General features: G+C 36.9%; 2 protein-coding genes across 2 annotated transcripts in view; both read right to left on the bottom strand.

The window, feature by feature from the left end:
• Positions 1-32202: 32202 nt before the first annotated feature.
• LOC131069223 (cinnamoyl-CoA reductase 1) lies at positions 32203-34377 on the bottom strand. The gene is made up of 6 exons (XM_058004583.2): positions 34167-34377; positions 33912-34066; positions 33319-33504; positions 32933-33095; positions 32641-32830; positions 32203-32536 (listed from the first exon to the last, which is right to left on the bottom strand). Exons 1-6 carry the CDS (start codon positions 34279-34281, stop codon positions 32392-32394), a joined length of 954 nt encoding a protein of 317 aa, XP_057860566.1. The 5' UTR covers positions 34282-34377; the 3' UTR covers positions 32203-32391.
• A 36287-nt stretch (positions 34378-70664) lies between these two features.
• LOC131069224 (UDP-galactose/UDP-glucose transporter 4) overlaps positions 70665-72089 on the bottom strand; it is a 2841-nt gene continuing 1416 nt past the window's right edge. The window contains exons 6-7 of the mRNA XM_058004585.2: positions 71119-71226; positions 70665-70955 (exon numbers count right to left, since the gene is read on the bottom strand). Coding sequence (XP_057860568.1) covers positions 70734-70955; positions 71119-71226 — 330 coding nt within the window. The 3' untranslated portion in view covers positions 70665-70733. The remainder of the gene's footprint in view (positions 70956-71118; positions 71227-72089) is intronic.

The following is a 72089-nucleotide window of genomic DNA, read 5'->3' as shown; positions in this document are numbered from 1 at the left end:
CATTTTTTGTTAATTGATATATTGATACTTCTAATCTATATTAATACTAAAACTCATTTTAAAGTAGCTCTCACTAAAGCATACCAAACTACCTTACACTAAAAGAAAAGTGTCGTTAGTAAAGATACAATTGAAGTGAGATTATTGAGAATAGTGCCATTTTTAGCCCCATGTTTCCAAGTGGTTATTGTTATTGTTAGATTATTTCCATTTTGTAAGGTATGTTTGCATAGGTGGATTTCCTTAGTTGCTCATAGTTGCTCAAAATTGCATGCCTCATCTTAGATAACAATTGTTGTTCTAGTTGACAATGCTCATCCCTCTTTGCACTAATGGAATATCATGGAGATTAATGAAATATGTCTTACTATAAGTTCACTATGAAGATTAATGGAATTTGTCTTGTTGTCTGATTAGAGTTGCTCATAGTTAATGCATTTTGATATCGCTTGGATTAATTTCTCAGCTTTTTCATAATAACATTTCTTTCAAAGATTTTGGTCAATCTAATAATTATGCACACTTTTTTAATAAATGCAAAATCACACCTCTACATTAATTATCCCTTTGTTTTATCTTTTGATCCCTCAATTTTCTTCTCTCTTATAAAGATAAGACAATAAGGCAAGTTAAAGGATAGAAAATATGTGTCTCTAAAGGTTTAGGATGAGCACATACATGTCGGTTACAAATAGTTCAATATTCTATTAAACTATTATCATTGGTTCAAGATTTATTAATTATATAGCCAACATATTGGTGTCAACCTATGTCAACATTCTTGATGTATAGACTATAAATTGGTCCAAACATCTCCACGCGGATATACTCATATGCATGTAAGATTTCAATTTTATATGTTAAGGACTTTGCTCATCATTTTTTAAGTAAGAAGACATGAAAATGTGAAGCCAACACACAACTTAAAGTGCAATCAAACAATCAAACACATTATGAATGTATATCTAATTGGTGGGACTTGGCACATGAATCAATCACCTTTGAGTGAGAGAGAGAGAGAGAGAGAGAGAGAGAGAGAGAGAGAGAGAGAGAGAGAGAGAGAGAGAGAGAGAGAGAGAGAGAGAGAGAGAGAGAGAGAGAGAGAGAGTAAATGGCATGCAACATTTTCTTAGTGGCTTGCATATTGTTCCCATTCATTACATGAATGTATGAAAACAAAATAAAAAAATTAATGGTTGACCTTCAACGCCTCTTCGATATTGAACAACTTAAATCACACACACTAAGCTTTGACTTCTAGGCTTAAAAGTGCTAAACACTCAGAGTTGACTAACATTCTCTAGGCTTAATATGTTGCTTAGTGTGTGTGGTTTAAGGTTCGGCCTTTGATATACTCATTATACAGCAAGATATGATTGTTTTTTATTAGGTAAGCAAGGTTTTTGAAAGGGTCCAAACCATTGAACAAATAGAAAGACAAAGCAAAAAGCCCAACAAGACACCAAATGATAACCACAACTACAAAACCATGAAAAACAAGACATCACAAAATTTTACAAAAAAACCAACCCAAAATCACGATAATTTGAAAAATTATCAAAAAAAACTTTTATTTCATTGTAATAGAAAGATCTTCTCCCCCAAATTTCTTCTCATTTAAAAAACTTCCTTCTTAAATTTAATTAATTAGTGCATGGATAATGACTCCAAATAAAATCCCAATTATCTTGTAAAGACCTTGCCAACCAAGATGTGATTGTGAATCTATATTTCATTCCCCACAATTGTGAAATTGGACAAAAATATGGTATCCAACAAAGACTTTTCTTCCCCCTGGAATAAGGTTGAGTTGCATCGAATCTATACCATTTGGACCAATCCACTCCTTAAAGTCCATTTCACGAGTAAACATTTGAATTTGTTACACCACAAACATTTTCAATTCTAAATATCAACTTTCCTAGGCACGAGAATTTGACCTAAACTGCTTCATTCATATCTTATCATCTCCTCCCGTTCAAAGGAAACCCAGGAATGACTTCTCCTATTCAAAGCGTACCTAGTACAAACACATTTGTTTATATCAAAAATATAGTCAAGAAAATAACCATTTCTAAAAACAAGACGATTGAGCAATAGCTGATCTAATGCCAAGACTATTGAGAAAGTTTGGAAAAGGTTGATCTCATGAGATGTAATTTTAATGGCTAAAGTTAAAAATTTCTCTTTCTTGATTAATAATTTTTGGCTGAAGAATACAAGGTAGTGTAAGATGTAAGGTCCCAACAAGAGTTCACTCCTTGCAATTGATAAGTGAAATTTAAGGTCAATATGGGTGTTCATTGGAATTCATACGGTCTAACTTAAAAGTTTTTTTTTAAAGCAAATTGTTGTATAAGTAGTTTGGCCACTGTTTTATTAGTTTGAGTTGATTATATTTTAGATTGTATTTCTTTACTCCCAAATCTAACAAATTATCAGATATGGAATAATTATTTTAAGGTGTGTGAAAAAGAGATCAACGATAAGTTAAAGGGATATAGAAGCTACTTTAAATAAATTGTTGGGAATTCAATTGAAAAACCCAACAAAACAACAGCTATAAATAGTGACAAGACATTTTGTCCTTGGCATGAGAGTAACTAAAATTGATTCAATTAGAAATAAAAAGATTTAAGGAAATATTTTTTGATATATAAAGAGAAACATATATAGAATTGAAAAATAAAGAATATATATTTATAAAAAGAAAAATGATAAATTTGATATTAGAGTAGTTATTTTTGTAAATATTGATAATAATTGTCAAAAATAACAATTGACAAACTAGCAATAGTTTCTAATATAATAAATTATATAGAGAGAGGGCTCTTGAGATGTTGGAAACATTAAGAGTAAAGATAGATGCTTTTTAAGAGGAGTATATTAATACTAGTAATATATGAGAAATGAAAAAGGGAGGTAATGGAAGACATGGAAATATGATTTTTTGATCTAGTAAAAGAATTGAAAGGTTGTCTCTTACCTTTAAAAGAGATGAACATGATGAAAAAAAGCTGTCAAATAGACCTAATGAGAAGATAGAATGTGTGTAGATTGTGGAAGAAGAAACTCTTGAATTAAAGAGGATATTGAAAAGAATGCAGTAGAGTGGGTTTTCATTTAGAGGATATGGAGGTGTCAATGAATGCGAAGTAGATGAATCAACAAGTACAAGAAAAATTGTAGCCATAGAGAGATGGAAAAGATCAGATGCTTGGGGAAGGTTTAAATCTCAATGGAGTTTCACCAATTCTTTTTACTAGAGGAAGGTGGATAGAAGAGTGAAGAAGAAATGATTTATGAATTATTTGATTCCATAATATAGATTGAGTAAACCCTAAGGGATTTTTTGCACGAGTAGAAAAATCTATATCTAGAATCTTTACTAGAGAGTGTGTAGTATGGTAAGTGCACCAAGATGTGTGCAAAAAGGGGGGGTATAAGTGGACACCTTTTTTATGAAATCAGCTAAACTTGAACTTAGAGGGGCAATTTGAGAATCGTCCACTCAAAATATGAAGATGCCCAAAGAACAAAGATTGTAGTACTATGAATCTAGTTTCCAAACTACTAGTTTTTTTTCAAAATTGGATAAGATTAAGGGGGTCAAATCTTTCGCACACACAAAAGTGTTTCTGTTTTTTTTAGCAAAACATAACATAGTGTTTGACATGTGCATCAAAAAAGATAATCTAATTTAGTATTTTGAAAAACCCTTTGGTAAAAAGATAGCTAATAGTGAGCACTAGAAATTGTGTATTTTTTGTAATTTTTTGTTGAGTATTTTTTTATGGTTTTTTAAAGTGGATGCATCATGAAAATAAGGTACCTATTCATGCACGTCACATAACTTGCACCAAAATAATAATTTTTTATTTTTTTTTAAAGTGTGAATAATGATGTGTAAAAGAATAATATATAACTTATTTCAATTTTGGACAAGTAGTTTAAAAGTTATTAAAAAATGGTACATGTTTGTCTGTGAGAACTCTTGAGACATTGGTAAAACAAATTCAAGATTAATATGTTAATGTTCAAATTTTAAAAAGATTATGTGGTTAGAAAGCTCGGAAGATGGGTGAAATTATGGTGGCAATTTTAGAAATACCCACTTGATAACGTGTAAAATTGATGATGATGAAGTTGAGAAAACAGATTGGAAGAAGGAAAACATGTTAAAAGGAGGGAAATAAGGCTCCCAAGCCTCAACCTTGCTATCCAAGCCTAAGTACAAGGCAAAATACGTACGATTTCTTTAAATTAAAAATGCATATGGGTTTTTTAAAACAAAAAAGTGATCATGTTTTAACAAAAATAAAAACGCGATCGTGTTTTTAAAAATAAAAATGCATCTAGGTTATGTTTAGCAAGAAAATGGTGTACGTGTTATTCTTACATTAAGTTAGATAAGGAACATGAACTTAGATGGCACTTCCTTTAGCATTCCCTTAGTTGTTTCATCAGGATATATACATAAAATATAACATTTAAGTATAAGAATATATTTCTTATTCTTTAAGTTATATTTTATGTATATATTGTCAAGATGTTTGAGAGTGGTTTCAGATCTCTAAGAATCATAATGTATATTTTAGATTTAAGGAGATCTTATAATTTTTTAGACTTAGTCAAATTTTAGTAATCAGTAGGCTTCTATCATCATTTTCTTGTTATCTCTCTATCTCACGCTCTTTGTTTCCCCTAAGGTCTAGACTTATCTATTTTCCTATATCTCTCCTTCTCTTCCCTCTCTCCCTCTCTCTATCTCACTCTCTTCTATCTCCCCAAACTCTAGATCTTATAATTTCTCATACCTAATCAAATTTTAGAAATCACTAAGCTACTATTATCATTATTTATATATCTCTATTTCACTCTCTTTGTCTCCTTCGATCTCTAAACCTATCTTCCTATCACTCTCCCTCTCTCTCTTCCCCAATATTTCTATATCATTATCTCATCTCTCCCCAATCTCTAGGCCTATGTCTCTCACCCTTCTACTTTGTATCTCCTTTTTCTTCTCTACCTACCTCACACACATTCGTTCATCTCTAACTCACCTCTCTCTCCCCCTCCCCACCTATCTCTCTTTTTCCCTCTATTTATCTTTATCTCCTGTCTCCCCCTTCCTGCATACCTCCCCCTCTCTCTCTCTCTCTCTCTCTCTCTCTCTCCTCTCTCTCTCTCTCTCTCTCTCTCTCTCTCTCTCTCTCTCTCTCTCTCTCTCTCTCTCTCTCTTTATATATATATATTCATACATCCATCCCTCCACCTCTCTAATTAGCCATAGATATAAACTTTCTATATCCCCTCTCCCTTTCTTTATTTATCTCCTTTCTCTCTATTAATCTATCTTCCCTCCTACTCTCTTTATCTCCCCTCTCTCTCTCTTTGTGTACCTCTTTTAAATCCCTCTACTTTTCTCTCCCCTAACTCTCTACCTCCTTCCCTCCATACTAATATTTATCTCTCTCTCTCTCTCTCTCTCTCTCTCTGACACACACTCTCTCACTCTATCTCCCTCTCCCTCTCTCTTTATTTCTCACAACCCCCCCTCTCTCTCTCTCAGCCTCATTCTCTCTATCTTGATATCTCTTTCTCTCCTTCAACCCCTCTCTCTCTCTAGCTCTATCTCCCTCTCTCCCCTCTTTCTTTTCTCAACCCCTCTCTCTCTGTCCACTCTCTATCCCTTTCTCTCTCTCTCTCTCAACCTCCATTTCTCAACCTCTCCCTTTCTCAATCTCTCTTTCTCTCTCCCTCTCTATCTCTCTGTCTCCCTAGACTATCTCTCTCTCTCTCTCTCTCTCTCTCTCTCTCTCTCTCTCTCTCTCTCTCTCTCTCTCTCTCTCTCTCTCTCAACCTCCCTTTCTCAACCTCCCTTTCTCAACCTCTCACTTTATCTCCTCAATCCCTCTCTCTCTCTCTCACTCTATCTTCCCCCTCTCTCTCGATCTCTCTCTCACTCAACCTCTCTCCCCCCTCTCTCTTTCTCCATCCCTTTCTCTACCTCCCTCCCTCCTTCCCACTTTGTACTCTCTCTAATTACTTGTCTCTTTCTTCCCCCCCTCTCTTTGAATGAGATAGGGGTTGAAAGAAAGAAAGAGAGAAGGAGAGGGAAAGAGGGATTCAAAGAGAGAGGGGCTTTTAGAGAGAGGGATTGAGAGAGAGAGGGTGTTTGAGAAAGAGAGAGAGGGGTTGAGGATATAAAGAGAGAGAAATATGGAGAGAGAGAGAGGGAGGGAGACAGAAAGAGAGAGAGGTTGAGAAAGGGAGAGGTGGAGAAATGTATGTTGAGAGAAAAACTAAAGTTGAGACATAGAGGGGTTGAGATATAGAGGGGTTGAGGGGTAGAAAGAGAGAGGGGGGGAGTTGAGAGGGAGAGGAATTGAGAGAGATGGGTTGAGGAAAGAAAGAGATAGAGAAACCATAGGGGCTTCACTTAGTGAACTTGAGTTATATCACCCGTGTTCATGGCATACTAAAGAATCCCCCTATTTTCAAAAAATATTTCCCTAAACTCCCTTTTTTCCACCCCCTCCTAATACACAACCTGAATTAAAAGCCCTCATATTTGCACAAAACATTTCATTCTTTCATAGTCTGAATTTAAAACCCCCCTAGTTTCACCGATGGGCAATATATTGCACCCTCATTTTTGGGATATCAAACCCCCCAATATGAACACACATGATATGATATTTCCTATTTAGTGAAGCCCCCATGAGAGAAAGAGGGAGAGAGAGAGAGAGTCTGAGAGAGGGAGAGAAAGAGGGAGAGAGAAAGCTAGAGTTTGAGAAATGGGGGTTGAGAGAAAGACTAAAGTTGAGAGAGAGAGAGAGAGAGAGAGAGAGAGACAGGGAGAGGGGTTGAGAAGAGAAAGAGGGAGATAGGGAGATAGAGCGAGTCAGAGAAATGGATATCAACATAGATATAATGAGGTTGAGTGAGAGAGAGAGGTTGAGAGAGGGAGGTTGGGAGAGAAAGAGATAGATAAGGATAGAGGGAGAGAGTAATGGGTTGAGAGAGATAAAAATATAGAGAGGGAGAGAGATATGGAGAGATAGATTAGGAGAGAGGAGTTGTGAGATAGAAAGAGAGAGAGAGGGGGAGATAGAGTGAGAGAGAGAGAGAGTGTGTGTGTGTGTCAAATTAAAAGATAGAGATTGAGAGGGGGGTTGAGGTGAGAAAGAGGGAGAGAGAAAGAGAGGTTGAGAAAGGGAGGTTGAGAGAAAGAGATCAAGAGAAAGGGACAGGGAGAGGTGAGAGAGACAGAGTAGGATTGAGAAGAGAAAGAGGTGAAAAGAGAGAGAGAGAGAGAGAGAGAGAGAGAGAGAGAGAGAGAGAGAGAGAGAAGATAAAAGTAGAGAGGGATGAAAAGAGATGTAGGTAGAGAGAGGGAGAGGGGGAACAAAGAGAGTAGAAGTGAATATATATGTAGATAGATGGGTAATTAGAGAAGTGGAGGGAAGGAGAGAGGGATGCATGAATAGAGAGACAGGGCGAGACAAATATTTATTTAGAGAAATAGAGGTAGGTAGGAAAGGAGGTAGATGTATGTATAAATCTCTTTGAATCCCTATCTATTTTTATCTCCCCTAACTCTCTACCTCCTTCCCTCCATTTACTATTTATCTTGCCTCAGTAGATCTCTCAAGCTCTCCCTTTATCTCTCTCCCTCCCTCCTTCCATCTCCACACTCTCTCTCTAGCTACTTATCTCTATCTACCTAACCTATCTTTGAGTACCTCTCCTTCTCTCCTTCTCTCCTTCACTCCAAGTCTCCCCTCCACTTTTTTATATCTCACCTATCTCTATCTCTCACCTTCCTTCTCCACCTCTCTCTATCCATTTTCCTCCTCTCAACTTATCACTATCTCCCCTCTTCCTCTTTCTCTTTCTTTATATATATCTCCCTCCCTACAAGGTCAAGTTATTTTTATCTTTTCTTCTATCTATCTCACTGTCTCCCCACTCTCTCTCTCTATTATCTTTTTCTCAACCTACATCTCTCTCCCTTTCTACCTATATATCTACATCTCTCTATTTTTGTTTCTCTCTACTTATCTATTTCTACCTACCTTTTTGTACTCCCCACATAAACTATTTATCTAAGTACCTAGTAGATAGAGAGAGAGGTGCAAAGAGAATGAGAGAGATATAAAGAGGTTAGATAGATATAATTGGGGGTGATATTTAGAGTGAGAGAGGTATTGTGTGTGTGTGTGTGTGTGTGTGTGTGTGTGTGAGAGAGAGAGAGAGAGAGAGAGAGAGAGAGAGAGGAGAGAGAGAGAGGGAGAAGAGAGAGAGAGAGAGAGGAGAGAGAGAGAGAGAGAGAGAGAGAGAGAGAGAGAGAGAGATTGATTGATTGATTTGCAAAGGGGGATAGAGAGGAGAGAATGTGTGTCATGTATTTAGAGAATAGAGGGGAGATATAAAGAAGGGTGAGAGAGATAGGTTTAAATCTTGGAGGAGAGGAGAGAGTGAGATAGATAGATGTGGAGAGAAGGAGAGAAGGGGAGTGATAGGAAGAGAGATATATCTAGAGATGGAGGAATATAAAAAGAGTGAAATAGAGAGAGAGAGAGAGAGAGAGAGAGAGAGAGAGAGAGAGAGAGAGAGAGAGAGAGAGAGAGAGAGAGAGAGAGAGAGAGAGAGAGAGAGAGAGAGAGAGAGAGAGAGAGAGAGAGAGAGAGTGAAATAGAGAGAGAGAGAAGAGAGAGAGAGAGAGAGAGAGAGAGAGAGCATAGTGATTACTGAAATTTGATTACATCTAAGAAATTATAAGATCTAGAGCTTGGGGAGAGAGGAGAGAATGAGATAGAGAGAGGTGAAGAGAAGAGGAGAGAGATATGAAAATAGATAGGTATAGAGCTTAGGGGAGAGAAAGAGCATGAGATAGAGATATTGCAAATGAATGATGATAAAAGCCCATTGATTACTAAAATTTGACCAAGTCTATAAAATTATAAGATCTCTTAAAATATAGAATCTGCATTATGACTCTTAGAGATCTGAAACCACTCTCAAACATCATGACAATATATGCATAAGATATTACTTAAATATTATATTTTATGTATATATCCAATTCAAAAAACTAAGAGAATGCTAAATGAAATGCATATAAGTCCATGTCACTCATCTAGCTTTATGTACGTATGCATTTTTCTTACTAAACATAACACATACATGTTTTTCTTATCAAATGTGCATTTTTTATTTTTTTAAACACATGCGCGCTTTTTTATTTATTTTTAAAATACGTACGTATTTTTTATTTTTTTAATATGCCTATGTGGTTTGGCTTGGATTTAGACTCGGTAATATGAGCTTTAACGCAAATGGGTTATTTAAATTTAAAAATAACCCATTTACGTTAGTTATTTTTAGAATTTTTTTTGAGAGGGTGTCCACTTTTTTGCACAACAACTTTGTGCACTTACCCAGTAGTGGTATGTCCCATAGAGCACATAAATGAATTGGTGGAAGTGGTGTTGATGAGTGTACAAGAAGAAGAAGATGACAAAGTGCTAATGAAAATGTTTGTTTTTAAATGTATTTATGTTGGCTTGTGTGTAGGTGTAGTATTTAGTGGGTGAAGGATAATTTTGGTGTAGGCAAATGGATAGTAGTGAGTTGAAACATGTAAGAAAAAATAAAGAAGTCAATCAAGGATAAGCACAAACTATGGTGGACAAAGATCAATTTAAGGGGAACTAACTATCGAATATGATGGAGGAGGAGAAAATATGACCCAAAAAAGTGTTGGAAGAGGCAAGAGGTAAAATTATTCTAATGAACATGAATTTAATGATGTAACATGTTGAATTTTGTATGTATTTTGAAAGGGTGGTTTTACTACTTAGGTCCATTATATGAGCATTATTACCACAAATTTTTTTATCTATAATGTATGATGCAAGAGCATTTGGATCCACATACAATCTTGCATCACTAAAAATATATGTAATATCTAAATACTTTTATTTTGGCTATGCAAAATTTCCAAGTCACTACATAAGGGTTTATAAATATTTTTAATTATCTTCCAATGGCTAAACAAATTTACTTATTATCTTTACAACTATTATTACTTATTGTGTAATGATTCTTGGTCGTATTTATTTTTTCAACTTCACTTGATAGAAATATCATTATGGCGAGAAGCCTTTAGTCCACCTCAACTAAATAAATTAGCACGGACTTAATTATTATTGAAATGGGATGGTGTGGAAATATTCGTTTGATAGCATACTGAGATTTACAAACACTAGAACATCTATCACAAAAATCCCCTTATAGAAGCCAATTTTATTTTATTATAGTTGTTTATTTTTCATGATCAAAAGAATCTAAGGGTGCCCATGGTTGTTGAAAAAGTAGAGTAAATATAAATTCAAGGACATCAACAACAAAAATTAAAGGAAAAATAAAAAAACAAAGAGGAAATGGGTATTTTTAGACATGTGATGGTTGGAGCAAATGGTTTAACATTCCAAAATATAAACCCACATGGATTTTATATGTAGATGAAAAATTGAAAAAAAAATGAGTGTTTATCTTTACTAGTGATCTTCTGAGCTCTCCAAGCCCAAGTAAATACCTGACAAAATGCCTAAAATCATGTGTGACCTACTTTTATAAATGAAAGAGTTGCTAAGTGTTTGGTAGGTCATTGTAAAGTATTTGTTATTTTCAAAATATATCTAGGAGTAATAAAATTATTTTACAATTTTTTATGGTGATTGGTCTATTTATGCGTTCATTGAAAAAGTTTCAAAGTGTTTTTTAGTCAAATAATTGTTATAATAGGTTCTTAGAATTCTTTTGAGTACTCATGAGTTCCTTTATTTTTAGATGATTTGGGTTGTTGATAATTTTATCTCGTTTTCTAGTTAAATTCTTGTGAAATGAATAAAATACAAATTGAGGTTTTCTTGCATGATCAAAGATTAGAAATTTTTTTTCAGGTGTATGATATAGTGTTTGGTGGTTATGGATTTTTAAAAGACTTGACATAAGTTATGTAAAGGGATTTATTTTTTCCTTGTGTGTTTTGATAAGCCTTTTGAAGCTATTAGTTATATACTTTAATGTAATGAAATTCATTTCATTTCCAAGGCATGCAATATCCTTGATTACATCAACCTCTTTCATTTTAGTACCCTAGTTATCTTATTCTTCATGATCCAATCTAAGGAATTTTTATTCATAACTCACCAAATTTGAAAATGTTGGCTTCAAATCCTTGCAATCTCGCATCCTTGAAACCTTTTCATTATTCTTTTTTATCATCTTTTTTTCATCACCTTTCCATTCACCAAATGTACACAAAACTCTTGTCGTAGGTTTTTGATGTAGGAGCATCCCCAGTTCATAGAAATCTCGCATCAACCAAAAACATTTTCCTTTCTGTTTGCAGTTTTAATTTTCCTTTCTGTGTGTCCCGATTTTGGCTCACCGGATCCTGTGGAGTTGGATTCTAATTGAAGACTTGATCATCTTTCTTGTTTCAGACCACACCACATTTGGATCATTTTCCAACAAGATATCACTACCGGTTTCCATGATAGTTTCCTGTTATCGGTTGTTCCGTTTTTACCTATTGCCTCGACCTATTCTGGTGATCTACCAGAACCTCTTCCGAAGCTTTTGGAGCCTTGGGCGTTAATTCCGATGTTCCTTGGCATGTGACTGACCTTTTCCCATGATCTATGTTTCATCCTTTTGGATTTTCTAGAGGAATCTCTTGGTGGAGGCCGACCTTGTTATTTTACATGTTAGGTCTTATTCTTCGGGTTTTGATCCCTTTTGAGCTGACTAGATCCTTTGGATCGATATATAGATATATATTTGTAATTATGCATTATAATGTAATAAATAAGAGAATCAAGTAGCTAGACTATGCATAGAAGATAGATCATAAGATTCAAGGTCCCGGTTGTGACCTATTCTACCAGGCCTGTGAGCCTGTATGTTGTAACCCAGTTGTTACCGGTTGGTGTAATCAAATTTCATGCAATAAAATAATCTTTTTTGCATTGCCTCCATCATATCTTTGTGTTTCTATTGTGTTTACTCTTGTTGACTGGTCCAAATTGATCTCTTTGTGGTCCATCCTCACCAGTGACTGCATCAAGTGGTATCAGAGTGAAGTTTCATTCTAGAGGTTGCGTATCCCAAAATTTTGTTGTAGTGTGGTGGATTGTGGGTCTGACCTACAACTGCAAAGGACTAGCATGAACTATGGTGTGAAGAGGAGCTAAGAATGGTGGAGCATGTGGGAATGTAGACCCTGCTGTGATGGAGATTTTGTGACGAATAGCAGCCCGGTTAGAAGTTGTGGAGAGCCCAGAGAAGAGGCTGACATATTGAAGATGTAAGTAAAGATGAAGGAGAAAAAGCCCCCAAAAAAAAAGCAAACCTACTGTCAGTTGATCTAGATGAGAAAAGGTTTTTGAGGGTTTTGAGTAGGGCGAATACTAAACCTCCTTTTACCCCACCGGAATATTATGGGAAGTTAGATTCAGATAAATTGATGGGTTGGATCTCAGAGATGGAGAAGTATTTTGATTTTGAAAACATTGCAGAAGAGAGGAAGGTGAAATATGCCTGTACCTGGTTGAAAGGTCATGCATCTCTTTGGTGGGAGCATTTGCAAGTTGATAGAAAAAGAAGAGGTAAAAAGAAGATTAAGACATGGGATCAGATGATTTCTAATGTGAAATCAAAGTTTGTGCCGACGAATTATCAAGTGGCTTTGTTTCAGAAGTTGCAAAATTTGAGACAAAATGAGTCTAGTGTGAAGGAGTACACCAAAGCATTTTACAAGTTGAACATTAGGTCTAGACATGTTGATGATGAATTTAAACAAGTTGCAAGATATTTGAATGGATTGCGGATGTCTATACAAGATGAACTCAATATGATCAAATCGGAGAGTGTTGAAGAGGCTTACCAGTATGCCCTAAAAGTAGAAGAGAAGTTAAACAAAAGACATGAGCAGAGACAAAGAGGTAGAGGTGGAAGGTTTGCTAGAGGAAAATTTCAATGAGGAAGAGGATATACTAGAGGAAGAAGAACCAATACAGATCAGAAAAAGGACAAGGAAGTGAGCAAAGAAGGTAATTCATACCGGAAGGATGATAGAGATTTCTACCGGAGGAGAGAACTGGATGGCTACCTGAATGAGAACTTTGGAAGACAAGATAAGAGGACATTCAGAGGAACCTGCTTTAAGTGTGGAGGAGAAGGACATTGTGCATTCAAGTGTAAGAAGACAAAAACTACTGGAAGAGAAGCAGTGGTGGAAGAAAATCACATTGGATCAGACAATAAATATGAAGATTAAGAATTATTGGTGATGGGGAGAGCTTTGTGTCATACTGGAGGAGATGAAGAGCCCTTGCAGAGGAAGAATCTATTCAAAACTAGATGTAAGGTATCTGATAAGTGTTGTAAAGTTTTTATTGATAGTGCTAGTTCAAATGATCTTGTTTCAGAAGAGATGGTGAATAAGTTGAAATTGGAGAGATTGAAACACCCCAAGCCTTATCAGATAGAATGGATACAAGATGAATATAAATTGTTAGTAAGTGAACAATGTTTGGTGAAATTAAAAATTGGGAATTATCATGATGAAGTCTTGTGTGATATTATGCCTATGAATATTTGTCATCTTTTGTTGGGTAGACCTTGGCAGTTTGATAGATAGATAGTACATGATGGGAGGAAGAATACATTCATGAATAATGATGAACTACTAAGGTCCTAACCGATACTAAGAGGGGGGGGGGGGGTGAACCAGTACACACAAAAATTTGCTCTAACACTTTGACAAATCAAAACACAGATAACCGGTTGTCTTCACCATTATACTTAACCATAGCAATACCAGTTAAATAGAAATACTTCAGACGACATTCAATAGATCTCAAATCTTGATAGCTAATTCACTAGTTTAATCATGCATGAGATGTACCAATAAAGACCACAACCATTTGATAATGCATGCATATCTAACTTAATAAAAAACCACTCAATCATCATATGAAAAACTCACAACCCATAACATACAATTTTTTCACATGGAAACCCAAATGGGAAAAACCACAGTGGGGATGAATACCCACAAGCTTGTTTGTGAACTCTTTTGAAGTCTGCTATGTTAGGAGCTTAGTCCAGTTAAAGACTTTACAATAAAGGTCCTATTAGGACTTGATCCTATTAGGGATCACCCGGTTAAGGGATGGCTATATACCCTGTTAAAGGTTGAAACCTTGTTAAGATTTACCTCGCTAGAGGATTTAAATAACTCAATGAACTTGAGCCACCTGGTTAGAGGATTTACAACAAAGCTTGTTAAAGCTATCCGGTCAAAGGATTCACCTTTTGTTGAAATGGTTAGAAGACAACAAGTAAAACAACGATCTGATAACAACACTCCTTGCTAAGGCAGATCCTTTTCAGTTCCTCTCTTTTGCAATCACACTCTGGTTTGGCAAGTATCAAATCTCCAACATGCGGACACAAACACAACTTTTGCCAACAACTACAATAACAAAACTCATTGACCTTATAGACAACAATTAGGTCGGTAGCATAAACCTTAAACCCTAAACATTTTAGGTTTACAATTACAAGCGGTCCAATCCTGACCATCAAATACATTATATAGAATGAAATGATCTAAAAGAGATCTCAAGTCATTCTGCATCATCCAATCTTCACCACATCTGGAAAATAGTAACCCATCACGTGCTTTTCACATACCGCTAAGAAAAATCCACATTCCCAAGGTAGACATTCAATGCATTTGATCTTCATGCACAAGATCCTCAAAGAAATCCTTCACGTGCACACAATTGACATGGAATCTTGATCCTTATCCTTTTTCTTAACTAACTCATCACAAAACATCATCGGTTGCACCGCACAAGCCAAATCGGAAACCCTAGAGCTGAATTGAGACTACCAACCGATAGTCACACTTAGTGAATCCCGAAACCGGTCCACTCATCCGGTTGACCATAACCGCTTTTGATCTTCATACCAGTGCATACCGGTTCACCTAATTGAGCACTTATTGACATCAATGCCAACATACATTAACACTACTTCATCATATGCCAACAATCTCCCCCTTTGGCATTGATGACAATACTCAGTGTATCATTTCTCAGTATCTACACCATACTCAATAACATATACCGGTTCAACATTCTACAACATATATCTTCTCTCCCATATATCTTCATCATTAGAGACATTCTCCCCATTTGACAACAATGCCAAAGTGGAGGCACAAGCTTCCAGTCTCCATTATGCTACTCCCCCTATGGAGTAGCATCCTTCAACACATCAATCCTATAAGATATGACATTGTAGTACCTGACTGATGTGGAGCACACATATTTTATTTACTTCATGAAGGGGCAGAACCCTTAATTCACCTCTCAAATAGGTAAATGTAGTCTTCGGTAAGGGATTAGTGAGTATGTTTGCTAGTTGCTCCTTACTGGAAACATGTTCTAATACAACCTCTTTATTTTGAACCTTTTCTCTCAAGAAGTGATACTTGAGCTCAATATGCTTGGTCCTAGCATGCAATACTAGATTTTTTGAAATATTTATTGCACTAGTATTATCATAGAAAATACTCACCAGTTCAAATATAGTCACTTTGAATCCATTCAGTACATGCTTCATCCAGATTGCTTGAGTGTAGTTCATAAATGCTACCACATACTCCACTTCAACCGTAGACTGGGAATTACAGCTCTACTTCTTGCTCGTCCACGAGACTAGTCTTCCACCAAGGAAGAACGCTCCATCGGTTGTGCTCTTCCAGTCATCCATATTACCTGTCCAATCTACATCGGTAAACACTTTGAGATCAAAGTCGCCATTGTATGGATACCACAATCCATAATCAACTGTCCCTTTTAGGTATCTAAGAATCCTCTTTACCGCTACCAAGTGGGATTCTCTTGGACTCTTCTGAAAATGGACCACTATGCCTACTGCATGAGCAATATTCGGTCTATTGTGCACCACATAGTGCAACTTACTGATCATTGACCGGTACTCCTTCTCATCCACCAACACAGTATCATCCTCCTTTGTTAGTTTGTTGTTGTTCACCATTGGCATTCCAACTGGTTTTCTCTCCTCCATGCCAAAGGTCTTCAATACCTCTTTGATATACTTGGAATGGGTAACGAAGATACCCTCTTTCATCTGCTGAATCTGTAGACCAATGAAAAACTTTATCTCTCCAATCAGAGATATCTCACACTCCTTTTTCATTCATCTACAAATGCATGACTTGTATCATCATCTCCACCGAAGATTATATCATCTACAAATACTTGACATATCAGAATCTAACCACCTTTAGATTTTAGGTAGATGTTGTTGTCCTCACTTGTTCTCAGAAATCCTATCTTCACAAGATGAGAGTGTAACTATTCATAGCATACCCTTGGTGCCTATTTCAATCCATACAGGGCCTTGTGTAATCTGCACACCATATCACTATCTTCTGACAAAGAAAACCCATATGGTTTCTCAATATAGACTTCTTCCTCTGAGATTCCATTCAAGAAGACAGACTTCACATCCATCTGGTATACCTTAAATACCTTGAATGCTGCAAATACTAGTAGCATTCAGACACCTTCCAGTCTAGCCACTGGGGCAAAGGTTTCTCCATAGTCTCCTCCTTCTTCCTGAGCATATCCCTTGCATACAAGTCTTTCCTTGTTCCTTACTACTATGCTTTCTTCATTCAGCTTATTCCTGAAGACCCATTTGGTACCTATGGCATTCGTGTGTTATGTTCTGGGTACCAAGGATCATGTTGCATTCTTCTCTATCTGGTCCAACTCCTCTTCCATTGCCTTTATCCAGTCTTCATGGGTAAGTGCCTCTCTAGTGGTCTTAGGCTCAAATTCTGAAATCATGTAAGAATTTTCTTTCACCTTTCTCCTTGTAAGTATTCCTGCATCTTTGTCTCCTATGATTTGCTTTGAATCATGATGCAGTCTTACATGCCTAGGAATGACCGTAGCTTGTTCATCTTGCTTTTCCTCTTCTTTTTCTACTTCATCTTCTTCTTCACCTACTGAAGCTTCTACCTGTACAGAAACACTAAGGTCTTTGCAGTGTTTGTCACTTGTTTTTTTCTTAACTGGTTCCCAGAAGGCTAACCCCAGTTCATCTTCCATTTGATTGTTATCGATTTCCTCAAGCTTCTTAGGGGATTCATCAACCTTGACATTGATACTCTCAACAATCTTCTGAGTCCTCCTGTTGTAGCACTTGAGAGCTTTGCTTTTAGTGGAATATCCCAAAAATATTCCTTCATCACACTTAGCATTAAACTTACTCAGGTGCTCACCTCTCCTGATATAGCATTTACTACCAAACACTTTGAAATAACTCACATTGGGAGTTCTCCAATTCTAGTACTCATAGGGGGTTTTGTCTTTACCTTTCTTGATGAGTACCCAATTCATGGTATAGACTACAATGCTCACCGCTTCTCTCCAAAATGTGTGAGCTGCATTTCCTTGGATCAACATAGTTCTAGCCACTTCAACTACAGTCTTGTTGTTTCTTTCTGCTATGTTGTTCTGCTATGGTGTCCTTGGGGTAGACAACTACCTCTTGATACCATTCTCCTCACAGTACTTATTGAATTCATCAGAAATGAATTCACCTTCTCGATCAGTTCTTAGGCATTTTTATCCTTCTACCGCTCTCCTTCTCCACCAATGCTCTAAAGGATTTGAACTATCATCAAATTTCACCATCAGGGACTGACTAATCTTGGCATTCAGTTGAAATAGGTTTCCTCTATTCTTCTTACCAGTGGCAATAATTTTACCACACTTTCCAATTATTCTATAGACTCCACCTTTGAATTCCAGTATGAGTGCTTTGTCGTTCAGTTGAGCAACACTCAAAAGATTATGCTTAAGTCCTTCCACCCAGTAGACATCATTTGCACTGCTCTTTCCATTTAGTGAGATGGATCCTTTTCCTTTCACCATGCAAGGTGCATTGTTGCCAAACTGGACAACACCACCATCATATTCTTCAAGAGATAGAAACTTTCTCCGGTCACCGGTCATGTGGTGAGAACACCCGATATCAATAATCCACTCATTAGAGTTGTCAATATGTGAGACAAGGGCTTTTTGGTCAGACAACTCTTCCTTGACAACCACAAACACTATGTCCTCATTCTCTTCATCCTCAGATTCCTCATCAGTAACACCTTCATCCACTGTAACAAGACAATTTCTCCTACCTACTCCTTTATAATTCCTAAACCTCTCTGGTTTATCCTTATTGTCATTGTTAGGACAGTTAATAGCTATATGTCCTATCTTATAGTAGGAAAAACACTTCAGAGGAAGTTTACCTCTGTATTTTTCGGTGCCTTTTGGAAGTCTCTTGGCAAGAAGAGCTTCAAACTCCATCAGAATCTCCTCATCATCCATATCTCTACTTGGCCTATATTCATAAGTGGTACAGACCTCATTTCCTTTCTTGGTTGGTGTAGAGGAAGCAGACGCTCTAAAGGTTGACTCGGTCTTTTGAACACTACCATCATAGCCATTCAATTCATATGCAGTCAACTTTGCAATAATAGAGTCTAAAGATACCTTGGTTTTGTCGATAGACCTTAGCTCCTTAATAGCGGCAACCTTGATTGCATAGACCAATAAAAGTGATTTCAGAACTTTACTAACAAAAGTGGCATCATCAATTGTTCCACTAGTGCTCTTGATCTCTCCAACCACTTTCTTGATTCTTATGCCATACTGTTGAATTGTCTCTCCTTCAACCATCCTCATATCTTCAAACTTTCCTCTAAGGCTTTCTTCCTTAGCTTGCTTGACATGTTCATCACCGCCATAAATGGATTCCAGTTTGTCCTATACATCTTTTGGATTGTCCTTATCTTTTACATCAATGAACTCTACATCGGACAAGCTGCTAATAAGGGCTTCCATGACTTGCCCATTTTCTTGTATCTCTCTTTTCTGATCATCAGTTAGAATGCCAAAGGGGATTACATAGGCATTCTCAATATAGTTCCAGTGTTGTGCACCCAAACTCTTGATATATATCTTCATTCTCTCCTTCCATATTTTAAAGTTATCCCTATTGAACTCAGGACCTTCCCTCTTCATCATTAAAGTAGTATCTTTTTCCTCAAGCGGTTAAGCTTATATCATCGAGGACCTAGATGGGATATGATACCAATTGATGAATAATGATGAACTACTAAGGTCCTAACTGGTACTGAGAGGGGGGGTGTGTGAATCAGTACACACAAAAACTTGCTCTAACACTTTGACAAATCAAAACACATATAACCGTTTGTCTTCACCACTGTACTTAACCATAGCAATACCGGTTAAACAAAAATTCTTCAGACAACATTCAACAAATCTCAAATCTTGATAGCTACTTCACCAATTTATCATGCATGAGTTGTACCAATAAAGAGTTGAAACCCTGTTAAGAGTTACCTCACTAGAGGATTTAAATAACTCAATGAACTTGAGCCACTTGGTTAGAGGATTTACAACAAAGCCTATTAAAGCTACCCAGTCAAGGGATTTACCTTTTGTTGAAATGGTTAGAAGACAACAGGTAAAACACTGATCTAATAACAACAATCCTTTCTAAGGCAAATCCTTTTTAGTTCCTCTCTTCTGCAATCACACTCTACAGATTCCTCACTTTGGTTTGGCAAGTATCCAATCTCCAACATGCGAATACAAACACAAATTTTGCCAACAACTACAGTAAAAAAACTCATCGACCTTATATACAAAAATTAGGTCGGTAGCATAAACCCTAAACCCTAAACATTTTAGGTTTACAATTATAAGCGGTCCAATCCTGACCATCAAATACATTACATAGAATGAAATGATCTAAAACAGATCTCAAGTCAATCTGCATTGTCCAATCTTCACCACATTTGGAAAGTAGTAACCCATCATGCGCTTTTCACATATTGCTAAGAAAAACACACATTCTCGAGGTAGACATTCAATGCATTCGATCTTCATGCACAAGATCCTCAAAGAAATCCTTGACGTGCATGTTGGCATTCTACACTCTAGTGAGAAATGATGGTGTTGTCATTGATGGAAACCTACTGGCAACCTTCTCTCAACCACCTGACATTCATCTGGTAAACCACCGGCACCGGCAGACACTTTACCGACAGCGGCTACAATGCGTACCGACACCCCAGCCGACAGGAATAAACTTTTGTTTATTGTATTTAATTGTAAATATCTTTTTGTAAAGCCGACATGGCGTATTGTAATAGACTCATATATGTATGAGATCTTGTAAATCGTTTTGATATAGAAGATAAGGAGATGAGATAGGAATGAGCAAATAATAAGGAAGATATATGCGAATGCATAGGATAGATTTTGTATAAGGTTTATTGTTATAGTATGAGCTTAAACTGGTATCGAACCTGACATAGTTGATGCTGATTTGGAGCAGTACATTGTATTGGATTTTCATAATCCATTTTGTAAGTCAGTGAGACTTCTATTTTGTAGATTGAGCAGTGAGCTCTAGGCAGTTGGCCTTCCTGCATGTGCATGCCCCTCATTGTAAGTAATATTTATTCATTGGCCAGGGAGTGAATATTGTGGGTCACAAATCCCATCGAGGTTTTTCCAACACTGGGTTTCCTCATTAAACATCTTGTGTTATGGTGTGTTTTCTATGTTGTCTTTACTATTCTTGTTTACTGCATTAATTCTTATTTACCAGTAAACTGTTTTGGAATGAAAAATACTTAATAAGGTTAAATATTCTATCAACCGGTTAGATACTGATTCACTCCCCTCTCAGTATCTTTGGGACTATCATTGATCCTAACAATTGGTATTAGAGCCTAGTCCTCTATTTTCAAAAGCCTAACAACTTGAGGAAGATTCTGACATCGGTAGAGATGGAGAACTTAAGAAAGCAATTGGAAGGAGGTCGTGTAGACTATGATTCAGAGAAGTTGAAGAATATCAAACTTGAAGATGATCTAAGGACTGCACAGGAATTCATTCAAGGAATTCAGGAGAATATTACTATTGCTAGAAATAAGAGAAAAGAACTTCATGAGAAGATGCAGAATGAGAATGATGAAAAAGAAACTCTTAATGAGATTGTGAACAAGAAGAGATAAGAAAACATGACTATGAGGAATAAAATGCAAGATATGACTACTTGATTTTGTAAAGACATTGAAGACAGAAAGAAGAATGAAGATGACTTGACTAGGAGACTCAATGATGCTGGAAATGAAAATCTAAGACTCAATCATAAAAATTATATGTTAAAGACATATCTGATTCACATGCAACATGATAAAACTGAACTTATGAGGCAAATGGGAATTCTGGAAAATGAGTTGGCTACTGCAAATCAAGATAAAGAGAAATTCAAGAAAAATTCAGAAGAACTTGATGATATGCTGAAAAGTCAGAAACCTAATGGAGATACTAATGGACTTAGATTTGAAGTTGGTGAAAGTTCCGATACTGCAAATAATCATGATCACAGTAAACTGGTAAGACAACCTGATGCCTACAAATTTAATGGGAAATGCTTTAACTGTAATAAGTATGGTCATAGAGAAAATCAGTGTAGATCTAGAAACAATCAGAACATTAATGCACCCACCAGTCAATGTTCCAAATGCAACAAACTTGGTCATAATTCAGAAAACTGTAGAATGAATGTGAGATGTTATGTTTGTGGAAGATTTTGGCACTAACCTAATCAATGTAGAAATCAAACCGGCATAGGATATGGAAAGGCTATTCAGAAGAATAATGTGGCTTGTTATGCTTGTAACAAAATTGGACATATTGCAAAATTTTGTAGAAGTAAGACTTCACTGGCAAACAACAAAGGACCCAATTTGAAAGGCAAAGAAAAGGTTGATGAGATAAAGAAAGAATTTTTGAAACAATGGATTAAAAAGACAGATCAGAATGTTGATGAGACTATTTATTCACCGGTACAACAGAGTATTACTCCACCGACAGGAAATTATTCATCCAACTGAGAAGTAACCCTTTGGGGGTATTGCAGTAAGTTGAACATCATGCAGATTACCCTCGATTGATGGTGAGAAGATAGATTTCTTCTTTACCAACAAATGTGTTAAGTTTTCACTTAACCGGCGAGCATTTATTGCATTTGTTGAAAGAAATTTCATTATAAATCATCAGTTTTCCCTCTTTTTCGATTCAACAAGCATTCAAACTAGTAGAGAGCGCGAAATTTGAGCGAAGGCATTCAAGGTGAAGAAGTGAAGCAATTTCTTTCAAGCACTCAAACATTATCAGGCAGCTTAAGGTATTTTTCAAATGGCTTCCTCTCCTGCTCCTGAATTTATTGTAAACCCTAATGTTGTGGAAATTGTAAAATGCCCTAGGCCTGTTTTCAAAATTATTCCCAAGATAGCTAAACAAGATGATTCCATAGGTGCATTCTCAAAGATTCCTAAAGGTGTAGCTTATGTTGAAGACCCTAGAATTTATATTCATTGCAATATTGAAGAATTAGGTTCTATGGAAGTGTTAAAAATGTTTAAAACTATAATTTGTGATGAAAATGGAAATGTCAAACCCGAACACGAGGTTATTGAGACCTTACATTTTGTAGAAATCTTGAACATCCCTGAATTTCCATAGGAGGTAGTGAGAATTGTCCTAAGTAGGGCACATGGAGAATTTATTTGGTTAGATTCAGTCTGCAAATTCACCTGACAAGCAATTAGGGCAGTGACAGGATTACCCTCAACCAACAGTAGACCAGACAAAACAAAGAAGGTACCTAACAACATAGTCAGGACCTTAACCGGAGCAACATCTGATAGTAGATCTTTGAGAATAAATGACATCAAGGATATCAATGTGAGATTAATAAGTATGATTTTAGGCTATAAGACCACACATGCAAACAGACTTAACTCAGTTTCTAGACTTTGCATTAAAAGTGCTTATGATATGGTAAATAATGATGCAAAAATAGATGTGCGTGAATGGCTGAAGGATGAACTAGTTGATAATTTGAAAAAGATAAAAGGAGACAAGAAAGGGACATTTCATTTTGGTAATCTTTTGGTATGCCTTATGTTGTATTTCTCAAAACAAATTCCCAGTATTGGACACAAAGATTTTGGATATGACATACAGGTAGGCAAACAATTGCAAGAAGCCTTCACCAACATGGGTACTGGTAGGGAAACCAATATAACTGAATATTCAAAGATTTCAAAGACAAAATGAAAACCAGAGAGAGACTACCACAAAGTATAGTAGATAAATATGATAAGGAAATCTGTTTTGTGATTAAGAAGGATGAAATATGGATGGAAGCAGTTCTTCCTAGAACTGTATGGGTAACTGAAATGGGGTATGAGGTGCAGAAACAATTGAGAGTGGTGTACAAACAATGAAACAAAGAAAGAGAAGAGAAAAGTATATAAGAGATGCATCAAAATAGGTAAAGGAAATAAAAGAAAATGTTATGAACCTTACTAGAATAAAGGAAAGTGAACTGGAAGGATTGCAACCAGAGGCACATATCTCACTGGTTGGCACATCATCTGACAGTGAGATACCTATTGAATTTAAGAGAGTCGATAGGAAGAGAAAACCTTCATCGGTACCCTCTCCTCCACCCAAGAAAACAAGAACTCTAAGAAAGAAGCAACAGGTGGTAAGATAACCAGCAAAGAAGTTAACGCCCAAGAAGAAATAGAAACAAGTGATACCACATTTGGATAATTTACTGAATGAAATCACGGATGATGGTAACTTGGCTAATGTGAGAAAGTTGTATAACACATTCACTGATTTAGCAAAGGAAAGTGTTGAAAACAGTATTATTCTACATGTGGACATTTACAAGAAAGTGCTAATTGAAGTTGTAGATGACTTACCAAATGATCTATATAGAAGGTTAGATGCAAAGAGGATTGTTGTAATGGAGTTAGACAAGAAAATTAAGGTTGAAAAACTTCTAGCTGTACATCCAGTTAACTCGAAAGAGGAGATTGATGAATTAATTTGTGAAGCTAACAGATCAGTTTTTGCTAGTGGTCACCAACAAGTGAGCTTAATGGCTGGTAGAGTTAATGAATTGCAGAGGAAACAACTGATAAATGGGATATCTTTTTTGTAGAAAAGGAAAAATAGGAAGAATTAAACCGACCCAAGAAAAAATTTAAAGTTTATCAAAAGGACAAGGACAAAGGGAAAGGTAAAATTGGTGGAATGTCAAACATCAAAATAATTGACAACTTACCACCACCCTTGGATACTACACCGGTACATACTAATGATACACCGGCTACTGAAAATATGGACATAACACATGATGCCACTAACCCTGAATCAGAAATTCTATTCACCATGAATGTTGATACTCAGGAAGTGAACATTGTTGTGGACAAGAACAACACAGAGGTACAAGATGATATTGCTAGCAGTGGAAACATTGTTGAGCAACCGGTAAAAAATGTAGAGGTTGAAATGCATACAGAGTAACCTTTGGACAATGGAATGAATACTGGCAGTGTAGATGCTAGCACTGAGAAACCGACAAAGATAGAGATACTGACAGTTGATAACATAGAGAAACCAATAGAGAAACCGACAGAGGCACAGGTACATGTTAAGATAGTAAAACCGGTAATCACTGAGAAACCCAAACCACTACAGGTTGAAACACAAACTCAGACTGATCCACTGGAGGTTGATACAAGCAAATTGGTTACTAATACTAGAAGCACTAAAATAATAAAGGCAGTTGGTTAGACATCCGAATTCAGACCTACTAATGTGACAAAGGTACTTTTGGACTCAATTAAGAAGATAACTGACTGTTATGCATTGGCCTACAAGGCAATTGATGATACAATACCTATTCTTAAGATGATTGCACCAAAATGAAATGTAGATCATGTAAAGAATTCTTTAGGACAGTTAGACACATTATCTAAATTTATTGCTGGAAATGTAATAAGAGTGGATAAGGTGAATGAGGATACATTCAAAGAGAAAATGGAAAAAGAAAAGGAAAAATTCTTTGAGGATACAATAAAGAAGTGCACTGAACATATTAACACACTTTTACCAGCACTGAATACAACAATTTTGGAGTATAAGGAACTGTATAGAGAAACATGCAAGCCACATCTGTTGACCCAGGACATTGAAAAGGAAATAAGCAGAGTACAAAAGGAGATAGATGACATAGCTGATAATATTATTGGTTCATTCGAACCTATATCAGTTATTGAGAAAGAAATAACAGGATTTGAGGAAAAGTTGGAGAAATTTGAGAAGGAAAAAGCAAGGATCAAGGCAAATGCCAGAGAGCTAAAGTATAAACTTAGTCCTAAGTTGGATACTCTTATCTCTCTGAGAAATGAGATCTCTAAGGCATTAATTCAAGGAGAAAGATCACTCGAGGAGCATATGCATCATCTCACCAGCATGATCCAACTAACTGAGGCAACCATGAATGACAGCAACAGATTCATGCAAAGTCTAAATTTGGTTTTGGCTGATATATTTCAGATTGTAACCAACCGGTTGCAAACCTTAAGGTGAAATTTTGTACTCGTTTGACAATTTTTTACAACCTTTGTCATTGATGTCAAAGGGGGAGTAGTGGACAGAGAAAAATGGCTATTCAGAGGAGATCATCTGCTCAAGGGGAGCACATATTTTTGGTAAATTTTTTGACTTCACTTTTTGGAAACAGTTTTTGGATTTTTCTCATGAGTGTTGCCATCAATGCCAAAGGGGGAGATTGTTGTCATTCTACACTCTAGTGAGAAATGATGGTGTTGTCATTGATGGTAACCTACTAGCAACCTTCTGGCAACCACTCGACATTCATCTGGTAAACCAGAGACAGGCACTGACACCGGCAGACACTTCACCGACAGTGGCTACAATGCATACCGACACCCCAACCGACAAAAATAAACTTTTGTTTATTGTATTTAATTGTAAATATCTTTTTGTAAAGCCGACATGGCATATTGTAATAGACTCATATATGTATGAGATCTTGTAAATCATTTTAATATAGAAGACAAGGAGATGAGATAGGAATAAGTGAATAATAAGGAAGATATATGCAAATGCATAGGACATATTTTGTATAAGGTTTATGGTTATAGTATGAGCTTAAACCGGTACTGAACCTAGCATAGTTGATGTTGATTTGAAGCAGTACATTGTATTGGATTTTCATAATCCATTTTGTAAGTCAGTAAGACTTCTATTTTGTAGATTGAGCAGTGAGCTCTAGGCAGTTGGCCTTCCTGCATGTGCAGGCCCCTCATTGTAAGTAATGTTTATTCATTGGCCAGTGAGTGAATATTTTGGGTTACAAAACCCACCGAGGTTTTTCCCACTTCAGGTTTCCTTGTTAAACATCTTGTGTTATGGTTTGTTTTCTATGTTGTCTTTATTGTTCCTGTTTACTGCATTAATTCTTATTTACCGGTACACTGTTTTGGAATGCAAAATACTTAATAAGGTTAAATATTATGTCAACCGGTTAGATACTGATTCACCCCCCCATCTTAATATCTTTGGGAATATCATTGATCCTAACAGTGCACACAACTGACGTGGCATCTTGATCCTTATCCTTGTTCTTAACTAACTCATCAAAAAACATCATCGGTTGCACCGCACAAGACAAACCAGAAACCCTAGAGCTAAACTGAGACTACCAACCGATAGTCACACTTAGTGAACCCTGACACTGGTCCACTCATCTGGTTGACCATAACCACTTCCGATCTTCATACCAGTGCATACCAGCTCACCTGCTTGAGCACTTATTGACATCAATGACAATATACATTATCACCGCTTCATCATATGCCAACATACATACACTATTGTGGCCATTGGGATGAAGCAAACCTTGTTGCCTTTGGAGGAACCTTTGAAGAATGAATTTTATACGAATGCTATAATCTATTTGGTAGATGGAAGAAAATTCATGGATGGACTAAGACATGATAATGTATTATTTGCCTTAATTCCTAAGAAGACTGAGAAACCGAAATCGGAAGGAGAACACCCAAAAGAGATAAGAGATTTGCTGACAGAATATAAGGACATCATTTCAGATAATGTACCTAATGGATTTCCACCTGTGTGAAGTATTAGTCATTGCATGGAATTGGTTCTCGAAGCTAGTTTGCCTAACAAATTTGCACACCAGTTGACACCGACAGAGAATGAAGAACTGAATAGATAAGTACAAGTTTTGTTGAAGCAAGGTTTGATCAGGGAGATTCTGAGTCCTTGTGTAGTACAAACAATATTAGCACCTAAGAAGAATGGAGAATGGAGAATGTGTGCCAATTCAAGAACAATAAACAAGATCATAGTGAAATATCAATTTCCTTTGCCTAGGATGGATGACATAATGGACTATTTTAGTACAAAGATAGATTTGAAGAGTGGATATCATCAGATCAGGATTAGAGAAGGTGATGAGTGGAAGAGAACATTTAAGACAAATTAAGGACTATATGAATGGTTGGTGATGAATTTTGGATTGACCAATGCACCGAGTACTTTCTTGAGGCTGATGAATGAGGTATTGAAGAAATTCTTGGGTAAGTTTGTTATTGTATGTTTGGATGACATTCTAATTTTTCAGTAAGACGAGAGGAGTATTTGTTGCAGTTGAGACAAGTTTTGCAGAGGTTGAGAGAAGAGAAGTTGTTGATGAATATCAAGAAGTGTACTTTCATGAAGGATGAGCTAGTATATTTGTGATTTATGATATCTGAGGATGGTTTGAAGATGGACCCTGAGAAAGTGAAAGAAATTGTTGAATGGCCTACACTAGAAAAAATTGGAGAGGTGAGATCATTTCATGGATTGGCTAGTTTTTACCAAAAGTTTATCAAAAAAATTAGTTCAGTTTGTAACCACATGACTAAGATCATGAGAGGAGATCGGAAGGAATTCAAGCAGACCACCAGAGCAAACAAAAGTTTTGAACTATTAAATCAGAAAGTGACTGAACAACCTGTGTTAGCTTTACCGGATTTCAATAAAGTATTTCAAGTGGATTGTGATGCAAGTGGAACAACAATAGGAGCAGTCTTGAGTCGAGAAGGGAGAGAAGTAGCTTATTTTAGTGAGAAATTGAATGATGCCCGAAGGAGATATTCAGTGTATGATCAAGAGTTTTATGCCATAGTTCAAGCCTTGAAGAAGTGTAGACATTACTTGTTTCCTAAGGAGTTTGTGTTGTATACAGATCATCAAGCTTTGCAGTATTTGAACAATCATAGTAAGTTGAATCAAAGACATATGAGATGGGTAGAATTCTTGTAGAGTTACACCTTTGTGTTAAAGCATAGAAGTGGGAAATCTAACAAAGTTGCTGATGTGTTGAGTAGGAGAAGGAATATGCTGACAGAGATGAGAGTGACAATATTAAGATTTGAAGATTTGAAGACCTTGTATGATGAAGACCCGGATTTTGCAGAACCTTGGAAAGCATATAGAGAACCGGTTATGATGGATAGAAGAAAATGCTTGGATTATTTCATTCAGAATGGATGTTATTTAGAGGAGTTCAGTTGTGCATACCTAAGAGTTCTATGAGAGAAAATCTGATAAAGGAGAAACACAGTGGAGGATTAGCTAAACATTTTGGCATTGACAAAACAATAGCATTGGTGAGTGAGTAGTACTTTTGGCCCTAGATTCATAAGGATGTTAAGAGATATGTGCAAAGTTGTAGAGTTTGTCAGGTTGCAAAAGGTAGTAGTCATAATGTGGGAATGTATAAACCTTTGATAGTACCGGTAAGACCTTGGGAGGATATAAGAATGGATTTTGTATTTGGATTGCCTAAGAAAATGAGAGGGAATGATTCTATATTTGTGGTAGTGGATAGATTCTCAAAGATCGCTCATTTCATACCTTGTAAGAAGACATCAGAGGCATTGCCTGTAGAAAACCTATTTTCCAAGGAAGTGGTGAGAATGCATGGATTACCTAAGAGCATAGCTTCAAATAGAGACACTAAGTTTGTTGGCTATTTTTGGAGTTGGAATAAGATGAAGACAAATTTGAAGTTCAGTTCTACTTTTCATCCATAGGCTGATGGACAAACAAAAGTTGTTAAGCGGAGTTTGGGAAATTTGTTGAGATGTTTAGTGGGAGATAAAACCAGAAGTTGGGATTTAATCCTTGCACAAGAAGAGTTTTCCTACAACAATTCAGTGAATAGAAGTACCAGAAGGACACCTTTTGAGATTGTTACCGGAGTGCATCCTAGAGGTATATCAGAATTGAGAGACATTGGCGGTGAAGACCAGTGAAGTTCAGAAGCAGAAGACTTTGCAGATCACATGGCATCATTGCATATTTAGGTTAAGCAACATTTGAAAGACATGAACAACAAGTATAAGGAGAATGCAGATGAGAAGAGGAGACATAAGGAATTTGAAGTTGGTGATGGAGTGATGGTATATCTGAGAAAAGAAATATTCCCATTTGAAACTTATAAGAAATTGTAGATGAAGAAGTTTGGACCTTGCTAGATTTTGAGGAAGTTCAGTTCTAGAAATGCATATGAAGTGGAGTTACCAGATAGTCTAAGTATTTCACCTATATTCAACATTGCAGATCTTCATGAGTATAGTGAACCATAATTCAGTGAGAACAATGTTGCAGACTTAGAGAAACAATTGCCCTAGAAGAAACCAGATCATATTGAAGAGATTTTGGACAGTAGGATTGGGCGTAGTACCCGGAGTAGTGAGTATAAGGAATATCTTGTGAAGTGGAAGGACATACCAGTTGAAGATTCACCTTGGAATTCTGAGGCAGAGGTAGACCGCCTTGGTTTCCCTCTGACCCCGAAAAAGTGAGAGGCTCACTTTTTTAATAACCCCAAATGTCTGATGCAGGAGCATCCCCGGTTCATAGCAATCTTGCATCAACTAAAAACATTTTCCTTTCTATTGTGTTTTCTGTTTGCAGTTTCAATTTTCCTTTCTCTGTGTCCCGATTTTGGCTCACCGGATCCTATGGAGTTGATTTCTAATTGAAGACTTGATCATCTTTCTTGCTTCTAGACTGCATCGCATTTGGATCATTTTTTGGCAAGATATCGCTACTCGTTTCCATGACATTTTCCTGTTACCGGTTGTTCCTTTGTTATTGGTTGCCTGGACCTATTCTGGTGATCTACCAGAACCCCTTTCGAAGCTTGCAGAGCCTTAGGCATTAATTTTGATGTTCCTTGGTGTGTGGCCGACCTTTTCCTGCGATCTATGTTTCATCCTTTAGATTTTCCGGAGGAATCTCTTGGCGGAGGCTAACCTTGTTATTTTACATGTCAGGTCTTGTTCTTTGGGTTTTGATCCCTTTTGGGCCAACTGGATCCTTTGGATATATATATATATATATATATATATATATATATATATATATATATATATATATATATATATATATATATATATATATATATATATATATATATATATATATATATATATATATATATATATATATATATATATATATATATATATATATATATAATTATGCATTAGAATGTAATCAATAAGAGAAACAAGTAGGTAGACTATGCGTAGAAGATAGATCATAAGATTCAAGGTCTCGGTTGTGACCTATTCTACCAGGCCTATTAGCCGGTATGTTGTAACCCGGTTGTTACCTGTTGGATGTAATCAAATTTAATGCAATAAAATAATCTGTTATGCATTTCCTCCATCATATCTTTGTGTTTCTGTTGTGTTTACTCTTCCTGACCGGTCCGGAATTAATCTCTTTGAGGTCCTTCCTCACCAGTGACTGCTTCAGTTTTCCCCCTTGGGGTTTTATTTTACCACTTATTTGCACACACTATTGTCACGACCACTAGGTTTGAATACATAAAGTGTATATTTCATTTAGTTCTTATTGTGGATTGAGTTGGAGTTACCCACAAGGGGAATTGACCTAGGTAGCCTCCCAAATAATACTAACTCGTCTTTCCAATCTTCATAGCTTACACTTGGTAATTTAGAATAAGGTTGGAACCTTGTAAACAAAGGTTCACTAGATGTTTTAGGTGATCTTGAAACCTAAAGAAGTGTACCACATAGAACATATGCAGCCCCCAACATTCTTCATAGGATGTATGCACCCCATAACACAAGTAGTTGCCAGCCAATTTATCAAATATCTTTGAAAACTCTTAAATTCATCAATAAACTATTTTTGCTCTTCTACTAATTATTTTCACTCCCAAAATAAATTAAAAATAAGAACAATGTTATGTTGTCTATTTTCATTTCGATAGTCATTTGAATATCTATGTTTCTATTCCCAACTTACATGCAATTTATTAATTTGACAATTTTAATTGAAATTTCCGATTTATCTTTCATTTATATCTTATTTAGAAATAATAATACCTTTTTTATATTATTTAAATAATAATATGTTATTTTTGTTCTTTCAATTACAAGTGTGAGAAATTTGAAAAAAAACAAAAAAGAGTATATGAAAATAAAGACTATCCATATAAACCCCTTCTATTTTTAAATGAAAATTTAATATCATCCATAAGATTTTAATTAAACTCTTATGTTTAATTTTATACTTTTAGATGGTTAAATAATGAACATGGTAGCATTTGATTTAATCTAGTTGATCATAGCTGATTTGTAGTGTGTTTGTTCATAAGAAGCTTGCATTACTCTCATATTGATGTACGTATGAACAAGATATTTGTAATGGATAAACAATTCAAAAATATCACTTAAAACAGGAACATAAGTCAACAAATTCATGCAGTTACTTTTCCAATGATGATTCTATACAAACTTCAACAATGACTCTTTCAATAATAGATTACATACAAGTTGGTCTTTAAGATCCGTTTTGTCAACCAAAAGCCTGCTTTCATGATGATTATAGATTCAATTTTCCGTAATGCTACCTAAATTAGCAAGATTAACATTGATTTAGTTTGTCTTGAAATGATGTTTAAATAGACTATTCAGTGGGCCTTCACTCTTTTGGAACAGACCTAAGTTTTTTCATTGTTACTAATGAAGTTGGTAAGGAATTTTCTCCTTTCAAACAAATAATTAGATATCAACATCAAAGTGCATAGTTTCTGACTAAAACTCGTTGACAAATAACTTATTCATTATTCATTTGAAAGATAAAAGGATATTCCATAAACAATTATACAGCAGTTTAAACCTGTAAAGTCTAAAAGATAGAACATTTTCTGGCCCCAGTGTTTTTAGGGAAGAAATCCCTTGTCCTGTAAGCTCACTACTGTGTCAATCAGGCACTTCTTTATAGGCGTAAATGAAAGACCCAGTTCTCTGAGCTTCTGAGTAGAGAATTTGTACGGCTCTATCATTGGATTTTTTTCGTCTGAACACCTGCAGGGATAGATAGAAAGATTATGATTTTTTTTTTTTTTGAAATGGGCAAATTATTCTAACATAATTAATCCTTTCGATTGATAAACAAAAAGCTTACTGACTTTGTAGGAGCTGGGTAGTGTGGAAACAATTCAGACAACATTTGGACCAGTTGAGCTCTGTGCATATTGCTTTCTGCACACAGATAACGCCCACAGGCTGATGGTGTCTCATACACCAATATATGAGCCTCTGCAACATCTCTCACGTCCACATATGCTTGAGTTAGGTTTGCATATGTTTTTGCAGAACCTGCAGATTGATTGGAAAAAAGAAGTTATGAGCTTCAATTTTAGAACTTTTTATAATTAAACCATTCTTCCAAGAAGAATGTATTGAATGTGAGCAATTTACCAGTCAAGTATTTCATAATATGAGCAGTGCTGGCATTGATGGAAGACTGCAACAATGGACCCAAAACTAAACATGGGTTTATCACCACCATATCCAAATTCCTCTCTTGGGCTGCCTTCCATGCAGCTTTCTCTGCAACAGTTTTGGCATAGCAGTACCAGTTCTGTAACATCAAATAAGGTTAATCTGTTAATTGAAGTATATTTAGGAAAGTGCCTTGAAAATTCAGAGAAATCTCGTTATAAAGAAGGATGATATTTAGGCTAATTATTCTATATTAAAGCTTAGATTGCTCCCTATACTTTTAAAAAAATCAAATTTATAACCACTAAAAAAATTCTTTATTAAAATGTCTCAGTAATATTTGCAGCCCTCCTTGGTCATACTTTGGTTTGAATGCAATAATCTAAATCACTCCAGCAAGTTTCATCCAGGACATGGTGGGGATCTCTTTTTGGGTCCATGTAAACTGCACCAATTGAAGAAGTCAATACTATGCGCTTTACTCCACATTCTGCACAGGCTTCCAACACATTGGCCGTTCCTTTTACTGTTGGCTCTATAACTTGTTCCTGCACCATCACCACCATTACTGTAAGTATACCCTCTGCTTTGGAAAAGGAAAAAGAATTGAAGAATTATAATTGATCAAACGTTGATCTACAGGAACTGTCAGAAATAATAATTATCAGTATAACAGATTTTGAAAATATAATGTTATTAATTATAATAAGATTATGTTCATGTTAAAGGGAGGGTTTTAAACAGTTGGTGTATGACAATCAATCCATTCTACTATAATTTTTTTATATAAAATGGGTTTTCTTATATAAATCATCAGAAGAGCTTAAATTCTAATATGTATTTTACTTTCTTTATGGTAGAAGTGGATTCCACACTCAAAAACTAGATTAATTCTACCACATCTATCGTAAAAATATAAACAACATATAATCACCATTTTAAAACTATAACTTACTGGGTCATCTGTAAGAAGGCATGCCAAGTGAAACACACCATCACATCCTTTAATAACTTCAATCAAGCTGTGATAATCAAGAATATCAGCTTTGACAAGGTGAAGCCTTTCTTTGCCTCCTTCCAGGGCTCTCAGATGCTCATACTTTCCATCATCTGATTTTGTTGAAAACCCATGAAACACAAACATGATTACTATAATTGAATGAATATGAATATGAATTACCATGTCTTCCATGTAATAGTAAATACCTACCAGGATTACGGACTGCTCCTCTAACAGTATAGCCCTTGGTCAACAACATCTTTACAAGCCAGGAGCCAATGAATCCTCCAGCGCCTGTTACACAAACTGTTCCTTGCTGCTTCATGTCTGTAACAAGACTAGAATATTAACTAGCCCTTCAACAAAGCTCAATGATTGCCTGTACTACAGAGGTATGGCTTATGTACACAAAAGGAAATGGGTATTGTCTATCCAACACTCTGGATATACATTCGACTGTATTTATTAAGCTGGAAGGTATTTCTCACGTCAGCATAAGACCTTGCATTCCAACTGGGCATGGACTTCTTAAGTACAATTATTTAATGTTTAACGCTCAAGGATAATTTTGTTTTTTATAATAATTATTTATATTTGAGTAAGTTGATAAGAGAATTGTCAATATTGGCAATAATATGATGGTTTATTTGTGGTATTGATTTCTTTTCATCGATATTCAAGTTTTGCTCACATGTCGTTGTTGAATGTTTCTATTGCCGATGAGATCCCTCATTTTTTTGTTGAATGTTTCTATAGCAGATGAGATCCCTCATTTTTTTGTTGAATGTTTCTATAGCAGATGAGATCCCTCATTTGTTATCTCACCAAATTGTAGTTTAAGGTCAAAAGTATTCACCTTTTTCCTAAAAAAATATTGATAATTGTTACATCATCAAATTGTAGATTTAGGTCAAAAGTATTTACCTCATATATAGAAAAAAAATATTGATGAGAGAATTGAGATTGATCTTCTTGACTTTAAGACCAAATTTAAGTAGAAAGGGTGTTCTTGTTGAACATTTCTATTGAAGATGAGATCCCCTCTTTGTTACCACACCAACTATAGTTTTGGGTCAAAAGTATTAATTGATAATAGACTTGAGATTGGTCTTCTTGACTTTAAGGCCAAGTAAATAGAACTATTTTTTAATATATTTCACCAACCTTACATAAAGCTACTTTTTAATGTATCTCACCAACCTCAAGTAAAATCATTTTTAATACATACATAAGACTATTTTTAAAAATTGCATGGTTGAATGGTCAATTAACAATTTTAAACAAAAGAATTACTTGTTATCTTTATTAAAAACTACATTTAAACAAAATAAATATTTACTATGTTTACAAATGAATGAGGCGATAAAAGCATTAGCAGAGTTTTCTCTTTAGTAATACTAATTCTAAAAGATATTATTGTTTTTAAATTTAAGATTATTTCATTTAATCTCCTTTTATCACTTTTAATTATAATTTTTAGTTGATTTCTTAAGAAATATAAACTCTATTTCATCATTATTTTAAATATCTATTATATCGAGACACATTTATTATGTAGAGGTATGTTTGTTCATATATTTTGCCTATTTAGAAAATTAGTCGATCCTTCAATATATATATATATATATATAGAAAATCTATTAAAAACTTTATAATTTCAAGAATTTATTAAATAAAGCAATATCATTTCTTTTGCTTGTGTAAACTAAGAATCTGACATTTGAAGGTAGTTATTATAAATTGAAATGGTTTTCTAGTTCCATAAACCTTAATATACAATTTAGCAAGTGAATAAAATCTTTAACTAGCATATGTCTATAGATCTAGAAATTGATAATTGCACAGATATTCTATTTCATCCTTTGTGATCATGCATACATCCATATTAGTGTCACTTCTTCAAGTGTTAAATATTTCAACATAGAAAGTTTCACATACCAATAATATTTTGTCCTCTTTATTTAGCTTTTCTTTTTATCTTGATTCAAATATTGCTTAAGAGCCCTACTTACAGAAAGCAAAAAAAAGAAAAAGAAAAAGAAAATTATTTCTATTTATTGAAGTATATTAATCTTTTGTGATGTGTGTATGCTTTAAAAATAATCCATATTTCCCAATATTGTGTAGGGGAATTAGCATTCAAGGAAAAGGATACACCCTACTAATTTCATTGATTTTTTTTTTAAAACTTGAGCCTTGATTCCACTCTTATAAGTGTACTTTCCTTTTTGTACAAATGTGGTTTTCGGGATAAGGAATTATCACTAGTGGTGACCATGATTCTTGATTTGTTAACAATTTCAAGGACCAAGCATATGAAATTTATCAATAGCTTCCATTAGAGCTTTAGTTTATGCTAATATCTACAACTTTAGCACATGATATTTTGAAGCAATCATCGGTGAGGAGGGACCTCAAAGAGATCAATCTGTACCAGTCACCAAGAGTAAACACAATGGAAACAAAAAGATATGATGGAGGCAACGAAGAACAGATAATTTTATCGTATGAAATCTTGTCACAACAAAATGGTAACAATCGGGTTACAACATACCGACTCACAAGCCTGGTAGAGTAGGTCACAACTGAGGCATTGATTAGGAAGATCTATCTTCTATGCACAGTCTAGCTACTTGATTCTCTCTTCGTTACATTCTAAAGAACAAGACCTAACATGAAAATAACAAGGTCGGACTCTGCCAAGAGATTCCTCTAGAAATCGAAATGATGAAACGTAGATCGTGGGAAAAGATCAACCACACACCAAGGAACATTGAAATCAACATCCAAGGATCCGCAAGCTTCAGAATGGGTTCTGATAGATCACCAGAATAGGTCTTAGGCAACAAGTAACTAAGGAACAACCGGTAATAAGAAACTTTCATGGAAACTGGTAGCGATAACTTGTCAGAAAGTGATCCAAATGCAACATGATCTGAAAGAAAGAAAGATGATCAAGTCTTCAAGTAGAATCCAACTCCACAAGATCTGGTGAGCCAAAACCAGGACACACAGAAAGGGAAAATGAAATTGCAAACAAAAAACAAAACACAAAGGAAAATGTTTTTGTTCGATGCAAGATTGTTGTGAACCGGGGATGCTCCTGCATCAGACATCCGGGGTTAATGAAAAAGTGAGCCTCTCACTTTGTTGGGATCATAGGGAAACCAAGGCGGTCTACGTCTGCTTGAGAAATACAACTTGAATCTTCAACTAGTCTACCCTTCCACTTCACAAGATATTCCTTATACTGTCTATTTCGAGTACTACGCCCAATCCTACAGTCCAAAATCTCTTCAATCTGATCTGGTTCCTTCTGGGGCAATTGTTCCTCCAAGTCTGCAACAATTCCCTCACTGAATTCTAGTTCATGGTGCTCATGAAGATCTGCAATGTTGAATATAGGTGAAATACCTAGACTATCCGGTAGCTCCACTTCATATGCATTTCCAGAACTGAACTTCCTCAAAATATTACAGGGTCCAAAATTCTTCATCTGCAACTTATTATAAGTTCCAACCAAGAATCTCTCTTTTCTCATATATACCATCACTACATCACCAACTTCAAATTCCTTATGTCTCCTCTTCTCAGTTGCCTTCTCCTTATATTTGTTGTTCATGTCTTCCAAATGTTGTTTAAACTGAATATGCAATGCTGCCATGTGATCTGCAAAATCTTCTACTTTTGAACTCTTCCGGTCTTCACTGCTAATGTCTCAATTCTGATATTCCTCTAGGGTGTACTCCGCTAACAATCTCAAAAGGTGTTTTCTAGTACTGTGATTCACTGAACTTTTGTAGGAAAACTCTGCTTGTGCAAGGATCAAATCGCAACTTTCGGTTTTATCTCCCACTAAACATCTCAACAAATTTCCCAAACTTCAGTTAACAACTTTTTTCTATCCATCAGTCTATGGATGAAAAGTAGAACTGAACTTCAAATTTGTCTTCACCTTCTTCCAAAGTGTTCTCCAAAAATAGCCAACAAACTTAGTGTCTCTATCTGAAACTATGCTCTTAGGTGATCCATGTAATTTCACCACTTCTTTGAAAAATAGGTCTGCTACATGCAATGCATCTGATGTCTTCTTACAAGTATGAAATGAGCCATATTCAAAAATCTATCCACTACCACAAATATATAATCATTCCCTCTCGGTGTCTTAGGCAATCCAAGTACAAAATTCATACTTATATCCTCCCAAGGTCTTATCGATACTGTCAAAGGTTTATACAGTCCCACATTCTGACTACTACCCTTTGCAACTTGACAAACTCTACAACTCTGCACATATCTCTTAACATCCTTATGAATCTGAGGCCAAAAGTACTGCTCACTCACCAATGCAACTAATTTGTCAATGCCAAAATGTCCAGCTAGTCCTCCACTGTGTTTCTCTTTTATCAGGTTCTCTCTCATGGAACTCTTAGGTATGCACACCTGAACTCCCCTGAATAACATCCCATCCTGGATGAAACAATCCAACCATTTGCTCCCATCAACCATAATCAATTCTCTACATGCTTTCCAAGGTTCTGCAAAATCCAGGTCTTCATCATAGAAGGTCTTCAAATCTTCAAAACTTAATACTATCACTCTCATCTCTGTTAGCAAATTCCTTCTCCTACTCAATGCATCAACAACTTTGTTAGATATTCCACTTCTATGCTTTAACAAAAAGGTGTAACTTTGCAAGAATTCTACCCAACTCATATGCCTTTGATTCAACTTACTATGACTGTTCAAATACTTCAAAGCTTGATGATCTGTATACAACACAAACTCCTTAGGCAACAAGTAGTGCCTCCATTTCTTCAAGGCTTTAATTATGGCATAAAATTCCTGATCATACACTAAATATCTCTTCTGGGCATCATTCAATTTGTCACTGAAATAGGCTATTGCTCTCCCTTCTTAACTCAAGACTACTCCTATTGTTGTTCCACTTGCATCACAATCCACTTGAAATACTTTATCGAAATCTAGTAAAGCTAACACAGGTTGCTCAGTCACTTTTTGCTTCAACAATTCAATTTTTTTTTTTGCTCCAGTGGTCCACTTGAATTCCTTCTAGTCTCCTCTCATGGTCTCAGTCATAGGGTTACAAATTGAACTGAAATTTCTTATAAACTTCTGGTGAAAACTAGCCAATCCATGAAATGATCTTACCTCCCCAATTCTTTCTGGTATAGGCCACTCAACAATAGCTTTCACTTTCTCAGGGTCCATCTTCAAACCATCCTTATATATCACAAATCCTAAATAGACTAACTGATGCAGGAGCATCCCTAGTCGATGAGCAATCTTGCATCAACCAAAAACATTTCCTTCAGTTTTGTTCTTGTTTAGTTCCTTGTGTAGTTTCAGTATTCTTACCGGTATGTGTCGGTAGTTGCTTGTTCTTCATGGTAGATCTTGTTTGCAGTTTCCTGGTGGTTTCATGTGGTTGAATCCAGATTTCTTGGTCATTTGGGTTCATTTTTGGCTAGTTATCGCTTCTGGTTAGTTTTTTTTGGGTTCTCAGGATAGTTCTTGTGCTTACCGGTTGGTTTTCCTTTATTACCGGCACAATTCTTGGCATATGGATCCATGTTGGGTCTTGTTCGATGTTCTCTGGCATGTGGTTGACCTTCCTGCTGAACCACATCACTTGGTCATTATTTTTCAGAAAGATTTCTTAAATCTTAAAGCAGACCTAATTACGCGCTTCATTTTCCTACTTTGGTGAATGTAATCTTTTGAGGTTGACTCAAATATGTTCCGGTGGGTATAAATATGATGTTATGTAATCATTTGTAATGGCAGAGGAAGTAGAACTTTGAATAAGTATTGAGATTTGCATGTTGTGATATGGTTGATTTTTAGAGTCCTGGTTGGGTTGTTTCTGGCTTGAAGCCTACATGTAATTGGTTAATTATCGAATGTTTTTTGATGATAATCTGATGATTACCAGATGATTGTCGGAAGTTCTATGGCTTGAATATAATCTGTTTATATGAATTTGTTATGTTTTCTTGTTGTTTCCATTGTGTCTCTCTCGCTGCATAAGTCGGTTGACTCTTCTGAGGGTTTTTATTAGTTATGGTTGCATCAATTGGTATCAGAGTTCGTTATGGAATGACTGGTGGGAGAATCATTTGTGAACATCGAGGTATTCCTTGAGGTGGACAGATCACCGATTAGAGGCAAGTTGCGTGTGTGTTCAATAGATCGCTGAGGGGAGGCAATTGAAACTGGTAGTCAGATCACCAAGTTGAGGCAGTTTGCCAGAGTGGAAGAAGAGATGTCACCAAGGAGAAAAAACCCCTAGAGGGTAGAGAAGATGATGGAAGACTTCAAGAATGAAGTGAGGAATGAGATCCAAAATGATTTGGCTGGTTTGCAAAGAAACCCTGACTCTGAGGATGAGTGTGAGGAAGCCAATGAAGAGCTTGAGTAAGTTGAAGGACCAGAAGATGAGAGAGGAAAGATTCCTAAAAGCAGTGGTGCAAGCAAATAAAGTGCATATATTTGAGGTTTCTAAATTTTTCGGAACGCTGAACCGAAAGGATTTGATCGATTGGATCGAAGAGGTGGAGGACTACTTTTTTGCCACTGAGATGTACATTTTTAAAATAATCTTCAACTTTCGAGAACTATAACTTTTAAACTATTAAAAATTTGAAGATGATGTAAATTAGTGATTTATAGCATTTTGTTTGTAGATTCTATATACATTTTTTTCAAATTTTTTTGAAGGATATTTTTTTAAATTTTCCATCTCCCTCGAAAAGTAGTTTTTTACAACAAACTACATTTTTAAAGAGTGATGTGCCTCCTGAAATGCATAACTTTTTTTCTATAAATGATAAAAACTCAATCTCACCGTGGTTTTTACATATTTGGGTTTTCCACATATAAACATTTGTGTCAAGTAGTGATTTTTTTTGTGGTTATGATCTTATTTGTTGATTTGATTGACTACTTAACTATTCTGATAAGGCATGGTAACTGGAAGCATTGAGAGAATGAATATTTTGAGATATGATTAAGCATTTTGATGTTTACAAGATTGAATTTGTTTACTGTTAATTTGTTATAACAGTTAACTGGTTGATGTTGAGTATTGATCTTGACAGTGAAAGTCTACTTTGTGAGTCTGAATTTGAGATTGGGAAGTTTGTATCAGTCTTTCAGTATACTGATTCACCCCCCCTCCCGCTCTCAGTATTCTATCAGATACTTATTCTTTCATCATACCATCAGACAATTCACCCCATGACTTGATCCCAAACAAAAGATGTGAAACCCATTCCATGGCTTGTCCCATAAACTTTGTTGAAATAATCTCATCAAGTAGGAATCTTGTTTTGCCACCTCTATGCAAGCCATAAAGAATTCTCTAATTGGTGCCTTGGGATCTCCTTTTCCTCTATACTTGTCAAACTTTGTGTAATATTCTCACTCTCTAGTAGAATTTAATAATAAATAATAATAATAAAATTAAAAATTAAAAAAATATTAAAAATTAAAATATAAAAGAATATAACTAAATATAAGTAAAAATTTAATTAAGTTAATGAAGGGTCAAAAGACATGGAAGGAAAAGTTGTGACTCCCTCAAACATGGGATATAAAAGGGAGAAGAGAACCTCATTTGAGGGGGGATAATTTGGAAATCAGAAGTGCGGATCTAATTTAAATAAGAAGTGCATATCTGATTTAAATGAGAAGTGCAAATCTGATCTTGAAAGGTTGTGTCCCTTTCAAATGGCGGATATAATGAAGAGTTGCACTCTTTCAAAGGGTGCTAATGATGGAAAGGGTGTGTCTCTTTCCAAAAGGGCATACATGAAGAAGAGGTGTGACCCCTCCCTCACATTGAGAGATATAAATTGTAGCTCACTTTTCTGTTAGACCAAATAATTGTCAATTTACACAACTTTTTGAATCCTTACATTCCATTATGCTTCAATTGTTAAACAACTTGCTTAAATTGCCCTCATCCATCCCATTGATATCTTCAAAACTTTACCTCTTTGTCTAACCCAAAAACCTTTTGTCAATATCATCATACTCCTAGACATGATACTAAATGATGTATGCATCTAAGAGATGAAGTCCAAAGACCTCATTGTCTTTAAGGAATACACACTTTGGCTCGGATCATCCATCCTACCATTACTAATAGGTGACAACAAGGTTGGAAGAGTGATTTTGTGTTGGGATTGGAAGGTGAAAGAGGTGTTCAGTAAGAAGTGGTTGTGGGGACTTTAATTCACAGGGGTGTACACATTAAAGAGGAGGTTGAACTAGTTTGGATCAAAAATCCTATTATGGGAGAATATATAGCTAAACTGGCATCTAAAGTTTTATTTGCTACTCATCAGGGAAATCCTATTAGGTGGTGAAAATCACTCTGAAAAACATGAGCTCATACAATAAGGAGAAATTGGAATGATCTAGCAAGATGTGTCCTTAGAAAATAGGATGGTGAAACTATTCATCATTTGTTGGTCCATTGCCCATATCCTATAATTATTTGGGTTGAGATTGAAAATATTCTTGGTTTCAGAGAGGTCTTGCTCAAAATACTTTTGAAAGTAGCCTCAAAACCTGGTTTGATAAAAAAGAGTTGACTTCCTTTAGGATTCTGTCATTGTTGGTTAAATGGGAGTCTGGCATTCTTAGGTACTCTGTCATATTCAAAGATCAAGATATTCCTACATTCCATAGTTCTCTTTAGGTGTATGCAGCTTTTGAAGGCCTCAAAATTTCTCACAAAAATAAATCTATAAGACATCTCGTTGAACCTTCATTGACAAATTTGGTGCATGGGTTTTTTTTATGGTTGTTAGTCAAGGGAATTTTGCACTCGACAAAGTTGGAGGCATCCTATTTCTCTATAACTCTCATTATATAAAGATGAAATCTGAGCTAGGAGCTGGCTCCAATAATTATGGTGAATAAATGACATTAAAATTGCTTCCGAAGTGTGTTGTCAATAACAATGTCTAGAATTTGCAGGTATTTAAATATTCCTTGGCTATCATTAATTAGATGCATGGAATTTATAAAATGAAAAGGTGGTTTCTAGATATGATTTATGATCAACTAAAGATTTTGGGGAGGATTTCAACAATCTTACTTTTCATCATATGTATAGGAAGTTAAATAGTCTAGCCTAAAGATGGACTTCATGAGGTCCAGGATTGTGGATGAGGATTGAATTTCGGTTGGGGACTCCTTGCCTTCTATTTGATCCTTCATATGTTATACACATACACATATTTATTTCCTCTGAAATTGTTTGCTTGAGTTTCTAATTGTGATTTATTGCTCTAAGGTTATGGTGGTTTTCTCCTCGCAGATGTTTGTAAGGTTTATTTATAGTCTTTTCTGCTTGGCAATATTTTTGAAATTGATTATGTCAATTTTTTTGGGTTAGTGCACCAAGATGGTGAACAAAAAGGGGGGTATAGGTGGCCACTTTTTTTTTCTGAAAATAGGTAAACCTAAACTTCAAAGAGATATTTGAAGGTCATGCACTAAAAAATAGAAGTTGAGAAAAGAATAAGAATTGTAGTGCTTTGAATCCAGTTTCTAAACTACTAATTTTTTAAAAAATTTGACAAGATCAAGAGGGTCAAATCTTTCACGCACGAAAAACTGTTCCTAATTTTTTCAAAAAAATATAACATAGTTGTTTTCGTGCGCTGCACAAAATATATAGTTAGATTTACTATTTTCCAAAACCCTTTGGTAGGATGATAGATAAGAGTGAGATCTAGATATTGTGTATTTTTTTGTAATTTTTCGTTGAGTATTTTTTTTAATGATTTTTTGAAGTGACCGCATCCTAAAAATTTGGTACCTGTTCATGGCATAACTTGCATCAAAATAATCGAAAATGCAAACTTCTTTTTTTTAAAGTGTATAGAATCTAGTGTAGAACAACAATATGTAATTTATTTTGAATTTGGTCAAGTATATCAAAAGATATTAAAAAAATGGTAGACATATGTCTGTGAGGACTGTCAAGGCACTAGTAAAAAAAATTAAAGTTTACTATGCTAATGTTGTCCAAAAATAGAAAAATTAATATGGTCTGAAAACTAAGAAGATGTGTGAGATTATGGTGGTAATTTTATTATAATATTTAATTATATTTTAGTCACCTATATTTAGTTCCTTGTTTAATGGTCATTTAGCTTTTTAGTTAATTAGCTTTTAAGCTTTATTTAGGATTTAGCTTTTTCTTTTTAGTTAATTAACTTTTAAGCTTAATTTAGCTTTTAGCTCTTTAATCTTTTACTTTAACATTATGTTCTAATTATAGAACATCGTCTTGTAACCTCTAGATATACGTGTGTATATCGTTCAATGTAATCATCCGATTATTGAATAATTCATTCAATTTATTTTTCATGGTATCAAAGCGGGTCGATGGGATTCTTTAAAGTTTGGCGAATTTTTTAATAAAAATTCATGGCCTTCTTTCTAGAATATTTTCTAGATTTTTTAATGATTTTGCTTTTTTGAAAGTTTTTTGAGGGTTTCGAGGGTTTCTGGTTCATGGGCGTTGTTTATGTTGTACATCCGACCTAGGGTTTTTGCCCTATTTTTTCTATGTTTTTTTTTGGAAAAAAACGTCGATATTTTTCTGGTTTTTTTTACAAAACAAAAATCAGAGGTATTTTTTTATTTTCTGCAAACTTAAAACTTGAATTTTTGCTGACAAAAATATACTCTTCACCTCCACCAAAGATCACTGAATCAATGAAATGCATGTACTCTCTAAACCAATCCTTCTATGCGTTCATGGCCTAAACCTCCTCTAATGATGTTCAATCATTAGCCTGGTACATTGACTCTGGCACCTCTCGACATTTCATACATCATTGGGATTGGTTTACAAAGTACATGCCTTTCACTGATTCAGTGATCTTTGGTGGAGGTGAAGAGTATGATGTTGTCGGCAAGGGCAATGTTCATGGTATCAGAGCATGGAAATTAAAAATTTCAAAAAATTTTGTTTTTAAAATTTTTCGAAGTTTTTATTGAAGAGATTTTTTTTAAAATTGCTTTTTTTTTTAAGCAGATTTTTTTCTCTTCCTGGGCAGTTTTTTTTTGCAGGTTGAAAATTTTCCTAGGGTTTCTGCAATTTTCGACTAGGGTTTTGACCCTTCTGTTCAAGTCAAAAATTAATTTTGGTTGCAGATTCTTGGTGGGTTTTTTGAGAGCTCAACTGGGTCGTCGTCAGATTTTTCTAGGTGCATTATTTTTCGTGCCTCTAATTTTGAGTCGTCAGATTTGCATTATGTTTTTAGATTCTTGGTGGGTTTTTTGAGAGCTTTTTTGGTTTGGTCTCAGATTTTTTTGGGGTGCCTCATTTTCTGTGCCTCAATTTTTGTGCCAACAAATTTGCCTTGGAATTTAAAAACAGTTCACAATTTCTACTATTTTTGTGGACGTTGGGATTTTTGCTATTTTTTGGCACCATTTATGCTATTTTAAGTGTGCAGAAAATTTTAATTTCTGGGTTTCTTCCAAACCTTGAAATTTGCACCTTAGAATTTGTGCCAGAATTCTCCTCCAGGGTTTTAGATTTTTTGTGCAGCTGTTTCTATTCTAATTTTTGAATCAGATTCTTCTATCTCATGCTTTCACTAGGTTGACCTCGTTCAACCTCCATTTTTGTGATGGCATCTTTGACTAACATCATGTTGGAACTCAAACAAAAGTTCAACAACTGTCACAACACCTGGAAATAGTGCATGTTCATGATATCTGAATATCGTTGCCTTGATCAGATTGATTTAGGCCAGACCTCGTCTTACAGGTCCCAGAGTTTTCACGATTTTTTCCTGAAAAATTGTCTGTCAGTTTTTAGATTTTTTTCACAAAAAATCATGGGAGGGTTTTCACGATTTTTTCCTCAAAAATTGTTCGCAGGGTTTAGAATTTTCCCTAAAAAATTATCTCATTTGTAATCCGCAATATTTGCGTAAGATTTTAGTTATCTGGGTTTTACTATTTTTTTCCACAAAAACGATGATTTGTAACCTAAGATTTCTTGATTTTTCAAGTTTCTCCTCAAAATTGTAAATCCTCTTTTCAAGGGTTCCCATTTCAGGGTTTGATGGTTTTTTCCTCAAAAATCGTGCTTTGTTGCAGTCAGTTTGGGTCGCACCTGCCAGGGCGAACATCTGCAACCGTGGTATCTTGCAGTTAGTTTTGGAGTTAGTACTCTTTTGCAAAAGGGTTTGCTGTTTTTTTTCCTCAAAATTATTGTTTTAGGCTTCAGTAATTCGTGTGTGTCAGATCTCTAATTCGCGTGTGAAGGCTACATTAGCTTGGATGGCTTTTGGTATTCTTCGTCATTAACACTTTTCAGATCCAAGGAAGGTCTCCACTATAGCAAAGTGTTCTTTTCATTTGTGATCCAAAGACTTGCAGTGTCTTCTGTAGGGTAGTTAGTAGATAGAATGATCATTAAGGGAGGGTATTATAATATTTAATTATATTTTAGTCACCTATATTTAGTTCCTTGTTTAATGGTCATTTAGCTTTTAAGTTAATTAGCTTTTAAACTTTATTTAGCATTTAGCTTTTTCTTTTTAGTTAATTAGCTTTTAAGCTTAATTTAGCTTTTATCTCTTTAATCTTTTACTTTAACGTTATGTTCTAATTATAGAACATCATCTTGTAACCTCTAGATATACATGTGTATATCGTTCAATGTAATCATCTGATTATTAAATCATTTATTCAATTTATTTTTTAAATTTTACATATACCCACTTGATCATTTATAAACGTGATGATGACAAAGTCGAGAAATCATGTTGGAAGATGAAAAAATGTGTAAAGGGACAAAAATGGGGGGAAAATGGGCTTGCAAGCCTTAGGGTCATTTTCCAACCCTCTTACCAAGCCAAAAACCACACGGGTTTTGAAAAACAAAAAGTACTATTCATAGTTCTTCATAACCGACATGGGTTTTGAAAAACAAAAGGTACTATTCATAGTTCTACATAACCCGTACAGGTTATGTAGAACTAAAACCATTATTTTGTGTTTCACAAAACTCGCATGGGTTATGAAGACATAATAATGTATGCTTGTAAAATTAGCATTTACTACACATATGTACATACATACATATATAATATGTTTTTATGTACGTATATATGTATATGTATAGTTATATATACATATATTTATATAGATATATGTATATATGTTTGTATACATGCATGTCTCCTTTCTTTTCCTCTCTCTTGTCTTCCTTCCCCCATCACCATATTAATTATCCTCCTTGAGTTCTGTATCATCTCTCTCCCCCTCACACTTCTCTATCTATCAAGTCTCCCACCCTTTTCTCCTTCTCCTTCTCTCTACCTCATGTCTCTCACCCTCTCCTCCTTTGCTCTCTCTCTCTCTCTATCTCTCTCTCTCTCTCTCTCTCTCTCTCTCTCTCTCTCTCTCTCTCTCACTCGTTATCCTATACTATTCTCACCCTCTCCCCCTTCTCTCTCTCTCTCTCTCTCTCTCTCTCTCTCTCTCTCTCTCTCTCTCTCTCTCTCTCTCTCTCTCTCTTATTTTCTCTCTTACCCCCTCTCCTTTTCCCAATCTCCCTCTCTCTTCCTCTCCCCCTCTCTATTTCTCAATCTCCCTCTCTCCCTATCTCTCTCACTCTCCCCCTCTCCTTTTCCCAATCTCCCTCTCTCCCCCTCTCCTTTTCCTAATCTCTCTCTCTCTCTCTCTCTCTATCCTATTCTCCCCATCTTCGCCCTCCCTCTCCCTCTCTCCCAATCTCCTCTCTCTCTCTCCCACTCTCTCTCCCTCCCCCTCTCCTTATCTTATTCTCTCCCTCTCTTCCTATCACCTACTCTCTCTTACCCTCTCTCTCTCTCTCTCTCTCTCTCTCTCTCTCTCTCTCTCTCTCTCTCTCTCTCTCTCCCACTTCCTATTTGGTTCCTAGTTCTATAACCTCTATGGGTTATGCAGAACTAAGGCGAAAATTTCTAGTTTTGCATAACCCACGGGTTTCTAAAAAGTATAATGTTCCTCAAAACCCGTACGGGTTTTGAGGAACTTTTGATTTTTTATTATAAAATATAATGTTCCTCAAAACCAGTACAGGTTTTGAGGAACTTTTGATTATTTATTATAAAATATAATGTTCCTCAAAACCCGTACGGGTTTTGAGGAGTTTTTTGTTTTTTTAATTGTTTTTGGCTAGGCTTGGTATTACCAAGCCTAGCACGTTTTTGAATTTCCATAACACACATGGGTTATGAAAATTTTTATTTTTTTTGCATGTGGCCACTTTTTTGTTCACCATCTTGGTGCACTTACCCTTTTTTATCATATACATGTTAGATCATACTCCATATCTATCATCAAGATGAAATGCAACCAAAGAAGAGAATGGACAATATAGATTTTTGAGATCTTTTTTTTTTTTGGTCGATAATAGACAGAGCCAGGATAATATATTGATTTTAAAGAAAATTTATAAAAGAAACCACAGATTTCTACAATGACCCAGTACGGCATAAAAACTATGGATATAAAATTATGTCCATGAGCATGCATAGAAGGAAAAAACCACATCCATAGCCCTGAATTTATCTAAACTCAGAGTAGGTTTAGCTACTGATTACAAAACATTTATCCTTTTCAGATGAAAATTATAAAATATTTAACAAAATTTATAAGTCTGAGACATCGTTATAGTTTCATTTAGATGATTTCGATTAAACAGAGAAAATCAAACGAAGAGCCAACTATGTTCTCTGTAACAAGCCTAAAAAAAAAAAAACTAGCTAAAACATATCTATTTAATCCTCTCCTCGAGGCATGATAGGAGGCATTGGAGCACGACCTCTTCCATGTCCCCTTTGTGGAGGTCGACCCCTTCCTCTTCCAGTAGCACAACCGGTCCCTCATCCACAACCTCACCTCCTCTACTCCGCATGGGAATCCTCTGCTTCTGTTTTGGATGGTAGAACACCATTGAGTCTAGAAAAGTTCAGGAATTCTTCTTCTTTTCTAGTGTGCTCCAGATTGTCACCCAAAAACCTCCATTTTAGAAACCTTAGGGCCATGGCGGCAAAGGATCTATGTTTTTGAAGGTCCTTTCCCATCAAGTCTAGCAGAAAAGGATAAAATTTTATTAGCTCTCCTGGGACATTGAAAATAATTCTCTCACTCAGACACGGAGCACCAGAGTCATATTGTGCTTTGTTTAGAATTTCTTGCAATTCAAGCAAGATGTCTCTTGGGAAGAGTTGTCTAGTAAGGTTCCAGACTCTCAGTTTTTCAAGCTTGAGGTCCATCTAGGAGGCAACAAACCAAGACAAAATATTTGTATTGTCTCAAGGGTATTCATCTCTGCTAATATTCCCGCTCCCTAGAATGAGCTTAATGATCATGATAACTATTGGCTCTGGAAATAAGAGGAGCCTCTTCAATCTCAGGTCTGTGATTTGTCGGAAAGAAACTTGGCAGGTTAAGGCGGAGAGTGAGATGGGGGTATCCACTCCAAAGCATAAAATTGGTCTCAGTAAAACACTCATAATTAACCCGAAAGGCCCCTCCCTAGACATTGCTTAAAATCTGTAAGGTAGCTTAAGTCTCTATGAAGAGGGTTGCAGAGAGAAACTAGATTGATAATCTTGAAGAGAAAGCCAAATAAAAGCTATTAAGCACTAGCTTCAAAGTGCATTTAATGTAAAATGCCTTGCATTAAACTCGCCTACAAAGGTGGCAAGGAATATTTGTCTTTCATCATGCCAAATCTTGAGGCTAGAAATTATGAGCTCATCCCAATGGACAATGCATGCCTCGTACTTGCAATGACGGTGATCTGCAGGATGTCTTTTTAGGATGGAAGAGGGAAATTTTGCTTTTAGAAAGGCCAACCCAAAATGACATCATAGGTGACATGGCAAGCTCACTTAGGAAAAAGCTAGCAGAAAATATTTGAATTTGAAAAGAAAGTCGTTGAGACCGAAAACTTGTGCAGATGCATTGAAGCGAAATGCGTTTGACGTGTGAAAACCAAATTCCACTACTCAAAAATGATGATTTATTCTCGGTAACCTAAACCATGATTATTGTTGTCATCCTCCCACCAATGTACAGAAATGCCTTCTGCTACAGTTTTTGAGAGAGAATCTGCTTCTATGTTAGCCTCTCTGTAGACATGTTTAGCCTCATATTGTTCTAGCTTGATCAAAATCTCTATAATGTTATCCAGTATTTGATGTAGTCACCAATTTGGGATTCTTGATTTAATTGCACTAATTTCTATCTCTGAGTCTCCCTCAACTATGAGGTTTCTTATCCCATGTTTGTGACAATCAATTAAGCCTAGAAGCAAGGCTTTGAACTTTGCTATGTTATTAGTATCTGGTGGCAGTGGCATGGCCATCTTGCCAATTACTATTCCTATATGATTTCTAATCACATATCCTATACTTGAAGTACCTGGGTTTCCTTTCGAGGCTCCATCAAAGTTTAACTTGAACCAACCCTACTTTGGAGGAGACCATTTAGCATCCTTTCTTGCACTAGATTTTTTCCCAAAGGTAGGAAGAATCTTGATTCCATGCCAATTGTTTCTTATACTATCATCCCAAGAAGAAAATATTTTGCTAGAGTCTGTTGAAAAGGATATTTTGCAGTTTACTGTCTCGACAATTGATGATTCAATTGACGATAAGACTAATTCAAATCTTCTTGCTTTGTCATCAAAAAGTCTTTGATTCCTTTCTTTCTAGATTTCTCAAACAAGGCAAGAAGGAGATATTTCAAGAATCTGACTTAAGGTGCTTTCCTTGGGAGGAAGTGGCCAACATTGAAAGAGTGTGACTATATCATTAGGAAGAGCTATTATCCAACCAAGTTTTTGTGCATGGCCATCGCCAACATTTTGAAGCAAATGGGCAGTTTAAGAGGAGATGATCCACTATTTCTGCTTGAGCTTTGCACAAGATGCATCTTGAGGGCCCTTCATAGCCCATTTTAGTGAATATTTATGTTGTGAGGATCTTATTTTTGAATGCCAACCATGCAAAGATACCTACCTTTGGGATATTCTTGTTGTTCCAAAAGATTTTTTGCAGGATAACTTGTTCCTCTTGATTCCCAAAGTTTGATAGAACCCTATAACCATCTTTAGCATTATATTGCCCTATTTTGGAAAAATCCCATATTAGAGAATCATTCCCTCTTCTGGGATTTATATTTCTTTCTCTAATGAGGTCTGATAGCTGGTTAATTTCATCAATAGGAATAGGCAATCCCTCCAATTGCTTCTAGCTCCAACCTTACATGCTAGCAGCCCTGTCCAAAACTAGGTAATCACTAACTCAAGGTCCCCAATGTTGTTGGAGCCATTGATTGGTTGTTGGAATATTGAGGGAGTTGTCAATGCTTGGATATCCTCCCCATGAGTCTTCCCAGAAGAGGCTAGAAGATCCATCATGGTTGTCCCAAGACATGGAGTTTGCAATTAATTTTTTGCATGAGACAATGAAATTCCAGGTCCTGGATCCCTTTGGATGGGAATTAGATCTTAGGAGGTTCTAGGGTTCTCCATCTATAAGATATTTTGTTGCCAGCATCATCACCCATATTTCTTTGGGATCTTTAATGATCTTCATACTAGTTTAGCTCCCAAGGCTTTGTTTTGCAAATGAAGGTTTTCGATTCCTAGGCCCCCCATGGACTTGGGTTTGATGATTTTATCCCAAGCAATTAGAGCAATTTTCTATTTTTTTTCAATGTTTTTCCAAAATAAGTTTCTCATCTTTTTGATGATGAAGGAATTTGCACCAGCACTGAGGGATAAATAGGATAAAAAGTAGATGGGGAGTGCAGAAATAACTGCTTGGAGCATTACCAGTCTACCAGCCCATGAAACCCATTTCCCTTTCCAAGAGTTGATATTCTGATCAATATTTATCTTTAGAGGATCCCAAAGTTTTGAGTTCCTCAATCCTCTGCCAATTGGAATGCCCAAGTGAATACAGGGAAGATTGCCTATTTTGCAGTTCAAGATTCTTTAGATCTTTACCTCTAAGGGGGCAAGGGTGAGAAGAAATTTTTTTTTTATTTCTCTTTATTGATAATTTTACCTAAGGCCTTCCCAAAATTTTCCAGAAGCATTTTCAGCTGGGTTGCTTCCTTGATCTTAGTTGCACCTAGCAAGAGGTTATCATCTGCAAATTGTTGAAGAGTGACTACAAAGTTTTTAGCTATTTTCACTCCTTCCAAGAGGTTGTTAGATACTTTTGATTTGATAGCCCTCCCTAGAGCTTCAACCATGATGATGTAAAGAAATGGGGAAATTGGATCTCCCTGTTAGATGCCCCTTAATGAAGAGAAAAAACCAAATGGCTTCCCATTTACTAAGATTGAGAATTTGGATGCGGAAATGCATTCGAATATCCAATTGATCTATTTTTTATCAAAACCAAAAGCCTGCATAATTTTGCATAAGAACTGTCAATCCACATTATCATAAGCCTTTGAAATATCCAATTTGATAATCATACCTGGTCTCTTCATGTTTTGGAGAGTGTGGATAGCTTCTTGGGCAACAATAACACCTTCTAGAATTGAGCAGAAGGGACAAATCATGTCTGTTCTTTCGATATAATGCAAAATCCATAAGGGGTTTCATTCTATTTGTCATAACCTTTGAGAGAATTTTGTAAACTCTATTGCATAGTGAAATAGGCCTGAAATCCCCTAGTTTATAAGCTTTCTCCTTTTTTGGAATAAGGGCTATAAACATATTGTTGATTTTTTTAAGCAGATTACCTGATCTTCTTGCCAATTCCAAAACCTCAACTAAATCTTGTCCAAAATTTTGCCAGCATTTCTTGAAAAATTTTGTAGGGAAGCCATCTAGACCAGTAGCCTTACCCGAAGGGAGCTGATTAAGTGCTTGAGTTACTTCTACCAATGAGAAGCACTCATTAAGCTTCATATTTTGTTCATCTGAAATGATTTTTGGAATCGAGGCCAGGAAGTTTCTCTGCTCTGTAAGATGGGAACCATCTTCATTGTTTAGTAGCCTTGAGTAATATAAGGCTATTTCTCTCTTAATCCCTCCAGGGTCCACTGTAGATTGGTTCTGATTCAAGTCCAACTTTGAGATCCTATTCATGCTTTTGCGAATCTTCATCACATTATGGAAGAACTTGGTACTTTTATCACCTATCTAAAGCCAATTTTCTCTAGACTTCTACTTCCAGAAAATTTCTTCTTTAGATAGAATATCCTCATACTCTATGAGCAGCCTCTTTTCTTGATCAAAGGTAACTTGATCCATACCTTTAGAGATGATTTTTGCATTTAAATTAGCCAGCCTGTCTTCTAAAGATTTTTTGCTAAAGAAGATGTTTTTGAAGTGCTGGGAATTCTAGTACAACAACTTCTACTTGACATACTTTAGCTTTGAAATGAAGTAATAAAGTTTGGAGCCTTCAAATGTTTCTTCTTTACACTAGGCTTCTATCAAGGTTAGGAAGTTTGGATCTTTCATCCACATATTCTCAAATCTGAAGGGAGATTTTGAGTTATCTGAGACCCCTTGAAGGGCTAACATAATGGGAAAGTGATCAGACCTTAAGCAAGCTAGGACCGAGCACTCCAAAGAGAAAGGGAAGGAACTAAGATCCCCCAACCAAAAAACTCTATCAATTTTTTCTGAAATTTTGCTAAAACCTTTTCTCCTATTTTTCCATGTAAAAGGATTGTCTAAAAAATCAATGTCTAAAAGCCCATTCCTATCAATCTAGTCGTTAAAATCTTGTTGAGATATGCCTAGCCTGATAATGCCTCACCTTTTATCTAACAAATCCCTAATAGCATTAAAGTCTCCTCCCATGATGAGCTGATGGTCCAAGAGTTGAGAATTGACCCCATCAAGAGTTAATCAGAGGTGCCTTTTGTTGAGAGGAGATGTTGGTCCATAAATGTTGATGATAAAGAAGGATGTGTTTGTTTGCAAGTGTGTGATATTTACTAGCAACCAATTTTTGTTAGAAGCAACTCCTTCCACTTGAACTTGAGAAGGCTTCCTGATTATCATTAGACCCCTCGAGGCCCCTTCTGACACAAATGAAGTTTGAAGAGAAGCTTGAAAAAGAGAACTGATTCCCAAACCAAAAGTAAAAAAGAGAACTGATTACCAAACCAAAAGATACTGCTTGTTGACAATCTAGCTTAGTTTCTTGGAGGAGGGTGACATCTGCACTGACCAAGAGAATCCTTCTCCTAATCACCCTCTATTTGTTAGGGGCATTGACACCCCTAACATTCCAAGAAAGGATTTTCAATTTTGTTCAGGAAGGGTATTACCCTTCCCTATTTTGAGATCTTTAATTAGTCTGTTGTTCTATTTTTCTATGGTTCAGGTTTCTCCATCCTTTGGCTTTTGTGTTATTTTCTATTTATTTTCTTTTTCCTATTTCGATCTAAACGCCTTATGCATTTGCAAATTATAATTTCAGTTCTCTATTGGAATAGAAATTATGCTTTTTCCCCTAGGAAATACACACACATCACCTTATACTACCACACCAAATCTGTGAACTTCACCTGCACTAATAGTTGAAGAAATATTTAATGTAATGTGTGTGTTCCATAGAATCTACCAATAAAGCATATTGAGGAGAAATAGTAGGCCATGGTTTATCACATTAACAGTGTGAAGGATTATACTTTCAAGTAAACTCATAAAAAATTGAATGAAATCTAAAGGAATAGAAAAGGGCACCACAATCATGGTGATCCATATGAGGCTCTTCATGGGTCACCATCCTAAATGTCATGAATCACGAGGTTCATATATCTTCATAGATCCCCCTGGTATACCTTTGTAGATCCTACTATTGCGAGAGACATGGTGATATAAAATATCTCAGCTGATGTTTAAGGTGCACCAAGGATATTTGTTGCATGTTGCAATGACTGAAACATTACTTATAGAAATCATTGGAATTTAAGGTTTTCCATGACTAAGCACAAGTTTACTGGGCTATAGAAATTTTATGTTGAACATGCATTTCTCACTGCTCTATAAAACTGTGGCTAAGATTTCACTGGAATATTTAAAATAGAATTATTACAATCAAATGTTTTTACAAGCCAAAGACAATGCTCACACAACGTACACCTCTATACCCAAGCTGCGATAATCACATTAGAAGCCTTTCAAATCGGCAAACACAATTATGAGATAAGATATAAGACTAAAATAGTGACAACCAAACCATAGAAGATGATTTAAAATTCAACTCGCAAAATAAACATCATTTCAAACATTTCAATAAAATTTATAACATGTAATTAAAAGAGTAGAATGAAGATGTCAAAAATAAGGCCATTCCTATCCAATCCTGGTAGACCTCAAAGGTCCTACTTTAAAGCAGCACAGGACACTTGTGGCAATGACAATTAGGTTTCTAAACTTGAGGCTTTTATCAAATGATTTTGACAACAAAGATAGGGAGGAGGAATTTGTGGAATTTTTAAGGTTAAATGGATTCCTTCCCCAAAAATTTGAGCAGGAGGTGCAAAGGCATGCAGCGAACGGTTCTGATGGTCGCAGAAGGGATCTTGGTCGTGGAAGGCACGTTGGTCCAGGCAAAGGAGGGGTCACTCGCATTGCAATGGTCACTCTCACGCTGCAGCTTCATCTTAGGCCTAACTATCTTCAAACCATAGATAGGAAATTTTGGTTTATTTTCAAAATGCTTTGCTCTTTTGGATATTGTAGGCCATTTATATGTAAATATATACTCTCGAAGGTGATAGATGGACGTGTCCTTTAACAGTAGACTGCAGAGACTTTCAAATGTCTCTTTTTAATATTTTCATGAACTCTTGTTTGTCTGTTTAGCACTGTGATAGATAACATTCAGTCTCTTAAGGGGACTCTGTTTGGTTTTTTCAATTTGCAAGAAAATTGAACTCTTATTATGTATTTGGACTTAATTAATATAATGATCTAGCTTAGTCATTTATCGACCAAAAAAAAAAAGGCCATCAAGGACTAACTTTTCTAAACTGACTTTAGACCAGACAGTTAGCCAACCTAAAATTGGTGCAGGAGCACCTCATGACTAAGATAATAAGAGTAATAAAGGCTAAAGGACACACATGAGAATGTGACCTTTCAATCTATACTGAAGAATTTCAGAAATTGAGTATAAAGTCTAAGAAGGTTGAAGATGAAAGTGAAAGAGTGGCAAGGTATCTAAACGGCCTAAGGTGGAACATACAAGAAGAGTTGAACCTCTTGTGCCCTGACACTATTCATAGATGCTACCAATTAGCATTAAAGATAGAGAAGAAGCTCAAAATAAGACAAGAGCAGAGCAGTAGAGGAAGGGGTAAGAAACCAAGAGGAAGGAGAAACTTCAGAGGAAGAGGATCAAATTTTGAATTTCAAGGAGAGAGCAGTCAAGACTACTCCAGAAATGATAGCAACAACAAAGGCAACTTTAGAGGGAGAAGGCCTAATTTTAGAGGAAGATCATCGGGAATAGGAGTAGGATCAATAAAATGTTTTAACTACAACCAAGAGGGATACATTGCCAGCAGATGCCCAAAGAAGATGGGGTCTAGTTCCTAAGGAGAAAGGAGAGCCAATCTAACCCAAGAATCAGATTACCAAGGCAGTAGTAAACTTGATTCATATGGTTATCCACAGACTAGATATGCACTAATGTTGAGAAGAACCTTCTTGAGGGTACCAACACCTATGGAGCCACCTCAGAGGAAGTCTATCTTCCGCACAACTTGCTGATTAGGAGGAAAGGTATGTAAAGTTCTGGTTGACTCAGGGTCTACTAAAAATTTTGTGTCAATAGAAATGGTAGAGAAGTTGAAATTGAGGAGGATACCCCATCCATACCCCTATAAGGTGTCTTGGCTCACAAAAGGGCAACAAACTCTTGTACAAGAGTAGTCATGGGTAGAATTCGAGATAGGAGCATATAAAGACAAGATTTTGTTTGATGTTGTTAACATGGATTCTTGTCACCTCTTGTTTGGAAGACCATGGTAGTATGACCTCAAAGCACACCATGATGGCTTTAGGAATACCTATTCCATCACAAAGAATGGAAAGGTCATAGAGCTATTGCCCCTAACTGAAAACAATGAAGAGCAGAAAGAAACTGAGTCCAAAGTGATGATGATGGAGGGCAAACCATTCCTCAAGGAGATAAAGATGGAAGAAGGAATATGCTTTGCATTGCTTCCAATACCAACCTCAAAGGAGAAGCGTGTTGCAGATGATAGAGCAGAAGGAAAGGACAAGGATCTCAGTCCGGAAGTGAAGGAGATCATTGGTAGATACCAAGGCATATTTGCAGATGGAGTGCCAAGGATTTTGCCACCAATGAGAGAGATCAGTCACTATACTAACTTGATCCTAGGGGCTACATTTCCTAACAAGGCTGCATACAAACTCACACCACAAAAAAATGAGATGGCAAGGCAGATTCAAGAGTTGCTAGATTCTGATTTGATTGGAAAGAGTCTTAGCCCATGTGCAGTACCTGTAGTTTTGGCACCCAAAAACGATGGAACATGGAGGCTTTGTACTGACTCGAGATCTCTCAACAAGATCACCATAAGGTATATATTTCCAATGCCTAGGATAGAAGATTTGCTTGATTGTTTGGGGGATGCAAAATATTTTTCTAAAATTGATTTGAAGAGTGGATACTGCCAAATTAGGATTAGGCCTGGTGATGAGTGGAAAATAGCCTTCAAAACAAATGAAGGGTTGTATGAGTGGAAGGCTATGCCATTTGGTTTACCTAACGCCCCAAGTACATTCATGAGACTCATGAATGAAGTTTTGAAATAATTCACAGGGAAGTTTGTAATAGTGTATTTGGAAGACATCCTAGTATTTAGCAGGACAAAGGAAGAACACTTGAGGCATCTAGACATAGTTTTGAAAAGGTTGAGTGAAGAGGAATTGATGATCAATATGGAGAAGTGTTTGTTCATGCAGGAAGAGCTCATCTACCTAGGATTTGTGATCTCCAAAGGTCACTTGAAGATGGATCAGGATAAGGTAAATGCAATTCTTTCTTGGCCTACTCCTAAGACTATTGGTGAAGTTAGAAGTTTCCATGGATTAGCCACATTTTATAGAAAGTTCATAAGAGGTTTCAGTCAAATATGTGCTCCAATGTTGGAAACCATAAAAGGTGGTCAAAAGTGCAGGTTTTCTTGGACAAGGGAGACAGATGAGGCATTTGGAAGTCTCAAGAAAAAGGTAGCTCAACAAATGGTACTTGCTTTACCTAACAAAGTGTTTCAAATTGAATGTGATGCTAGTCATGTGGCCATAGAAGTCATAAGCCAAGAATGCAGACCTATAGCATTCTTTAGTGAAAACCTCAATGAGGCAAAGAGAAAATATTCTTCTCATGACCTAGAAATGTATGCACTAGTTCAGGCATTGAAAAAATGGAGACACTATCTGCTACCAAAGGAATTTGTGGTCTATACTGACAACCAAGCATTGAGTTTCATTAATAGCCAAGAAAAGGTAAGCCATAGACATATGAAGTGGGTATAATCCCTACAAGCCTATACCTTTTCCATAAAACACAAGAAATGAATAGCCAACAAAGTGGCTAATGCACCGAGTAGGAGAGTGCTAACCATATCTGAAATCCAATTAGAAAGCATTGGGATTGATGCAATGAAAGATATGTATGTTGCAGATGAGGAATTTAGGGAGATTTACAAGGCATGTACTAAATTTAGTGAAAGGTATCATGTGGAGTTTTTTTATTTTCTGATCCAAGATGGACTTCTTTTCAAAGGTGGGCAATTGTGCATACCAAAGTGCTCAATGAGGACTAATATCATCAAGGAAAAGCATAGTGGAGCTATGGCAGGTCATTTTGGTTTGGACAAGACACTTGAATTGGTAAGAAGGCACTACTTTTGGCCCAAATTGCAGGTTGATGTAAGAAAATTTGTAGATACAAGCACCATTTGCCAAAAGGAAAAAGGAAGAAGTACCAATGCTAGTCTCTATCAACCCTTACCCATTCCCTCAAGACCTTGGGAAAGTGTGTCAATGGAATTTGTAATGGGTTTACCTAGGACCCAAAAGGGGTTTGACAGTGTATTTGTGACAATGGATAGGTTTATTAAAATGGCACATTTCTTGCTATGTAAGTCCACTAGTGATGCATCTTATATAGTGGATTTGTTTTTCAAAGAAGTAGCAAGGATTCATGGACTTCCATTGAACATAGTGTTTGACAGGGATGTCAAATTTGTTGGCCATTTTTGGCGAACTCTGTAGAGGAAATTTGGCACCAATCTATCCTTCTCATCAGCCTATCATCCACAAATAGATGGGCAGATAGAAGTAGTAAACCAGTCATTAGGGAGTTTGTTGAGATGTCTTACAAGGTAGCATGGTGAAAAGTGGGATTCAATCTTACCTCGGGCTGAGTTTTCCTACAATGACACTATAAACAAAAGCACAGGGAAGTCACCATTTCAGATTGTGTGTGGGTTACATCCAAGAGGGGTATTGGAGTTGAGAAAACTGCCCCATACCGATCCCATAAGTGCAGATGTTGAGAGGTTTGATGAAGCCATAAAGGAAGTCCATGAGCAGGTCAAAATATAACTTCAAAGGTCATCAGACGAGTACAAGGAACATGCAGATCAGAAAAGGAGAGAAGTGCAATTTCAAATTGGAAATTTGGTTTGGGCAAATTTGAAGAAGGAAAGGTTACCCAAGGGCAAACACATAAAGCTCATGTAGAGGAAAGTAGGACCATGCCAAATATTGAAGAAGTTTGGCACCAATGCTTATGAAATTCAATTACCATCAGACCTTGGCATATCTCCTATTTTTAATGTTTGTGATCTAATTCCTTTTAAAGGTGACTCTAATGCAGGTAACTCACAGTCGGTCCTAGAAGAAGCAACAGATATAGATCTTCCCAAACATGAGAAACCTAAGCTTGAGAAAGTGTTGGACACCAAGATTGTAAAGAAGACCAGGAACAATGAGTACAAACAATACTTGGTCAAATGGAAAGGAAAACCAAACTTTGAATCCATTTGGTTGAATGAAGATCAGATCAAGAAGCATGGCACTACATTACATGACCTCGTCTCAATTGGACTTGAGATTCATTCACCCCAGGAGTATGGTGTAGGAGTACCTCATTACTAAGATAATAAGAACAATAAAGGCTAAAGGACATGCATGATAATGTGACCTTTCAATCCATGTAATAGGGTAGTCTTGTTTGTTTGATGTTTGATTTGTTTGTAATAAACCCCACCTTGTTACCCAATGACATGGATTTGGCAAATTGATAAGCCACCATGGGCATATGGGCCTAGGGGTATTTGGTTGAGTATTTTTATAGGTGTTTATGTGTTGGATATGTCTTAGGAAGGTTTAGGACATGTTGAAGCACCTCTAGGTAGGCAGATTTAACATATGTCAAAAGTTGCTCAAACTCGACAACTTTCTTGACAACTTTTAATGACAACTTTTGGTTGCAAATAGCAACTTCCTTCCAACGGTCACCTCAGTTCAAAAGGTGGTTGATAATCATTGAGGAAGTTATAAAATGTCATCCCCAATCATCATTAGGAGGAGAGAATGAAGTAATATATTTATGAGAATTTCCTACAATTTCGTTATTCTACATAGTGTGTCATACTGTACGATCATTTTGGAGTTACGAAACCAGTGGGATGTGTTAGAGTGGAAAATCACCTTTCAGATGCATCAAGTTTGAGGTCCTAATTTGCCAATACAAGGAAGAAATCAGCAAATTTCTAGAAGTGTTCTAGATTTGACAGTTTTGTCTAGAGTTCTGCAAAGAAATGGCCTTACCTTGCTGATCCTTCATTGGTGGTTCATGCCTTTGGAGGGGATGAAATTATGGCCAATGTATTTTAGGACTTTAAAGGCGTTTTGCAGGTTATGACTAGTTGGAGGTGAGGGTTTGATGCATTAAGGTGGGCAACTCCATGTGGCCACCGTGCAAGTGTAAGCAAACGGGTCTCACATCAGGGGTTAAAGGTCTAATCATGGCCTAAGACTTAGGAATTGGTGTATTTGCAATGGCTTAAGAATATTCCTTGAGTTGTTTTGGTGATTTAAGGTCTGTGTCTACACACTCCTTTGTAAAATAGGCCTAATTGGGCTATACCGGTCTCCTAACCAAAGTAGGGTTTGGATTCTTGTGTTCCCTACCGGTAAGAACCCTTAGGATATGTTTTGTAACTCCCAAAAGGGTATCCAAATCCAGGATTTTTTTTCTATTCTTTTGGAGAAATAAAGAGTTAAGTGTGGAAAACCAGTCTGGCAAAGCTACTAGGTTTTGTAGGCCTTGTTGCAATAGTTACTCAAACCGGTAGAGGGAACCTGAATTCAATGGTTGAAGGAGGTCTCCCTGACCTAGGGGACTACATATCAAACCTTAAATAGCCGTTGTTGCATTGGAGAAGGGACCAAACCATTGTTGACCATAGGGTCCTTATACCGATCAGTGAAAGAGACCTTGTACCGATAGTCTTTTGTTGGGAAGAAAGGGATGTGGGACTTGTCAAACTGATATTCCTTAACCCCTAGGAGTGTTGTGTGATTGCTAGGGTCCTTGGTGTGTTCTTGGATTAGGGGAACCTATCATATACCTATACTAGGACTCTGCATCAGAAATTCACAGTGTGAATGCCAAATTCCAATGAAACCCATTGGTAGAAGGAAATGCCATCAATGACAAAGGCCTAGCTTTACCATCATATTAGGAAGAGAGTACACATCTACAAACCCAACAACTATAAACAAAATTATGATAAAGAAAAATTGTAATTTCTTCCTTATTATATACTAGTAAAAGCAGACTAGGGGATGTGAAATTTTGTCACATGCTTCTAGCCTCTCAATCTCCAACACTGCAAATTAATTAGGAGGATGAAACCTTGCAGTAGCTGCAATTTTGCTTCATCTCTTATGCCCTTTCCTTCCCGTTGATTGTGTGAAAGCAACTATAATTGGGTATACTGGTGAAGGAGGAGAGCTGTTAAATTGTTAATTGTTTTTTATTAATAAAGCAATGAGAACAAGGGAACTGGCCCTTTACATAGCATAACTATTAAAAATATAGTGCAAAACAACACTATAACAACATTTAACAACAACTATCAACAAAAAGGAACCAAGTCTTTAGAAATCGGAAACAACAGCAGAAAACAAAAAACAAACTACAAGGGTGCCTTGCACACCCCAGTGGCATCCATGGCATCGTTCCATTCATTGGACAGGAACTTGTAAAGGTCCCTAGGCTCCTGCTTGTCCTCCTTCATGTACGCAAAACGTTTCCTTAGTAGAGAGAGGGTGAGCGTCGAGCTGTGTAACACTAGCACATGAAATTTGTTAAGGCCCGCCATTTGGACTTCCCAAGACTCCATCATGTTCTTGAGTTGGTTGACATCATTCTTGATAGTCTGCAAATCAAGCACAGAGCCGAGGTTCTCAATCCTCTGCATGATGTCCAACACATCCATGCTCATCTTTTCCATTTGCTGAAGAGTAGGGACACCCTAGGGGTTCTCAGCAACCATGTCATCCATGGTCTCTTCAAACTCTTTGGGCACATCTCCAGCAGGGGAATTATCAATTTCATTAACCAAGCCCATCAGGGGGATAGATTGCATCACCGATTCAACCATTTTTAAATCCAGGTCCAAGTTACCAGAGTCCAGGGCTTTGTTATGAGAAATTTCCTCACTCATGACACCCTCAGTGCCCATGTTCATAGGGGTCATGTCCTTAACATCAATAGGGTCCTAGGTTTGCATTTCAAAATTACCCATGTCAACGGCACCAACAGTGGTCAAAACCATGGGGTCCCTAGTCATATTCACATCCATAGCATCCCCATCAGGGGCCCCCATAGTGGTATTAGGGTCCTCTCCCTCCTTGTCCCCAATGGGGTTCTCCTTAGACTCTAGATTTTCGATCACTGGGGTCTTTTTTTTGCAGCTTTTGGAAGCTAGTCTGGAGGATCTCCTTTTAACCCCAGAATCAGGGGAAGGATTGTCGTTCTCAGCATCCTCAGAGGAAGAATTGTCATCAAAGACAATACGTTTGCATTTAGCAGGGGTTTTGCCTTTGCCCTTGGGCAGGGAGCGTGAACCACTAGGAGAGGCTGACAGAGTTAAACTAGGGGAGATCGTCGATAAGGAAACTGTCGAGGCATAAGCAAGTAGGGACATGGTGATCGTAGCAAAGCCCTCATGAGAATACTAGAAGAATCTAGGGAAATCCATAGACAGGATCGCAAGCTACTGAGGAGTAGGCATGGGGGGTTGAGAGAGCAAAAGGTTCCAAGGGGCCAAAGGGTCTCATGTAATTTATACACCTTGTAAATGAGGCCCTGGTGAAGGAGGTAGGGCAGCTTATCCCCATTCTTGGGATCCATTATGTCTTTAACAGAACTTTCTATAGAGTGCAATAAATAAAATGATAGACAAAGCAAATCATTGTTGTCGAAGTGATTGAGGAGGGGCAAATGATAGTAGTAGAATACCTTATGCCTGCCTTCGAGAGTGAAGTACGTCATGATCATAAGGTAGATCATGTTCCACAAGTGTTACGAAAGAATCATTTCAAACCTTCGCTATTTGCAACATGGCTGGTACGCTTCTAGTGGCGGTCGTCAAGGGTCAACTTCATAGCCTGGGCAATAGTCTCATTAGAGACATCAAAGGCAATGCTGCCAACTGAGACATGCCTCCTAGACTAGGAAGAGGCAAAAGCAGTTGAGAGCTTCTCATCATGGCCCTTCAGGCAATCCAAAAAATTGGCAACCCCACCTTCAACGCAGAAATTCCAGACGAGGGGGTCGTTTTTAAAATCATCTGGATTATTCGGTTCATATCTAACTCTATCGCCCCCCCATATCCTCCACCAACAAAGCTTCTTTAATCATGAAAAAATTAGCACAGAGAAAGTTGCAGAGACCCTTCAAGAAGCAAGCCAAGAAGAGATAATGGGAAGTGTGCGAGCCCGACGTCAATAAATGAGACATGAAGTTGGGCGCATGGGAAAAAATGAAGTCACTTTTAGAAATGATTTCCTGGTTACGAGGCATTAAGAGCCAGCAAATACCGGAAACAACCAACACATTACCAATCCAATCATATCTCATCATGATGTTGTGAGCCCAAAGGAATTGCCAACATAGCAACACGTGCATCATCGCCAACCTAGCCTAACGAGTCACCATCACATCCGAAAGGATCGAAGGGATATTCCCAAAATTTGAATTATGAAACCAACACCTCTAGACTACCTCGAGGGAAGAGAGGAGGGTAAGGGAAGCACTTGGTAGCAACTCAATCATTAGTAAATATTTTGGATTTCGCTTCCTGAAGAAGGAAGTTGACATGGTCCAGGAGGGAATTGTGACTCCTCCAACATCTCAATCCTGAGAGGTTTAGACCAATGGCCACTAGGGCATCCGCCACACTATTGCCTTCCTTGAAGGCATGCATAATTTTGAACGAGTCAAGCCCGGAGATGAGCCTCAAGGTGTCCCTGATGGTTCCCTCAATTGTCCAATTAAGCTTATTTCGCCCTTTGACAACATCAATGATGAGCTTGGAGTCACCCTCAATGTCCATAATCATGATTCCCATAGTAAGGGAGAGGCAAATTCCCCAAGCTAAGGCCATAGCTTCAACCTGATTAGAAGAATGCCTATTCAGGTTACCTGCATAAGCAACAACAAAGGCCCCCAGATGAGATCTGATAACCCTTCCACCAACAGCCAGGCCCCCCTGACAGCCCCATCAAAATTGAGTTTGAAATGTGTAGCTGGAGGGGTCCAGACCATGCTTTGTCTTAGGAGTCTCTTAGAGCAGTCAACAAGAGAGAACGAGGGGGGAAGGTTCCAACATCTAGCAATTTCCCAGTCCCAGGTAGAGGGGGGCTTGGACGCCATCCGAGTTTCAGAAATAGAGATATTCTCAAGAATCAACTTAAGGAATCGAGCAAACACAGTTTCCACAGAGGCCTCTTTATCTCTAAATATCCTATCATTCCTTTCCTTCTAGATACTCCAGCTCATGTGGGGGGAGGGATATACTTCCACAGTTGTTGGATAAGGGGGTTGGAAGAGGGGCCCCGAAACTCCTGGGACAAATTTAACAAATTATCATTCATAATCCAACAGATATTGAGCTTGTTGTAGACCATCCCCCATAGCTCTTGAGTGAAGGTACAGTGGAGGAAGAGATGAGAAAGACTTTCCTCATCATTTTTGCAAAGGATGCATCTGTTAGGGAATTGGAATCCTTGCTTGACCAAATTTTCTTGGGTCAAAATTTTGTTGAGGAGAGAAGTCCACCAGAAGAAATTAACCTTGGAGATGAGTTGGGGATTCCAGACCTCTTTCCAGATAGAGGTGTAAATAGGTTCTCTAAGTAAGTTGGTGTAGGCAATTCTGACAGAGAAGTCTACAGAGGGGTCCCACTTCCAAATGAATCTATCCTCCCTAGGAAAAAGGGGGAGGAACATACCAGCCAAAATCTTCTGGAGCTCTCTAGCAGCAGGGAGGAGGAAGGGATGATCAATGCAACAGTCCTCCAAGGCCCTCCAAGTGCGGTTGTTGAAATAATCACTGACCCTTTCACCAAAGAAGCTTTTGGTGGCATCCTGGAACCTTCTCAGGGAGGGGGAAGAAGCAAGGGGTCTCTCTCCTAACCAACAATCCTCCCATAAGAGAATATTCCTACCATTTCCAATAAGCCACCACAAGCCATGAGATAAAGGGTCCCTGCAACTCAAGATGTTGTTCCAAATTTTTGAACCCCTGGGAAGGCCCTCCTCTTTCAGAACAAAGGAAAAGTCCCCATTACCTAGGTACTTGGCTCTAATGATCCTGCTCCAATCCGTATCCTTATTAAGAAGCTTCTAGACAATTTTGGTCATAAGGGCTTTATTGAACCTTGAGATCTTGCGGGTTTCCAAACTGCCCATGGCCTTAAGAAGACAAACTTTGTCCCGGCCCACCAAGGCAAGCCTCTTCTTTTCTTCCATTCTCGTCTAGAGGAAAGTCTTTTGGATATTTTCCAGCTTAGCAACCATAGTCGCAGAAATCTTAAAAAGGGAGAGAAAGTACACAGGGATCCCCTGGAGGGAGGAGGAGAGCAGCTGCAATTTCCCAGCACTACTGAGGAATCTACCTTTCCAAGCCTTCTAGATCTGAAAAAATCTCTAGTAGACAGAATAACATCAGGGCCCACCACATCCCAGAAATCTTGGAAAAAAGTCGAGGGGAAACCATCAGGACCCGGGGCATTGAAGGAACCCATAGCAAAAACAACGGACTTGACTTCCTCCTCAGAAACAAGGGCCAAAATGAGGTTGTTATCTTCCACCGAGAGGGGTGGTGGGAGGCAATTGAGAAGATCCTCCCAAACAGGAGCCCCCAAGTCACCATCTTCCCTAAACAAAGTGGCAAAATAGTTGGTAGTCAGTCTGCTCAAACTATCCACATCATTGACCACCTGTTTGTTATCGTCCATGAGGGAGGAGATGTGGTTTCTACGCCTATGGATAATAGTAGATATGTGAAAGAAAGTCGTATTCTTGTCACCCTCTTTGAGCCATTGAACCCTAGATTTCTGTTTCCAGAAGAGTTCTTCTTTGTGGGAATTTTCCTTCCATTTTATGCAGAGAGTAGCCTCCTCCATATGGGTAGCTTCAAGGGAGTCACCTTGATCAATGCGCTCTTGGATAACCGTTAGTTTACTATTGAGCTCCTTTTTTTGCTTGAAGATATCCCCAAAGGTGTATTTGTTCCAACCCCAGATGTTTCTTTTGACCAAGTCGAGCTTTTGGGCAATCCTGAACATAGGTGTGCCAAGTATGTTGGTGCTCCACCATCTTTTAATGCAATCCTTGAACTCCGGATGAGAGTTCCACATAATTTCATATTGAAAAGGATGATTTTTCCTTGCAGCATTTGTGGTATTCTAGAGGAGCAGGGGGTTGTTGTCAAAGACGGTTCTAGGGAGGGCAGTGTGCTTCAAGGAGGGACCAATTCCCCAATTGCCTAAGATGAGAAATCTGTCAAGTCTGACCTGAATAAGATCCTTTCCCTTCCTAAGATTGGACCAAGTGAATTTTTACCCTATTAGTTCCGCATCCATCAACCCATTCTTGCCAATGAAGTTGGCAAGATCAATCATGTTGTCAGAGTACTCTGGAAGGCCTCCCAACTTCTTAGAGGGGATCAAAGGAGAATTGAAATCACCTGCAATTAACCAGTGGGCATTGGCATTATTTTGTATTAGAGCAGTTATGTCGTTCTAGAGATTTAATCTACCTGATCTGACATTGGCGGCATAAACATTAACGAGAAGGCAGGAGTCCATCGGGGAAGAGAGTTCAGAGACCAAAAGGTTGGCTAAGGAGGAGAGAAGACTACCAGAAAAATGGGAGGGGTCCCACATGGTGACCAAGCCACTGGAAGCTCTAGTAGCATCACTGATAACAAACTTAGCACCAGGCCAAATTTTCCCAACAACAAGGGAAAAGGAAGACAAACATCTTAACTTCTTGGAGAAGGACCATAATTTTATTTTCAAAAATACACTTCTTAAGAGCATTATTGCTTTTGGAGGTTGTTGAGGCCCCTCATGTTCCATGAGAGGACCATCATTTCTTACATTTTATGGACATCTTCAAGGTCTGTTGCCTGCCATTGACAATATCCCTTACTGCTTCCTTTTGTCTCAATAGTCTCTGCAATGGCCGACCCGCTTTAAGGTTCATCCCCACATTAGGCTTTGTATTCCCAGTCTTGTATCTTTGAGTAATCCAGCCCTCGTCAACATGAGTTATGCAACCACTAGATGACGCACCAGGAGCACCAGGTGAGAGGATACCCTAGTTTGGAGTGGGAAACACCAACAGGGAGCGAGATGTCTCCGGGGCGAGAGTGGGGTCCCTCACAATCTCACCATCTTCCAGTTGATCAACCAGTGAAACCGAGCTGGCCATCGGGGAGATGCACTATTCCTTCAGGGCCTATTTAGAGGCTTCATCCACATTCTTTGCAGGAGATTTAAGAAGGTTGTTAATACTCTCAGCAAAGGGGTATTCTTCCATAACCGGGTCCTCGACTGCTGAGGGAGGCAAGTCTGGGCCAGGAGTAGGAGTCACAACAAGTCCCACAACAAGGTCTTGATGAATAATAGGAGCATTTGGCATAGGGTCTTCAACTAGGGCCTGGCCCTTAAGCTTGAGAGGCAAGGGGGTCGGAGCTTTACATTGGGAAATAACATGCCCATATTTGCAGCATTTTTGGCAAAAGAGGGTGGCATTTTCATAAACCAGGGCTTGAGTCCAGCTACCAAGCCTGGATTTGAGGGTTATAAAGTTGGGGAGATTCATGCTCACAGTAGCTTGAACACAAAAATGAGCATAGACCAGGCGCGATTTGATTCTGGTGATATCATCAACACCAACAAAATGACCAAAGGAGTTCCCAATCCATTTAAAGATGGACTCATCCCAGTATTCAAGGGGAAGCCTCGGGAGCCGAACCCATACCAGAGCAGTTTTTTGCATGTCAGCCGCTGGGTTGAAGTCAGCCTTCCAACGATAGAGGGATAGATTGTTTTGACCATAGGACCAGCATCCAGAGAGGACAAGAGCGACATCCTCCTCAGCAGTGAATTTGAAGAGGAAGAGGGCTCCAGGCATGGCACTAATAGAAACACTCCCTTTCAGTTTCTATTTGTTCTTGACCCATTTTCTGACCATCTCCATCGTGGGGCGCCGGGAGAAGAATTTTTCCACCAGAGTATTAGCCATGTTCTGCAAAATGCAGTCCAAAATAATATCAGGAAGCTCTAAAGACGTTCCCTCCTCAGTTTGCGAGTAGACGGGGACGATGTTGGGGTCCACAGTCTCGGTGTTTCCAACCAACACGTTTTTCCATCCTTTGAGATTCGTGTTAACAGTCGAAGGCTCCGTGATATTTTGTTTATCATGAACAACCGACACGTCGGGAATAGGATCAGAAACCACGGGCATGGCCAAAGAGCTCTCCGAAGAAGAATCATCAATCTGAAACACAGCCGGACCGGAGGAGGGATCCACCATGGGACCAAGAGAGGATGTGACAGACAGTGTCAGCATCGTAGGGTCCAAAACGGGGTCCGTAGGCGGTGGGGGGAGATCCCCACCAGCAGACTCCACCATGAACGGCAAGGGTTTGAATTTTGAACTTGCAGAGTGGGAGAGCCGATAGTATCTAAAAATAAATTGTTAATTGTTAATCGTAAAAAGTTAGGCAAATAATCTAAGAAAATGTTTAAGTCCAACAAAGTCTTTGCTTCTTTGCATCACAGGAGGAAGTATATCGTGGTATTCAACCATTTGTAAATTATGTTCTAGATGGGTACAATATATATATTTTTGCATATGGTCAAACCGGTTCAGGGAAAACCTATACAATGTCAGGTCCTAATACTTACTCGTCAAAAGAAGACTGGGGAGTAAACTACAAAGCACTAAATGACCTATTTCAAATTTCACAATCAAGAAGAGACTATGGGGTCCAACTGATAGAAATATATAGCTAGCAAGTTTGTGCTCTGCTCTCAAATGGCGTCTCACACAAAACACGGTAAAGAGACTTGGAATTCATTGCACACCTCAGTCTAGTGGTCGTTAGTGTTCCTGATGCTATAATATTCAATGTTGAGACAGCACAGGTATTTTAGAATTAAGGAAGATTGGTTATTGGAACAGACTGTCCTTAATGAAAATTGTAGCTAGTTACAAAACATGTACAGGAAAAGCTTGAATTTATGCATTCACAAGGATGCCAAGAAGTACAGTTGCTCAAAATTTACACACTAACAGTTTTGTTTATACAATTCAGTTTAGTCCAGATGCAAATACTAAATTTCACTGTCAGGCACATAACAACTTAATTAATATCTACAAAAATCTTTTATGAACATCATTATTGAGTCCTCCAAAGTTTGATAACAGAGATTCCAGAAATACCCATTTCAAGCAGCTCCTAGTAAATATATCAAAGCCCCTTGTACAAAATTGAAAGAAGACCAATTACCGCATGCACTAAACCAAAAGAGTTATTTAGCACACAAAATCATTTCCTCAAAAAATTCATGAAAATGCCAAGTAGCTGGTGAATCAAGTGGTACTTGTTCTCAATCTCATAAAGAAATGGCATTTTTCCATATTTTTAACATTTCATCAATAGATTAAGGCCACACTGGACAACCACTAAGATCGCCCTTCCAAATTCTCAACATTTTTTGAGATAATATGCTTCAAAAAAAAATTCCCTTCTGCCATGATAAGGCCTTAATTGAGTTTGTTTAATGCCTCCTTTTCCTTTATTTTTTTTAGGTGCTTTACAGCCCGCTATTAGAACCCTTTTGAATTCATTGATAATCCGAAATTCTCGATTTGCTTAGCCCTTGATCACAATCAAGTGAAATTTCTCAATTTGCTTATTTATTTGTCAGACAAAAGATATTTCTAGCATTTCTTGACAAAAATAAGTAAATGAGACACTTCACCTTTGTGGGTATAAGACTATTTATATAAAAAAAACTGTTGACAAAAAATAAATAAATAGAAAATGCTTGTATTAGATTTCTATTTGGAAACAGTTCCTTACTGCAACACAATTACAATCAAGTTGGCTGATTAGAAACCAATGGCTTGTTTTCTTCTCTTGATTCTATCTCCTCCCTAGACCTTTGTTTTTGGTTAATTTTAACTATAGGATTTGGTAACATTTTTAGCATTATTCCCATGCCTATCAGCAATAATCCTGTTGCATGTTTCTCAGTGAGTGGCTTGGTGAATATAATATAAGAAAGCAGTAAGGTAAGCGCCTTCCTAGCGGTGGTAACCTGTAAAAAGAAAACAATATAGCAAATAAGAGAGATTTTTGCATGACCCATCACTACCTGATGATATAGATTAACTCATTAACATGCAATTCATTAAAATGTACTAATAATGATGAACTGCAAAAACGCCAATTACACACAAAAAAGCACAGTTAATACAAACCATTGCAGTTGTAGCCGCCCCAAAAATGGCTATCAAACATAGCACAGACAACTGGCCTACAAATGTAGCCATTGCTTCAAATATCAGCACTAGATAAACAAAGAGGTGCTGCCATGAGAAAAGCAAGAAAAAAACATCATTAGAACTACTTAAAAGGAAGATTTTGGATAGGATTTTACTATTTAGAGATCACTAAAATTAATAACAGCAAGATTTTATGGGATTCTTGGATTTTACAGATCATTAATATTAATAACAGAGATTTTATGGGATTCTGGACATCCTTTAAATAGTAAATAACATATCTACACTATAATATAGCAGTCCTTAAAAGCCACCTGTTATCCTGATTTCTGCATACTTTAGTGTTGATGTTGTGATCTCTGAAAAACAGGGAAAAAGATGAAATTTCTTTTGCTCTTGTGGTAGGTACTACTGTGCTAGAGGCTATAAATTTTTAATTTTTCCTTCATTCCTAATTTTAACAGATTATTGAGAAAACTTTCCATGTTCTTTGGCTTCAGGATTTCCAACAAAATATTTTGACACTGTTTAGTTCTAATACCCTGTCATGATCATGCACACTTCAAATCTAATGGAGTGAGATAATTGCAAAAATTTGATGACATGATCCAATTAATTTTATAAAACTTCTAACATCGTTCTTTACGTGAGAGTGGTCAACACTGACAACATTTCAGAGAAGTACAGATCTGCCACTATTTCAACGTGGCAGACTCTACAAAAAGACAACTTTCTCGATTAGATGATTTGGTTACATTTAAAGATGGACATTCACTCTAGGTTGTGAGTGGGGATTGATATGATGTTGAGTTAAATTCGGGCTTAGCTTCAGTTAAAATCTAATGAAGTGAAAAGACTGGTAGTGATGAGCCACTTCATGATTTAGGCAGATTTTTTTTGCTAAATCAAACTTTAGCTAAGATTGGCATGTCTAAATTTAAGACTTA

Source organism: Cryptomeria japonica, chromosome 7, assembly GCF_030272615.1.
Source record: "Cryptomeria japonica chromosome 7, Sugi_1.0, whole genome shotgun sequence".
Classification (NCBI taxonomy): Eukaryota; Viridiplantae; Streptophyta; class Pinopsida; order Cupressales; family Cupressaceae; genus Cryptomeria; species Cryptomeria japonica.
This window is presented reverse-complemented; position numbering and strand designations above follow the sequence as displayed.

Bases quoted from the DNA above. Each gene is read 5' to 3' on its own strand.
- LOC131069223 (XM_058004583.2), bottom strand. From the start codon at position 34,281: ATGAAGCAGCAAGGAACAGTTTGTGTAACAGGCGCTGGAGGATTCATT. The intron at 32,831-32,932 runs GTAAATTGCTCA...ATCAATCTGCAG, and splicing joins TATTATGAAATACTTGACTG to GTTCTGCAAAAACATATGCA. The intron at 32,537-32,640 runs GTCAGTAAGCTT...CTATCCCTGCAG, and splicing joins CACTACCCAGCTCCTACAAA to GTGTTCAGACGAAAAAAATC.